We start from the raw sequence: 72,089 nt of genomic DNA on the forward strand, positions 1-72,089 counted from the left end.
ACATGTGAAAATGTGCACAAATACCTCCACCATGACAGCTGTCATAACACACAAACTAGTCTAAGATAGGCATGTCAAATAATTGTGTGCCAAGAATCAGACCAATGTCACAGCTGACCGGAGGCTATACATTTTAGGGAATAGCACTTGTTTCTCTAGCATTTGAAACATGTTTCATTGAGGTGAAAAGGTGTGACTTGGTCCAAAGTATATAGAGCATGTATATAGAGCAAGAATCATCATCAGTTGATACAGTTAGGTCCATTAAGTTGAAGATTCTCAGATTTCAAATCACCTCCTCTCATCTGTACTTCCCACCCATACACCATACCACCCATCACAGGAATTACATGTCTCGCTCTGTGGGGTCGATTCCGATTCCGGCCGTAAAACGGACCTACCGACACGGACCGGGAATGGAGACCGACCAACACGGACCGGCGCAGTACGATGCAACGGGTGTGAATTACAACCCACTCACACGGAACACGAGCCGCATTCCCGAACCGTACACAAATCAGTGGTCCGTCCGTAAAATGACCGGGAATCGTACTGACCAACACGCATCAGGAATTGATGCAACCGAAAAGTACCCGCATTGCACGAGCCGCACAGTACGATGCAATACGTGTGAATTGAGACCGACTCGCACAGAGCACAACCATGAAACCCAAGCCACACAGCAAATAGTGACTACCAAACAACAGACCCCTCTGCGTCTGACGCGTACGCCAACATCGAAAAACAGCAGAATGTCAGTGTGACAGACTCGGGTCACCCCGCGCGAGCCACTGGCAGCGTTCGACACACTCAAACGAATGTCTCCATCATGAACAAAAAAGCAAAGGAAATGACACAAAAAAAGCACAAAATAACAAATGACAAAGCCAATAAAAAAACAAAAAAAGAAAAGGAAGAGAGACACACCCACAACTCCACCTATATAAAGGCAACAAATCCCTACCATGATCCTTTGCAAACCACAGGCATAGGACAGCAGACACAACCACCACAATGCAGAGACACACCACAACTCATACAACATACAACAAGTACATCATTTGCACCACTCAAAAACTAAATCACATATTCACTGACAAACCCACACCTACCACACTCACATATACCCTCCACCATCAAACCTCACACCACCCAGCACCATACCCCAAAGAAGAATCCAATGTTCACAGATAGGGGGTTGGAAGTCATGATTGACAAAATACTTAGGGGTAGAGCCACAGTTGTTTTGCACATTGGTCCAACAGACCCCCATGTTACAGAAAACCAAGATGTGGGAGAGGAACGTCGACAAGGTCAATGCACAAGCACCTTGTTTGCGCACAAAGGACGATATACAGAACAGGTATTATGATGTGCGCAGGAGGGTCAAGAAGCTCATTGACAGGGAACACACCCTGAGCAGGCAGATCTTTTGTGGACCTCCTGCCAAACCAACACACTTCAGGTCCTGGGAGGAGAAGGTGTGGGCCATCTTACCACCGGAGAGAATACATGGATTTACAGGAATACCAGAGCCTGGTGAGTACACAACCAATTCACCCAAAATTGTCTTGCAAAACACATACAGCACAGTCAAGGGGACTGTGAAACCAATTACTGCCAGCAAAGCCATAGGAAAGGAAAGGCAAGTTTCCATTGAAGTGTATATCAGTTACACAAACAAAATACCTGCCATCCTACAGTAATATGGAACTACGTCCTAACATGTAAAAACATAAAGACTAATACTGCAAGGCATGACCATGAAAATCCAACAAACACTGTCATCAATCTTGACACCACTGTCACCCCACCTCACAAGAAAGCTGAGTCAAAATGAAGGAAGGTTGGGCTGCTGGGAATGTGCATGTAGCAGAAAGCATGATGGGAGTTGCAATCGCAGCCACCAGTCCCCCACCCACATGTCCCTGCAAGCTCACACTGAACCATGCTCACCTCACAGGGTGTGCAAAAGTACTGCCAAGATGGCTGACACTAGGCCCTGCTGTGGGGAGCACAAGACCCTGCTGGGCCTTGGGCTCAAACTGACAACAGGACACCAATGCCAAACAGCCTGCAAGGTAACTACCATTCCCTGCAATGGAAGCATGCTGCATGGTGGGATGTCTTGACTGGGGGGGGGGAGGACTGCCAGCTCTGACCACAACTACCAGCAGGCACTTGCACACACACCCCCCCTAAAACAAACTACACCCAACCCACCTGGTCTAATGCATTCCCACAGAATCCATGTAAATGTCCCACAAAGAATTACCACACTGGGTCCTACTGTGTGAAGGACATGGGCTTGTCGGACTTGAGTGCAAACAAACACCAGGACACCACTGCCTTCCAACTGGTCAGCACAGGCACACCACCACATAGGGAAAAAGATTCACAGGAAGGAAGCTCAGGTATTGTGGGAAGGTGGGTAGAGCCAAAAGCATGATGGGAGTTGCAGTCACAGCCACCAGTCCCCCACCCACATGTCCCTGCAAGCTCAGACTGAACCATGCTCACCTCAAAAGGAGTGCAAAAGTATTGCCAAGATGGCTGGCACTAGGTCCTGCTGTGGGGAGCAAAAGGCCCTGCTGGGCCTGGAGCTCAAACTGACAACAGGACACCAATGCCAGACAGCCTGCAAGGTAATTACCACTCCCTGCAATGGAAGCATGCTGCATGGTGGGATGTCTGGACTGGGAGAGGAGGACTGCCAGCTCTGACCACAACTACCAGCAGGCACTTGCACACACAACCCCCAACACAAACTACACCCAACCCACCTGGTCTAATGTATTCCCCCAGAATCCATGTAAATGTCCCACAAAGATTTACCACACTGGGTCCTGCTATGTGAAGGACATGGGCTTGTCGGGACTTGAGTCCAAAGAAACACCAGGATACCACTGCCTGTCAACTGGTCAGCACAGGAAAACCACCAAATAGGGAAAAAGAATCACAGGATGGAAGCTCAGGCATTGTGGGAAGGTGGGTGGAGCCACAAGCATGATGGGAGTTGCAGTCACAGCCTCCAGTCCCCCACCCACATGTCCCTGCAAGCTCATACTGAACCATGCTCACCTCACAAGGAGTGCAAAAGTACTGCCAAGATGGCTGCCCCTAGGCCCTGCTGTGGGGAGCACAAGGTCCTGCTGGGCCTTGAGCTCAAACTGACAACAGGACACCAATGCCAGACATCCTTCAAGGTAACTACCACTCCCTGCAATGGAAGCATGCTGTATGGTGGGATGTCTCGACTGGGGGAGGAAGGAGGGCTGCCAGCTCTGACCACAACTACCAGCAGGCACTTGCACACACCCCCCCCCAACACAAACTACACCCAACCCACCTGGTCTAATGTATTCCCCCAGAATCCATGTAAATGTCCCACAAAGATTTACCACACTGGGTCCTGCTGTGTGAAGGACATGGGCTTGTCGGGACTTGAGTCCAAACAAACACCAGGACACTACTGCCTGCCAACTGGTCAGCACAGGCACACCACCACATAGGGAAAAAGATTCACAGGAAGGAAGCTCAGGTATTGTGGGAAGGTGGGTGGAGCCAAAAGCATGATGGGAGTTGCAGTCACAGCCACCAGTCCCCCACCCACATGTCCCTGCAAGCTCACACTGAACCATGCTCACCTCACAGGGAGTGCAAAAGTACTGCCAAGATGGCTGACACTAGGCCCTGCTGTGGGGAGCACAAGGCCCTGCTGGCCCTTGGGCTCAAACTGACAACAGGACACCAATGCCAGACAGCCTGAAAATAAATTGTGATTCCCTGCAATGGAAGCATGACACATGGGGTATTAGCTGGCCTCTGTGGGTGAAAGAAGTCCTGCAATTACTCCAAATGTCTTCAGTGCCGTCGCAAAGCACACCTTCTCAGCCAGAACAAATTACACCCTTGGGACCAGACACTCAAAAAGTAAATGCCTTGGCAATATGGCTGACACATGGTCATGATGTATGAATTGGCTGCACGTCACACCTATGCACTGGCCAACTCAAACACATCTACACTCACAGCCATTGGAACTGTATGTATCCACCCAATCTCTGGAGATGCAATGTCCCTGTGGTGTCTCCTGACCTGGCTGTGAAGGTGTGCCTCATAGATGACAATTGGGGAGATGTAGACATAGTACATAGCAACAAGCACACACAATGTCACCTATACATCATTGACAGTGGACACCTGGCAGTTGCTAGAATGGACACACACATATAGCTGACACTGTAGCATGATGTAATTCACAAAATGTGCAGTTGTGAGCTGCATGTCAATCCGACATTGGTCTGCGTTGTATGCATCATTCACACAACACATCATTCACTGTAATGGACACCCCAAACACAATGACTAACCTGGACTGCATCTGAGGAGGCATGCAACTTACACCAGCTGAACTGTAACACACACCCCTCTGCCCATCACTGTCATGAGCATGGAAAAGCAAGAGAGCTTCTGTGCCCAATCCTTCTCACTATGGAGGAATTTGACAAGAAGGCATTAGCACCTACAAAACTCAGCACCAACTTTATTAGCTACGCTAACACCATGACTTGTATGAAAAGAGATGTGAACTAGGAACACAGACAACAAATTAGTATCTCACATTGGATCTCAGGCATACCGTACTGCAACCATCTTGCACAGACACACCAATGTGACGCACAGTGGAAACAAAAGAATCACACAACACATGCCCCAAGCTTGCTACATACCCCAAGTGTAAATGTACGTATGTCATTGTTAAAGCACAAATGTGAACAGGGATAATACAGCTGTTTCAGGCATGTGATTGAACCTGAGTGGCAATGGCCATCTACAGACAATTGATCAATACATGAGCTGGTCATGCACACAGCTTGACGTGCACATCGAAATACTTCAGGTTGCCATTACAAAGTGCTTCAACAATATCAACGTCTGTCTGTCACAACTTAGGACATTGCAATGTACAGACTCTAATAATGATGTTCAGTGGCTAATGTCATGTGTGTGAAACGTTGATGTCTGTAGAAACATAACATACATTGTGTGTCTCTTTTAACCACAGGGGATGCTGGGGACACAGCAAGACCTGAAGAAGAGTCCCAGTCCCAGACTCTGTCGGACCCTGAGCTCCCCGGCATGGATCACTCTCCGTCCGCTATGGACGACGACCTTGACCGACCTGGCACCTTTGGTGTGAGTTATCGTGCAAGCTCAGCAGCAGTAACATTGGCACCCCCAGCAACCACTCCTGCCACATCTGACAACAGACCCATGCCCACACGGACAGGCCCAGGCCACAGAACTACAACGGAACAGGTACACAGGGCACGCTGGAAGCAAGGGACAACCCCAGTGGTGCAAACACTCAAGGGGGCCCAGTGTCGCCTGTGCCAGCCACGGCAGGTCCTGCCGTGTGGGTCGGGGTGGAGGGAGCGTGGCCAGGCAGAGGACACAGACTGCATGATGACCCACACCTGGAACGCATCATAGATGTGTACCAGTAAAGCACCGGAGGGTTTGGACAGGTCGTGGGGACCCTCAAGGAACTCAAAGAACAGCAGGCTGCCCATCATGCCCACCTGGAATCTCACATGTCCCGGGTGGAGTCCAAATGGGGCAAATTGGATGAACTAACAGCGGTGCTGAGGGATATACTGACATGACTCCGCCGGATCAGCACCAACATGACCAAACCTCCCTGTGTGCCCAAAACATCTGTTGCCACAACATCCGCAACAGCCACAGGGAGGGAGGAGGACTCTGGCGTAGAGTCCTCAGCACTGCAGCAGCCAGCACATGAGGGTCTCCCGAGAAAGAAGAGGGGCCATCCGAAGAAGGGCAATTGAGACGCTGATGGCCATGCATATCCCAGAGGCACCAAGCACCTGGTCCTGATATTGTCCTTTGTGTGCAAACCAGTTAACCTTGTCAACTTATATCCAAATCACCCACTTGGGATGGAGTGTCAAAGTTATGACAATGCTCAAATGACTGTAGATTCTACTCTGGACGTTTCAGCTCCCAAGTCTACCAACTCACCTGTGAACTTTGGATTACCATCACATTGTACAGCACTTCAAATTCCGTTCACCATCCTCACACATGTTTGGAAATAAGATCACAATCACACAATACTTGCCTCTGTCATGATTAATACTTGGTTTGTGCCATGGAGTTGATGAGCTGCTAAGGAACACTGTGCATGCAAACTACTACAGCAATGTGAACACTGTCATGTGAGTTGTAGGAGAGTATGATCTGCTTCACATGGGTACCCCCCACTTTTTGCTGGTGTTTCACTGTTTTTCAACCTTAGTCTGGCTGTGGCCCTGCTAATCAGGACCACAGCCTAGCTGCTTCCTCTCTAAAATGGTTTGCATGTACATTAGGTACATATCTAAGTGGATTCTGGAGTGCCTTATAAGCCCCTAGTATATGGTATACTATGTACCTAGGGCATAGGTACCTCAGAGGCCTACCAGGGGCTGCAGCATATATTATGCCACCCCTGGGAAGCACTCCAAAATGGTACTACAGGTCTGCTATTGCAGCCTCGGTAAGGGTGTGCTTGCACCCCTTACAGTGGTATAGGCTACCTATATCCACACATATATACAGACACATATAAACCTATAGGCCACTCCTATGGCAGGCCTTGACATTCCTGAAGGCAGAGTGCTTGGTTTTATGTGAGAGAGTACCCAAGCATGAGCTGAGCCCCTCTGCAGCTTTCGGAAATACTTCCTTATGGCTGTTCTGTGATACAGCCATACCATATACTCTTGCGGTAAATGCTAACTTTGGAATGGCTGCATCAAAACATGTCGTGTTTGGTGTCAAACGCTTTGGAATACTACCCCCCTGCCAGTTCTGGCAGCGAGGGTAGCATTCCACCCTTCTAGAGGGAAAGACATGTTCACACTGGCTAAACCCGGTAGGACTTTCCTGAGCCCTGGCATCACAAAATGGATGCCTCTGCCACAGACACGGGTCTGGCCTCCTGCTGCTGACCGAAACTCCAGCAGGGGAGGCCTGGACAATAGGTTTCCAGTCCCAGGGAGGTCTAACCACCTCCCCAGACAGGGAGATGTGTGTTGGGGCTAGGCGGGAGCACTCTCTGGTGCTTTGAAGTCATGCACTGGGGGCATGTTTGCTGTCCCTGTGCATAGCCCATTTCAAACCGGTTGCAGGGGCTAACTGCCCCTGCTCTGGCATGAAACTGGACAAAGGAAATCGGTGTAACCACCCCTCTTTCCAGGCCCACCCATAGGTGGGGCCTTAGATTTAGTCCATCCCCTAAACTTACTATAAGTATAGGACTCCAGTCCCTAGGACTTTAGATTAACCTGGACAAAACTCTGCAACATATATCCTGGACCTTCGACTTTCTATCTCGACTAGAAGACGGAAGAAATCTCCCTTGGGGTCAAGAAGTGACTCCCCTGCTTGGCAGGCACCAAAGAGGCAACTGACCGGTCTGCATTGCTGAAGCTCCCGCCGGACACCAAAGTCGTTGCATCACCAGTGGTGGATTTCCAGAATTCCCCGAGGCTACCCTGAGTCCACAGCAAAGCTGAGGCCTGTGGCTATCGTGGATGATGTGAAACCATGACCCCTGGACACCGTGAACTTTTGCAGCAACACTATCTTCCTGGTCCTCCTCGAAGTTGTGATTTGGCCTCTGAGTAGCTGCAGCCTTGAGCACCTCCTGCACTGAAGATTGTTGGCCTCCACTCTACGAGTGAGCCGTGGGCCAGTTTCAAGTGTGACCACTTGAGGCTGCTTTGCGATCACTAGCCAATTGGCTAGCAGGTCCCCACAAAGGCAACTCCTTTTCTACTTGAGCTTTTCTGGTTGCTCCAGATGTGCCCTCACTTACACTCACTGGGTGAGTCCCTCAGACCTTGCTGGTCTGCACCGCAGTCCTTTCTCTGAATTCCAGTGACTTGCCGTTGCCAAGGCTTGTTGGGTCCAATCTGGTCGGCAATACTGAAGCACTCGACAAACTTTGTGGGACAGCTCGCATACAGCTTGTGGACTTCTTTGACACCTCCTGGACCTCATGGCTGAAGAATCAAGACACCTATCAACTCACCTGAAGCACCTGACATCTGTGGGCATTGGTCCATCCTGCCCTTGGTCACTGGCTAGTGACCCAGACTATGTCGCCTTTGCTTTCAGGTTCCTTCCATCCTAGATCCAGGCTTGGATCTTTTCCACATGGTCTATCTACCTCCAACTGTGTCTACACCATATCAATAGTTTTCGGCCTAGTAAAGAATGAAACTATTGATATGGTGTAGACACAGTTGGATCTAGATATACCATGTGCAATTTTTAAACCATAAGCGACAGGACCGGTGATGTAATCAGCATCCCGCCCTCCTACACGATTAGCGGAAGGTAACAGATGGAAAAATGTATCCATATAAGACACCCAATGAGTAAATATGTTTGTATGATGTATGAGTATGGTAGATGGATTTTAATAGATTGTCGAATGTGAGCTCTCATTCATTGTTGATGCCACCTCTTTTATATGATCAATGGGGCCTTTACTTTACTTTCTGCTTGTTTATGCTGAAGAACCAGAACCTTTTGGACCTGGCGGCGCAGGGTACGCCCTCCGTCTTCTGGGTTCACCTGCTTCGATACACAGAGACACGGGACACTCTGTCGGCGTTAGAAGATTGGATTTATTTAGCTGCAGCTAGTACAGTTATCCTAGAAGTACACAAAGTAGGTTCTCAGGAGACTGCCACTTCACTCTGTGGTGCATCAGATTAAATATCATACAATACAGAATTATTAACAAAACACACGCCCCAAGCAAAGAAGAAAAGAGCCAATAGGGTAAGTGGAAAACAAAGCGGAACCAGTAAGAAGGGTTCGAAAACAGAAAGATCAGATGGCTCGGAGAGATCTCTCCTCCAACTGTGTTTGTCATCCCACCCCCGAACTAATTCATTAACAGATTACAACTGACTTGCAGGTGGTGAGATACGTTTGTGTGTATTGGAGGACAGGCATGACACAAGAGAATGCTAGCAGGAGACAGTGAAGGCCAATTGATAAGATATGATCGGGAAAGAATGGTGTGAGCCTACAGATAGTTGAAACAGGGATTAGAAAAGCCAGACACGGATTAGTGTACTCGGCTAGTTCAAACATCAGCTTCACAAACAAGGCCGAGGACGGATTTCGACACCAAGCCACGGGAAAAAGCAGAATAGATTTTGTTCGCCGTGCTGCCTGAGTGATGGCAACACAAGATGGCGGCGGGTTACGAAATGGCGGGTCGATTCGATCGTGATCGAAAATCGAAGTTCCTCAGACCCTCCTTTTGCCAGAACTCAGGCAAGATAGACTCACGTTAATCTGAGTCCACATCAATATCCATGAGATCATCAAGCTGTTGTTGTAACATCATACTTATGTTTTCTGTTACTTGAGGTTTGTGTCTTGAAATGCACATGGTAGCACAAAGATCACAGATAGCGGGACCACAGTGCATACAAAGGCAACAAGAAGATATGATTGTCAAGATCACTCCAAGGAATGTCAATGCTTTCCAGCCCCATTTGGACAGTAGTTCCCAAAACCATTCCGTTAAGGACCAATCTCCTTCGTCCTGATGAATAGACTCGGAGATTATATGCAACTTGGAAATAGCTTGGTATACTGTCGGAGCGTCATTAGGAATGAAAATACAACAGCTTGACCCGATCAATTTACATACTCAACCACGATCGGCAAGAATAAAGTCTAAGGCAACTCGGTTTTGCAAGGTCATAAGACGATCCGCCTGTAGTTCAGCCGTGATATTACTCAAGGCTCCTACAGTGATGTCTATTGTAGTTTCTACAACATGGACCAGTTGCCGTATATTTCTGCTATTGGCCATTGGACCCCAGAAAGGAAGAAAACCTTTAAGGAAATCTCCTCCTTCTTGTCCCGAGGTGTCTTTGGAGTCAATAATTCCTCGGCTGAGACGGGTTCGGTGATAATTGGCAGAAGCAGTGTAAGTAGGGGGAAGAAGGAAAGCTATGTAGCAGGTACCAGAGAAACCCGTTGGCAACCAGGTATAAGCTCTATCATGACAAATGAAATAGGTGCCTTGAGACGGTACTAGAGGAGGTGAGTTCAGAGAGGAATAAATGTATGTGTAGGAACAGTTACTTTTTGGTGCAGTGTCAGAAGAGCGATCGTTTATTTTTAAACAGAAGTTACCTTGATGCGGTACAGTCCAGATTGGTGAGGATTTCTCTTTTCCCATTTTATTATTAAGACTCGACATGTATTGGGTGACGTTCCAATTGGTGTAGGCTTTTCTTTCATCGATAGAAATATTGCTATTCTCCATGATTTTAGCCATAACTACCATACCCTTAATCAAAGAACTATGACTAAAATCCGGATAATTAATTTGTGAAGCAACAGACCGTCTGAATTTACTTTGATATGTATTTGAGAAAATAACAAAGAATGCCCAAGCAGAACCCTCGTAGGAGAAAGGAGGAACTAGAATGGTATTCCCTTCTCAGTAGTATGCGGCATAAGAACACATACCCAACAATCAGTTGTGTTAACTACTAATTGATGCTGGTGTAATAGTTGGACAAAAGAATTGTTGTAATACTCGGTTCTTCTGACAAGTTCATGTGAAGGAAAAGTATGAAAAAGGTGTGGAGAGATAGTAGAAGAAGGCAAAGAGGAGGAAAAGGAGGTTTTTTTGGGCTGCAAAACATAAACTATCCAACCAATAATCGCTAAAGCAATACATAATGATATCAAAATACATAGAGTTATACTGTAACAACTGTACATTATTTTACAAGATGCTTTCTTAAGTTCATTTCTTCTCTCTTTAATACTTGGTGTAGTTTCCATTTTCACTAGTGGATGCTCAAGGCAATCTTCCTCAATCACTAAAGTCACGATGCTCAACCGTCCTATGACACTGAAAGATCCTGCAGACCTATTGTCACTACTCAGGTCGTGACCTAGACTCCTACCGTGACCCTGCAACCTAAATAGAACACTACACAAAGGAGAAGAAAATCTCAAATGTTCTTTTGTCTGGGTCGTAGCGCTCTTTCCCTAGAACACTCTGATCTTGAAACAATCTTTTTGGTTCAGTCGTATTTAAGCAACGATGCAATGGAATCGCTTCCTGTAAAATGTCGTCGTCCTCTTTCTCAGACAATGTCCCATTCAGGTGTGCATCGCTAAAGGGTACGAATCGTGGAACTGTTTCGCCTTCGCAGTCACCAACCCCTCTACGAACCCACTGATCGAAAGGCAAGGGCAAAGGTACTTTCTTGCAGTGCACACCGTGAATCCAATTTTTCTTTCCTTCAACTTTAAATGCTGTCCTCGTCGTGAGAAGGACCATTCGGGGCTCCCACCATCTGGGCTCCAAATTCTTCTTCTTCTGAAAATTACGGATGCAGACCCAGTCACCGGGACGGATGGAGTGACCTGGATCTGTGGAAGCCTCCGGCAAAGCACTCTGAACCTGTCGATGAAGGACATGCAATTTAGTTGTAAGGTCATGCAAATAGTCAATTAACATTGGGTAGGGCAAATCTGAGAACTTTTTAGGACGAGGTATTCCCCATACGTTGGCCGGACGGCCAAACACCACTTCGTAAGGGCTAAGTCCCAGACGAGAGTGTACTGCAGTTCTGGTGGATAGCAAAGCTAACGGCAAAGCATCAGGCCAATTAAGTCCCGTACTTGCTTGAATCTTTGCTAATTTTAACTTCAAGGTCCCATTGTAGCATTCTACTAAACCCGCTGATTGGGGATGATTTGCCGCATGGAACTTTTGCTTGATTCCAAGACCTGCACAAACTTTTTGCATGACTTGGCCAACAAATTCGCTCCCATTGTCACTCCAGACAATGCGCGGCAATCCAAACCTGGGAAAGAACTCTTTCAGAAGGATTTTGGCTGTGGATAAAGCTGTGTTGTCTTTCAAAGGGTATGCTTCTATCCATCTTGAAAAGGCACATACTACCACCAGAACATATTTGAGGTTGTTGCATCGATCCATGTGAATGTAATCGATTTGCAACACTTTAAATGGGTATGTCGGAGGAGCAAAGTGACCTGCTGGAGTGGGGGTTCCCTTTCCTGGATTATACATCAGACAAACAATACAATGCTTTACTACGTTGTCTGCACATTTCGGGATACTTTCATTTTGCCAAACTGGAGCTAGGAGTTTACAAATGCCTTTTGAACTAAGGTGAGCTGGACCATGAGCCATAGTAACCACTGGGAGTACATAAGCATTCGGTAACAACCAACGTTGATGTTCGGATAATTCTACCCAACAACCCATCTCATCTAACATTCCCATACTTTCTCTCCACTTGCTTATCTCTCTTTCTGTAGCCTCTTTCTGAATCGTTTTCATGCTTTCCACTGTATTCTCACAGATTCCTCTCTCTCTGACCCAATTTGCAGGACCTGCCATATACATTCGACTCGTTGAATCTCTCGCTGTTTTCTTTGCTGTTTCATCAGCAAATGCATTTCCTCGTCCAACATCATCCGTTATCTTCTTGTGAGCACTACACTTCACTATCGCTATTTGGACAGGTAAAGCAAGTGACTCAAGGAGATCAGTCACTAACTGACCATGCTGTATCTTAGTGCCATGTGAAGTTAAGAAACCCCTCTCTCTCCAGAGACGCCCAAAATTGAACGCGACATCAAAGGCATACTGACTGTCAGTGTACACGTTCACTCTTTTTCTTTTGATAATACACAAGCTCTCGTCAGTGCTATCAACTCTGCTGCTTGCGCTGAATTGTGTCTAATGCGTGCAGTTTCCACAATCGTATGTAAGGTAGTTACAGCATAGGCTGAAACCGTATCTCCGTTAGGCATCTTAAGACAAGAACTATCTACCCATAGAGTCCCATCTGCATTCTCTAACGGTGTGTCTCTCAAATCAATCCTTCCTTTTGTCTCTTCCTCAGTACGGAAGAAACAGTCGTGCTGATCCTCAACACTCTCCTCATTTGGAAGGGGCAATAAAGTGGCTGGATTCAGAGTATTGCATCATTTGATGTGTACGTGACTAGCCAATAGCGTCAGCTCGTAACCAGTTAACGTGCACTCGTGAGATGCTGTGTCTTCGTTCTGTTTAGTAAGGTATCCACTGCATGTAGCACCATGACAATAAGAGTGTTATCTAACACTATCCCAGCGGACTGTCGGATCGAAATCGCTGCGGCTGCTGTGGCTTTGAGACAACTAGGCAATGCTTTTGCTACGGGATCTAACGTAGCCGAAAAATAGGCACATGGCCGCTGTCTGTCTCCAAATTGCTGTGTCAAGACTGACAACGCACAACCCTCTTTCTCGTGAACATACAGCGTAAAAGGCTTAGTGTAATCTGGGGTACCCAGTACAGGAGCAGAACACAGAGCAGTGCGTAAATCAGTGAAACTATTTTGGCACTCGTCAGTCCAAGGAAGAGGCGTATCTTTTAAAGTGAGTGCCAACAAAGGTTTAGCAATCAAAGAGAAGTTAGGGATCCACTGTCTACAATAAGAAGTGATTCCCAGAAAAGCACGTACTTCCCTTTGTGTGGATGGCACAGACATTCGCGCAATCGCCTGAATTCGTTCTGGTGTCAATCGCCGTCCCTCCTTTGATAGGAGATGACCCAAGTAGGTAACCTCTCGACAAACATACTGTAGTTTGGAAGGTGAAACCTTGTGTTTCAGCTTAAACAAGTGACGCAATAGTGCAACAGTGACACCCTTACAGATATCTTCTGAATCGGCAGCGACTAACAAGTCGTCCATGTATTGGATAAGAGCAGCACCAGACAGCAAGTGAAAAGTATCAAGATGACATTTCAAAGCTTGGCTGTAAATGGAGGGACTTTCACAGTACCCTTGGGGTGAGCGCTTAAATCGGAAGCTTCGGCCTCCAAGAGAAAAACCAAAAATGTCCCTACTCTCTTCTGCAATTGGAATACTGAAGAAGGCATTCTTTAGATCAATAACAGAAAACCAAGTCGCTGTGGAAGGTATCATAGTCAACAAGGCAGTGATATCTGGAACAACAGGAAATTGTGGAATCACAATTTTGTTTACTTCTCGCAGATCAATCACAAACCGGTACACAGGGGGCTGAGAAGGATCAGTACATTTAAGAACAGGAAGAATAGGACTATTGCATGTGTTGCCTCTCGTTTCTTCGACCACACCCTTCTGAATGAGATCATGAATGATTTCTAAAAGCGCCTTTTCACCTTCAGCAGAAATTCGATATTGTGGAATACGTGGTAATTCAACATTGGGCTTGAGAGTAACAACATAAGGCGGTATCTCAAGACAACCCACATCGTTCGGACCTGTGGCCCAAAGTGCTGTCGGAAGAGAAAGCAACTCGGGAGGAAAATGATCTTTAGACAGATACATTGGGGAGATCAACTTCTGACCTAGAGTGAGATGTACGCCTGAAGGAGAACAATATATTGTAGCATGCATTCTTTTCAATAGGTCTAGACCCAGCAGATTCTCACCACAACCATTCGTTAACAAAAGTGAAGCTTCCAAGTCATAAGGACCAACGGAAATAGGCAAAGGACAAGAAACCGGATTGCGGACAGGGGCGCCAGAGAATCCTACAGAAACATTCGTTAAGCCAGACAAAGGTGCCCCAGGGAGTTTAGAATGAATAATAGAAATTCTCATTGCTCCAGTATCTAGAAGAAATGGCTCTGATACACCCATAGTAGTGACGTTGACATAAGGGACATTTTGATTTACTGGGATTGGCACAACTCCTTTACTTTGTCCATGGCTGTCCTAGTTGGCATGAAGACTCTCATTTTCGCCTTCAACATAATGGTCCTCATTATAATATTGAGTGGACCTCACATTCTGCTGATCAAAATAGTTCAAGGAATTAGGAGAAGGAAGGGCACGCTGTTCTTGAGTTAACATGCCTCGACCTCTACCTCTGTTTGCTGACTGGAGGCCAGCACGACCTCGTGGAGCAGATGATGCTCCATTGCGCTGCAATAAAACCGGCCAACTATTCCTAAAATGACCTTCCTCTTTACAATAGGCACATTGATTAGGACCTAACAAAGGTCGCGGAATGTATGGCTCAGGTTTCTGATACAATCTCTGAAACTGTGGTGGCTGTTGAGTCTGAGGCTGAACATAACGTGGAGGATAAGCTTGTTGCAAGAGAACCTTCGTTTTTAAATCTTTCGTCTTTTTCTCTTGCTTTTCTTTTTCTTCTTTTTCCCTATTCATGAAATATTGTGCAGTAGCCAATATCTGGGCAGAAGAAGAAACAGCCCAGGAACTTTCTGAATCCTTTAATTTGTGTGACAGCTCGGGAAGCAAATTGAATACAAATTTGTCCACGAATAGTCACTGTCCACCTTCGGTAGCCATGTCCTGACCACTATGATCAATAAATGTCTCCTCGAAACGAGTAAAGAAATCAGAGACACTTTCATCTTTCTTTTGTTTGCATGCTGCTAGCTTATCCCAATTCACTCTCAATGCAGGCATCATAGTTTTCATTCACGTAATGATTCTACCAGGAAGCTCCGAGATCAAGGCGTCAGGCTTTGCACCACCCACTTGGTCTCTATCTGTATCAGCTATGACATCCCAAGTAGCACCCAGTTCCTGTGCATGATCCTCTCTACGAATCTTAGCCCATATTGTCTGTGGGACTACATTACCCATTAGCATATCAATATCTGCCAGATTCATAATACAAGCATCGATTGTCTGCGATAATTCTTTATAATAACCTGCAGGGTTCTTACGAGGATCTGGTAGAGTCTGCTTAAGGGCCAAAACTTCAGATCTCTTCCATGGTACATGTACCCATATACGCTGAAAGTGAGCTGGAATAGCTGGATTAGCACCTGCTGCCCCAACCTCTTCTTCCACACTGGAGGAACCTCTCTCATAGGGTAATTTTTCGATGTCAATTTAACCGACGGATCAGAATCAAGAAAAATCTGAGAGAACAATAAGGTTCTATAGGAGTTGAGTGTCCTTACAGCTTCCTCAACTTTGGAACCTACAATAAGTCCTTTTTCAAATTCGGCTTGGACATCTAAAAAATCTTGTGAGATCGGACTCAAACTCACATCTTACCATTCTTTAATGAGAATATCGCACATTACATTAAAAACATACCTTTGTGTAGGTGCATTCCATTGCAAAAAGGTAGGCATAATATCAGACATACTATATTGTGGACCCTTCTTGATCCATCTTCGTGCTAGAGAATCTAGCTTCTCTCGTTCCTCGAAATCTGGGAACTGACTATGAGATTGTCTTCGAGCAAAAGCCGGAGACGCATTAAGAGCTCCAAAGAAAGGAGATAAAATACTAGTGACAGAATCTGTGAGACGCTTACGCATAGATGGTGAATTAGACATCAGAACTGGAGACAGAATATTAGGAGAGTTTTCAAGAGAAGACCTAGATATTACAGGAGGAGCAGAAGGCAAAGGAGAGCTAAGATCAGGAGATGAAGGCTGAGAAGCTGAAACTAATGGTAAAACCGGCAAGGGCGGTAATACTGGAGGAGGCAAATGCTAAAGAGCCGGAACCGGCGGAGGTACTACCAGCAGCTGAGCAGGCTGTAACGGCTGAGGTACATTGGCATTTTGCACATAGGGCGGAGGCAACCTCAATAAACGGGACATTAGGGGATCTTCTTCTACATCTTTCTTGTTATCAGAAGGAGAAACAGGCAACACCGGATAGCATTTATCTATCGCCATACGATGTTGTCTTTCTGAAATTTCAGTGGCATTGTCAATTTCATCATTTTTGAACTGTTGGGCAGCCTGTATAATCGTCATACCCTGTGCTTTCCTAACTCGTTTTGCTTGTTTAATTTCTTTCTGTTTGGCTTCCTTTACGCCAAAGGCGAAGAGAGTCAAACATTGCCGGCCGGGCTTTTCTTTTGAACAAAACTGTTTCTAAATTATCTAACACATCAGAGTCAAAACTACCGTTTTCTGGCCATTTAAGAACACCATCCTTCTTCATGTATCGAGTCCATGTCTCGTTAAAGGCAATGGGGTCGATACCATGTTTCGAGTAGAGCTCATATGTGGGAGTTCCAACCAAAGGAATCGGACAAGATTCCTCAAGTCGGGAGTCCCTATGACAACCAAGACAACAAATTCTTCCAAACTTAGTCAGACCAGGCACTTCACAATGTCTCTGGACTGTTCACAAACTTCAAGGGAGTAAACTCAGTTTACACAGCACAAATGCACTTACCCTCGGCTTTAGTCTTTGCAAAAACTAAATCTAAGAAACCTAAGGACATCAAACAAAGAACCAAAATTAGTGTGTGCGACCCACGAAAATACTTAACTTAACTAAGGACGTCTTCTTCCACCAACAGAGGCCCGTCTATTGTCTCGCTTTACCGTACATCACCAAAGGAATGGGCCAAAGCAGGGCAGCAGTCAAGGCAGCGGTCGCCAGTAGCCGTCAGGAAGGAGTAACCACGCTGCAAAAGACCTTCGGACCACTTTCGACATACAGGGGTCGCTTAGTGTGGCTCGTGAACCCTCCGGAATTTTCTTGCGAGGTTCCTTACGACCTTTGAGCACAACCGGTACCACTGAAGCCGCCCCACATTGGGCGCCGATTGAAGAACCAGAACCTTTTGGAACTGGCGGCGCAGGGTACGCCTTCTGGGTTCACCTGCTTCGATACACAGAGACACGGGACACTCTGTCGGCGTTAGAAGATTGGATTTATTTAGCTGCAGCTAGTACAGTTATCCTAGAAGTACACAAAGTGGGTTCTCAGGAGACTGCCACTTCACTCTGTGACGCATCAGATTAAATATCATACAATACAGAATTATTAACAAAACACACGCCCCAAGCAAAGAAGAAAAGAGCCAATAGGGTAAGTGGAAAACAAAGCGGAACCAGTAAGAAGGGTTCGAAAACAGAAAGATCAGATGACTCGAAGAGATCTCTCCTCCAACTGTGTTTGTCATCCCACCCCCGAACTAATTCATTAACAGATTACAACTGACTTGCAGGTGGTGAGATACGTTTGTGTGTATCGGAGGACAGGCATGACACAAGAGAATGCTAGCAGGAGACAGTGAAGGGCAGTCAATAAGATATGATCGGGAAAGAATGGTGTGAGCCTACAGATAGTTGAAACAGGGATTAGAAAAGCCAGACACGGATTAGTGTACTCGGCTAGTTCAAACATCAGCTTCACAAACAAGGCCGAGGACGGATTTCGACACCAAGCTACGGGAAAAAGCAGAATAGATTTCGTTCGCCGTGCTGCCTGAGTGATGGCAACACGAGATGGCGGCGGGTTACAAAATGGCAGGTCGATTCGATCGTGATCGAAAATCGAAGTTCCTCAATGCTAAACCCAATTAACAACTATATGGACACATTGATAACAGACTGTGGAACTACTGAAATTAAGATCATTTAGCCTCATAAGAGTTTTATTTTAGTGTCATGTTCTTGTTTCTATTTGCTTGTTTCAATTATATTTTATTATTTATTAATTATAGTTATGAGGTGATAAGGGTTGATATTAATGTATCGAACAATAAGATGAATGACCATGGGGAATAAATTGGAAGCTGAGTACATTATGTGTTTTTTTTTTTTAGGTGTATCAAAAAACTCTTAACATTTATTGTGAGAGAGACAAGTATTCCTTAAGTCCTGATGAAGGTGGTACTGCAATAATCGTTCACCACTGAAACGCGTCAATGCCTAATTCTGTATTGGGTTATATCCAAGAACAATGAATGAATAGACTGATGGTGTTTATGTATCTAATTCCTGTTGGCAATAACCTCCCCTTGATGAATTTAAGTGTTTCACATATAAATTTGTGTCTCTCATAATGATTTCTTAATTTTTCTTTTCAGTATACATTTGTGTATTTTATTTATTGTTAATCATCATTAACTTTGTAAAAAATGTTAATGTTATTTTTAAATAAATCTTGACTGCAGTATATATTGGAGTTTTTTATCTTTGTGTAATGTGGTTGCCTTTTTGGGTTTAAATCTGTGTCCCTACTTGGATGTCTTTGTTTAAATAACACAAGTATGCATGGTTGGGGTGTATGAATTTTTTATTATAGATATATAGGTCCAAGAGAATTCCTTCTTTCACATTTACCAGTGGTGCCTTGTCTCTTGGTCAGTGGGGTCACTCAGTGTTTTATTGCTGTTGGGAATGGACACACATTTCAGTTACATGCCCATCATCTGACATCTCAGCTCTACAGGGCCACACAACAAGGTCCCTGTTGTGCTGTGAGCAATCAATGGGCTCTGTCACAGTACAACACTACTATTGTCGCATACCAGACGCACACCACAGTGACTAGTGAGGACAGATGTCTACCCCACATCACACGTTCCCGACAGACACACACAGGGACCTTGTGTCGCAACATGGACACCCTCATGATGTGTCGTCCCATATGCACAACACAATGCACACATGACACACACATGAAGTGCCCCCTGATTTCTTGCCAGATGACACATGGATGTCTGTGACACACAGACGCAACATCAACTCACACTGACAATATACCTGAATGTTGTGACCTTTTGACATTTTTGCACAATAAATCTGAGTCATCTCTGCATGGAAATGCACACATACTGTGGATGAACATCACATATGTGGCACTGTGACAGCCTGTGAGTTACATATCATTCCACTGAAGTGTCGGGGTATATGTCACATAACATACACAATGTACACTGGGAACTGTGTACATGCCTCATGCACTGAAATGTACTGATGTCAACCACAGCGGTTATGTGTCCAGCCAACAATTGTATCTGTACCCATGACACCTTGCCCTGCCTGGGAGTGGGTGCCACTAAGTGAAACATACAAAATCCCATGTTTACCCACATACACACACAGGTAATGCAGCCTGGCATGCACTTTGAGTCCCTGTGTCAGACTGTATTGTTGTTGGTGTTCCCATGGGTCAATGGCAAGCTATGGTGTGTGGCACGCCTTAAACAGTGACTTCTATGGTGACTGATGCGGGTGGCGGAGCCGCACGCACGCCTTGCACACATGCCTCGCACAATGTCTTGAATGGGGACTGACGCAGGTGGACGGAGCCGCACGCATGCCTTGCACACATGCCTCGCACAATGTCTTGAATGGGGACTGACGCAGGTGGACGGAGCCACACGCACGCCTTGCACGCATGCCTTGCACAATGTCTTGAATGGGGACTGACGCAGATTTGAGGCCTGGTACGAATCGGTTTCTTGAAAATCCGTTGGCTGCCTTCAACAATGTATCAGACACTTCATTGCAATGCTTTTGAATATTTCAAACGATGCGGAAGGCTCATATGTGGCGTGCAATGCGATGGATTGGCCAGATTCATAGGATGAAAACGTGTTTGACCTATCGCTTTTGACACATGGGACTGACTCTGCCTCTGCAGCACAGATATAAGTCCGTCTGTTCCCCTGGGAGCTCACTTGCCTCCACTACGTGCTCAAAATTGACCTCTCTGCTACCACTGCTGCTGTCTCTGCATCCTCTGGCTCCAAGAATGGCACGTACTGTGGAGAGGGCCCCAGTCTTCACAGAGGAGGAGAACAAGGCCCTGCTGGACAGCCTCCTTCCCAATACAGCAAGCTGTATGGGACACCAGGGGAGCAGGTGAGTGTGCACTCCACATCCCTTATTCATTGTGTATGTTGTCTGACTGGCACCAATGAAATTGTGTTCAACAGTGTCTAGCATGCTTACTGAGTAGTTTTTACCCCCAAGGTGTGTAGGTCCCTGTAGTGGACAGGTACTGTGCATGAAAAGTGCATTTTCACACAGGTGTAATACTCTGGCAATGTTTCCCTGTTGAAAATTCAGGACAACTGTCACTCACCATATCTGCACTACCTGTGTCCATCATATACCCTTGCGAGAAAGACATGTATATCCCACTGTGTGATGCACAAACATGTGGCATGTGTGGTAAAGGACTTTTTCTATCCTTGTCATCCTCAAAGGTGGATGCCCACCAGAAGCAGGAGATCTGGCTGACCATTGCCGGGCTGTTCGTTCTGTGGGGGTCTACAGACGCCGCGTCCGCAACTGCCAGAAGAGGTGGCAGGACCTTCGTGGCTGGACCCCGAGGATTGTCAGAGTCCAGCTGAGGCTGTCGCCTCCTCGCAGAAGGGGTGGACGATGGACACTGGCCCCCCACATGCTCAGGATTCTGGCGGTGGTCTTCCCGGACCTGGATGGGCAGTTAAAGGCCAGACAGCAGCAAGGAGGGGGTAAGTGCATGCATTCGCTGTGTCCAATGTCTCACATGCTCTTTGCACTCCCTCATCCTGGTTACACTTCCAAAGATCTCCTGTCTGCTTGGACAGAAGTCATGTGCCCAAATTTGGTCATGTCCCATCCTCATCTGATACACAGGTGTGCCCCTTTCAGTCTGTGACTTGTGTAACTTGGATTGTGTGTCCCTGCTGATGTACAAACTTAACGTTGTGAACAGCATCTGCTACCGGTGCATTGTTTAGACTGCATGAGTGAGGCAAATGATTTCCATGTGTCTGCACATTGCCATAAAAAAGACATGTACTCTGTGTGGGCAATTGATATGTGTTCCAATTGATGTTTTGGCACACCATATGTGCCAGGGGTATTTGGAGCCGCAGAGTCAGACTGGGTCACCTACAGATGATTTTGAGGGACCCAGTGGCACAGAGGGTGAGGGGAGCCACACAGAGGAGACCTCGGCTACAAACACCTCGGCTGATGAACACAGCGTCTCCAGTGAGGACTCCCTTGTGGAGGCGGGTGTCAGCAGACCCCAGACGACACCTAGCGAGTCTATCCCCGCCACCACCACCATCTCCACCCTCCCATCTGCTGCCATCCCAGATGTCCGTGGAGGCCCCCATGTAAGGGAACATGTCTCCTTTGGTCCAGGCACCGCACCCCCTGCCCCTGTCTCCCCTGCTGCCCTGAGTGTGGAGTCTGTGGACTTACTGAAGCAGCTCCATGTAGGGCAGACAGCGATGCTGAGTGGCCTCCATTCCCATACCACTCTGTTGACTCAACTGGTGTCCTTCATGGAGGGCATCTCATCCAACATGTCTGCCCTACATCTGACCATTCAGTCCATTGCCTCCACACAGACGGCAGCAGTGTCCCTCCTCCAACAGTCCCTCACCCCTCCTACCTCGGCCACACCCACAGTCCCCACTACCCTACTTGTTCAACGCACACACACCCAGACACCAGCACTCACCTCAACAGACCCAAGTAGCACACAATCATGCAAGTCTAAATCAAAATCTCCAGGAACGCACAATCCAGGGACTGCATTGCACACACACAGGGGATAGGTCACAGATGCACAAACAGGAATCCACCAGCACTCTGCAGACCTCAGATGCCTCTCCCTCCAAAAGCACTTCCCCTGCCTCACCTGCATTCCCTCTTCCAAGCAGCTCTTCCTCTGTGACCTTGGCCTCTTTCTCACCGATCTATCTGCTTGGACACACAGGGGGGAGTTCCCCTGCCACACAGACACCCTCCCCCAGGTGCCCGGACACTGAGGCCCCCATCCACAAGTCCCCCCCTGAGCAGGAAGAGCAATCCCCCATCCTGCCGCTCAAAGTCACACTCTCCATCCTGCAGCCCCCAGGCTACCACTCCACAGGTCCCCCTGCCACACCCTGCCCCTGGTTCCCCCACACACCGATACTGCTTCCCCAAAATGCTTAGGCCATCCCCTCCTACCACATGCACTTCCACCCCCACCACACATGCTCAGCATGTTCCTACCACTGATGTGGGGACCGTGTTCCCCCTCTAACCTGCCCACCTCACCTGAGCCCCATGACAATCCCTTGGAGTTTTGCACTGCAGTGGAGACCCTGTCCCAACCATCTGACCTGCCCACTGCAGTGGTGCCGCTAACAACCCCATCTGACTTGGGCCCTGCATTGGTGTCAGCATACACCCCATTGGACTTGGGCCCTACCGTGGTGACCACGCCCACTGTGTCAGTCACCTTTTCTGCAGTTGCCAGTGACACTCCTGCATCCACCAGCCCTCCCATGCCCCATTCTGCTGTCCCCTGATCCTGTTACTGCAGTGCCTGGCCTGCCCCTGTGTATGCCCCTCCAAGAGGAGATGTCCCCTGCCCGTAGCAGTGCAGGCAAGCAATGGGTGACAACTTGTCACATCTCACCCTGTGAGGACTCCAGAAATGGACTGGCCATTGGCCTTTTGATATTGTGGTCTATATGGTTTCAAAGAGTTAAGTCCCCAATAAAGTCAATTGTTGTTATCCAGTGTTGTTGCATCAAATGTACCTGATGTTGATGATGATTGTCATGGACTTGCTGCTGTACAGGTGTTACAAAGGTATAACAGAATTATTTTTTGATGTGATGTACTCCATGTGGTCCATGAAATATGTGCACTTTTCAGATATGTATCCATGACATCCTCAGCTGCAATTTCAGGGTGTGATATTGGCTACATGTTGTGGACAGGATTTTCTCTCTGGGGTTGCTACTTTGCATCTTTTGCATACACTGTTGCACATGGGTTGTGCTTACATTTGGACACATGGAAAGATTCCCTGACTCGGACAATCTCCACTGGACAGGCATTTTTGTGCATCCATGTTACACAAGTCATCTGTGTCATCAGTCCAACTTGCTCTACATGTGTATTGCATATGTGCAGATGACTGAGGGAAGATTCCTCTACACAAGCTTCTGTGACCAAAGTTTTTCTTGACTTGTAAGTGTTGGATCACTGGGCAAGTGTTGTGTTGGCATGACAGGAGCCTGCACAGACAAAGTTTGGCACAGCTGACCTTCCCCAGGAATGCAGTCCCCTCATGGCATTATGTAATTTCGTGACATTGCCTGGGCACATGGTGTGTGTTGTGTGAGCATGTCTATGTGTGTTCACTTCACGTTTTTTGGATGCAGCCTGTGTTCCAGACAGATGTACCTGTTTTGTGGACTTGCTGACTTGGCCTGTGTTCATCTAACTTCTTTGCCCTGCCTTTTCTGGGATGTAGGTGCATGACAAACTAATAGTAATTAGGATTCCCATTGGCACTTATGTGTTACCAACATCATGTTGTTTTCCCTGTGTGGTATCTGTCAGTGAGAGACTCACTTGTATGTGTGTGTGACTACTCACTATCATCAGGGTCACTGCTGCTATGTTGGAAGGTGTCGACATTTGTTAATTGTGGCTCTCCTTTGGTTCAACATTGGTGTAGGTGTGTGGCAGGGTTCCGAATGAATTGTGCAGTTTTCCACATGATGCCGATGTGCCACATGCTGTGCAGTGTGGCAGAGAATCACAGGTGTTGTTGTCAGCCCATGTGTGAGGATTTGTGGGTACCTTGGATCCACTCACCAACCCTGGGATTGCCATGTGTGCATGAGCAATATCACCAGTCCCTGTGTGCCTAGCTGATGCACGTTGTTGCAGATCAAGGTGTGTGCTGTTGAGGGTGGCCAAATGGGAGTTGTTTCATGTCTAGGCCCCTAACTACTTTTTGCCCATCTTTTGCAGGCCATGGCCAGTGATTTGTGTTTATGGAGTTGTGATGTGAGTTAGTGGTCCCGGACACATGACCCAGGACCCAGGAAGCACATCTGACTGTGCTACGCAGTATGGGGAATACCTAGCTTTATCATAACAGTGGGATTGGCGTACAGGCTAATGTCAACACCAATTAGGGTACTAGAGGTGAGTGCTGTGTTAGGTTTGTCTCCTGCTGTGTTGTTTGCTGTTCCACCCACCTTGTGTCACATGAATCCTTTGTGATCCCGTTTACCTGACAAAGCCTGCTTGGCCCCAAAGGTGTGCCCAGTCAAAGACTTACTTTTGTATGGCACTGTGAACACATGTGTGTCATTGTAGTTCAGCCCACCATCATGCGTTGTGCACAAGCCTGGGGACACTGTGACACACACACGGTATTGTGTATGATATGCAGTGTGTGGCTGCCTGTCTGTGATTGTGCATCTACGCTTCTGCATTGGTGTGGCTTTGGTGTTCCATTGGGGGGATGTTATTTGGGGGTTTGTCCCTAGTGTCCATGCATCTTGTAGCTCATCATTCTGCACATTGATCAAGTTTGGCATGTCCCATTGCTGCCATGTTATGTGACTTTGTTACCTAACATCAACAGTCTCCACAGGATTCCGCAGTTTGTGTGTCTGTTTGTAGAGATATGTGTGTATGCATCATGATGCTCACTTTTCACATAGTCTAATTGGACACTGTTGGCATTGTCAGAGGTCATGGCCAATGCTTTTCTGCACATGGCAGAGGGAGTTCTTGTGATACACATTATTCTTTGCCTCTCATATCTATGTTTGTATGTGACACAACCACCACATTGCCACAACATTGGTTGTGTTGTTGGGTCCAGTAGTCACAATTGCTGGCTGGTGATGCTGATATTGTTATGTCCACACTCACCTTTTGGTCACTTTAGAGATCGGGGTTTTAATCCCCTTCACCACAATGATCCCATAATTCAGGTTTTTTGAACCCCAAACTCACATTTTCCTCACTGTAGTGATGTGGAGTTTAGACCCCATTACCACAATGATCCTAGAAATTGTGTTTTTGTAACCCCACAACAAGCTTTTGGACAGACATGTGATGTGAGTCACATTGTATGTTCACTGTCAGGATCTGTGTTGTGGCCATTTTGCAAACACATACATAAGATCTTGCAAAGATGATAGGGGGATGGTTTGGTTTGCTTGGTCAACCTATGAGTGGGGAGGGTAGTGGTGCAGGACATACAGACCCCTATAAGTGGGTAGGGTAGTGGTGCAGGGCATACAGCCCCCTATGAGTGGGGAGGGTAGTGATGCAGGACATGCAGCCACCTATGAGTGGGAAGGGTAGTGGTGCAGGGCATACAGCCCACTATGAGTGGATAGGGTAGTGGTGCATGACATACAGCCCCCTATGAGTGGGGAGGGTAGTGGTGCAGGGCATACATCCCCCTATGAGTGGGGAGGGTAGAGGTGCAGGGCATCCAGACCCCTATGAGTTGTGGGTAGTGGTGCAGGACATACAGCCCCCTATGGGTTGTGGGTAGTGGTGCAGGACATACAAACCCCTATGAGTGGGGAGGGTAGGGGTGCAGGGCATCCAGCCCCCTATGAGTTGTGGGTAGTGGTGCAGGTCTTACAGCCCCCTATGAGTGGTTGTGGGTAGTGGTGCAGGTTATACAGCCCCGTATGAGTTGTGGGTAGTGGTGCAGGACATACGGCCCCCTATGAGTGGTGAGGGTAGTGGTGCAGGGCATCCAACCCACTATGAGTTGTGGGTAGTGGTGCAGGGCATCCAGGCCCCTCTGAGTTGTGGCTAGTGGTACAGGGCATCCAGCCCCCTATGAGTGGGAAGAGTAGTGGTGCAGGACATACAGCCCACTATGAGTGGGGAGGGCAGTGGTGCAGGACATACAGCCTCCTATGAGTGGGGAGGGTAGTGCTGCAGGACATACAGCCCTCTATGAGTGGGGAGGGTAGTGGTACAGGGCATACAGCTCCCTATGAGTTGTGGGTAGTGGTGCAGGACATACAGCCTCCTATGAGATGTGGGTAGTGGTGTAGTACATACAGTCCACTATGAGTGGGTGTGGGTAGTGGTGCAGGACATACAGCCCCCTATGAGTTGTGGCTAGTGGTGCAGGACATACAGCCCCCCATCAGGGGGAGGGTAGTGGTTCAGGGCATCCAGCCCCCTATGAGTTGTGGCTAGTGGTGCAGGGCATCCAGCCCCCTATGAGTGGGCAGGGTAGTGGTGCAGGACATACAGCCTCCTATGAGTTGTGGGTAGTGGTGCAGGAAATACAGCCCACTATGAGTGGGGAGGGTAGTGGTGCAGGACATACAGCCCCCTATGGGTGGGTAGGGTAGTGGTGCAGGACATAGAACCCCCTATGAGTGGGATGGCTAGTGGTACAGGACATATAGCCCCCTATGAGATGGGAGGGTAGTGGTGCAGGGCATCCAGCCCCTTATGAGTTGTGGGTACAGGTGCAGGACATACAGCACCCTATGAGTGGGTAGGGTAGTAGTGCAGGACATACAGCCACCTATGAGTGGGAAGGGTAGTGGTGCAGGGAATCCAGCCCCCTATGAGTGGGGAGGGTAGTGGTAAAGGACATCCAGCCCCATATGAGTGGGGAGGGTAGTGGTGCAGGACATACAGCCCACTATGAGTGGGGAGGGTAGTGGTGCAGGACATACAGCCACCTATGAATGGGGAGGGTAGTGGTGCAGGGCAACCAGCCCCCTATGAGTTGTGGGTAGTGGTGCAAGACACACAGCTCCCTATGAGTGGGTAGGGTAGTGGTGCAGAGCATCCAGCCCCCTATGAGTTTTGTGAAGTGGTGCAGAACATACAGCCCCTATGAGTGGTAGGGTAGTGGTGCAGGACATAAAGCCCCCTATGAGTGGGGAGGGTAGTGGTGCAGGGCATCCAACCCCTTATGAGTGGGGAGGGTAGTGGTGCAGGACATACAGCCCCCTATGATTTATTGGTAGTGTTGCAGGGCATCCAGCCCCTTATGAGTTGTGGCTAGTGGTGCACAACATGCAGCCCCCTATGAGTGGGGAGGGTAGTGGTGCAGGACATACAACCCCCTATGAGTGGGGAGGGTAGTGGTGTAGGACATACAGGCCCCCTATGAGTGGGTAGGGTAGTGGTGCAGGGCATCCAGCCCCCTATGAGTTGAGGGTAGTGGTGTAGGACATACAGACCCCTATGAGTGGTTGTGGGTAGTGGTGCAGGACATACAGCCCCCTATGAGTTGTGGGTAGTGGTGCAGAATATACAGCCCCCTATAAATGGAGAGAGTAGTGGTGCAGGGCATCCAACCCCCTATGAGTTGTGGGTAGTGGTGCAGGGCATCCAGCCCCCTATGAGTTGTGGCTAGTGGTGCAGGGCATCCAGCCCCCTATGAGTGGGAAGGGTAGTGGTGCAGGACATACAGCCCCCTATTAGTGCGGAGGGTAGTGGTGTAGGACATACAGCCCCCTATGAGTGGGTAGGGTAGCAGTGCAGGACATACAGCCCCCTATGAGTGGGGAGGGTTGTGGTTTAGGACATACAGCCCCCTATGAGTGGGTAGGGTAGTGGTACAGTGCATCCAGCCCCCTATGAGTTGTGGGTAGTGGTGCAGGACATACAGACCCCTATGAGGGGTTGTGGGTAGTGGTGCTGGACATACAGCCCCCTATGAGTTGTGGGTAGTGGTGCAGAACATACAGCCCCCTATAAATGGAGAGAGTAGTGGGGCAGGGCATCCGACCCCCTATGAGTTGTGGGTAGTGGTCCAGGGCATCCAGCCCCCTATGAGTTGTGGCTAGTGGTGCAGGACATCCAGCCCCCTATGAGTGGGAAGGGTAGTGGTGCAGGAAATACAGCCCCCTTTGAGTGGGGAGGGTAGTGGTGCAGGATATACAGTCCCCTATGAGTGGGGAAGGTAGTGGTGCAGGACATATAGCCCCCTATGAGTGGAGAAGGTAGTGGTGCAGGGCAAACAGCCCCCTATGAGTAGGGAGGGTAGTGGTACAGGGCATCTAGACCCCCATGATTTGTGGGAAGTGGTGCAGGACATACAGCCTCCTATGAGTTGTGGGCAGTGTGCAGGACATATAGTCCACTATGAGTGGTTGTGGGTAGTGGTGCAGTTCATACAGCCCCCTATGAGTTGTGTCTAGTGGTGCAGGACATACAACCCCCATGAGGGGGAGGGTTATGGTTCAGGGCATCCAGCCCCCTATGAGTTTTGGGTAGTGATGTAGGGCATCCAGCACCCTATGAGTTTTGGCTAGTGGTGCAGCGCATCCAGCCCCCTATGAGTGGGCAGAGTAGTGGTGCAGGACATACAGTCCCCTATGAGTTGTGGGTAGTGGTGCAGGACATACTGCCCCCTATGAGTGGGGAGGGTAGTGGTGCAGGACATGCAGCCCCCTATGAGTGGGTGCGGTAGTGGTGCAGGAGATACAGCCCCCTATGAGTGGGGAGGGTAGTGGTGTAGGACATACAACCCCCTATGAGTGGGGAGTGTAGTGGTGCAGGCCATCCAGCCCCTTATGAGTTGTGGTTAGTGGTGCAGGACATACACCTCCCTATTAGTGGGTAGGGTAGTAGAGTAGGACATACAACCCCCTATGAGTGGGGAGTGTAGTGGTGCAGGCCATCCAGCCCCTTATGAGTTGTGGGTAGTGGTGCAGGACATACACCTCCCTATTAGTGGGTAGGGTAGTATAGCAGGACATACAGCCCCCTATGAGTGGGGGGGTAGTGGTGCTGTGCATCCAGCCCCCTATGAGTGGGGAGGGTAGTGGTGCAGGGCAACAAGCCCCCTATGAGATGTGGGTAGTGGTGCAAGACATACAGCCCCCTATGAGTTGTGGCTAGTGGTGCACAGCATGCAGCCCCCTTTGAGTGGGGAGGGTAGTGGTGCAGGGCTTGCAGCCCCCTATGAGTGGGGAGGGTAGTGGTGCAGTGTATCCAGCTCCCTATGAGTGGGGAGGGTAGTGGTGCAGGACATACAGCCCCCTATGAGTTGTGGGTAGTGGTGCAGGACATCCAGCCCCCTATGAGTTGTGGCTAGTGGTGCAGGGCATGTAGGCCCCTATGAGTGGGGAGGGTAGTGGTGCAGGGCATGCAGTCCCATATGAGTGGGGAGGGTAGTGGTGCAGGGCATGCTGCCCCCTATGAGTGGGGAGGGTAGTGGTGCAGGGCATACAGCCCCCTATGGTTTGTGGTTGGTAGTGGTGATGGGCACCCCCTCCCAGGTGTGGTAATTGCTGGTAGTGAGTACCATGCTAACCCTGTGGTTTTGCTGTTGATGGTGTAAGGGATGTCCCCCCATGTGTGTGTAGCATTTCTCATGTTTGTGACGGTGTCTGACTTACTGTCTGGGTTGTGCGCGTCTGTTCCTGATCCGGTCATAGATGTACAGTACTGGAATGACCTTTGCAATGGGATTCATCGTTGGTTCGTCTTGTACTTGCTGCTCGTTGCTCCGTCTCGGACACGTTGAGAATTTGTCCGTCTCGTAGTCGTGGATCGTGTTGTGGTGCAATGTGGACCTGATATACAGCTCTCCCGTATGCTGTGACGTGTTGCTAGTGGCGACCCGTCCGGCGCAAAGGATTTGAGCATCGCACTTGTCCGGACGGAAACTGTTGTGGGAACTGCTTCCGGGCGACGTGAATCAGCGTTTGGAGGTACGGCTCGTACGAAAAATGAATCGCAGTCTACGTGTTGGACGGAATTGTGTCAGTTTTGCGCATCGTACTTTATCGCCTGGTTAGTCCGGCTCCCAGTACAAGGCGGTCGCAAGGTAAGGCTATGGACAGCTCTCGGATGGCTGTCCAACCCAGATCGGAATCGACCCCTGTGTGTCTTCCAAAAGTCTCAGGATACTAATTTTTGCAACATCCACTTTATAATTCATAACAGCCACATATATGAAGTTGCTGTTTCAATCCTAGTATCATAATTGTGGAGTCCTTATCTAGACAGGAGTTGATTTAGTGTTATTAAATTGCATCTAAAGGCCCATAAAGCAGTTTGACTCAAGCCTGCCCTAAAGATTGTTAGGAGGAATGCACATAGTTTTCTACAGGTGTCCTGCTCTGAATAGAAGTTGTAACATTCTAAACATTCACAACCTTTCAAGTCAGAAAGAAGGGAAAACATATTCAGTGCAATTATTGTTAAAACCAAGAATATGTTTATGATTAAGCAAGTAGAGTTAAGGGTATTTGAAAAGGATGACAGACTGTCAACCATGAGAAATCCTTAAGCTGTAGCCATGAAGTTTGTAAAACAGAATCAAACAAGAAGACTTTACTCATGCTAAAAGGTTTGGAATTTATCAATGGCTTCCATGTATGGCCACATACCATCAAATTAGATGGCCGAACCGTGTCCAAGATGAGGTGAGCATCTCTGAATAAGATTCAGGGCCTGATTTAGATTTTAGCAGATCTGGTCCCGCCATCAAATTTCCGTTGTTTTCTCCGCCTGCCTACCAGGTGGACTGCCCTGTCAGGTTTCAATGTTCATTGCATTTTTATTATTACTAATGTATAGACTGTACAAATCTGTCATTTTAATAAAACATTTGTATTTTCTGTCATAAATGTAAGTAAGTCTATGTATGTCACATTTTCATCATTAACATTTCAATAATCAATGACTTGTAAATGAATAATGTTAGGACAAACATTGTAACATTAACATATTTTTACTTATAAATGAGACAACGCTCATGAAGATTTTATCAAAATGAAAATTCAAAAGGAGAACAAACAGTAACCACCACAACAGCATGTCGCTTTGTTGCCCATAAACATACGGCTAAAAGGTAACATCCTTAGGAAGGGGCATCTATTGGACACAGAGCAGGCAGCCTAACAATCTTTCTTAGAAGGGGTGGGTTTCGGTTTGACAGGGATTAAGGACAGGTAGGTGGGGTGATAGAGGGTTGGAATTTAGAGGTAGACGTTACTGGAGTGGGTGATGTGCGTATGTCTGTATGTTTGGCAACTGCATGTGGGTCTGGTGTTTGTTGTGTATGTTTAGATGTGTGTTTTTTGGGTGGTGTGTGGTATTCTGGTGAGTGTGTGTGTTTGGTTTTGGTTGGTGTTGTTTTGTGTGTAGGTGTGCTTTTGTAGAAGTGTGTTGGTTTTAAAGAGTGTATTCTGGTGGTTGAAGTGGTTGTGGTGCTTGTGGGTGTGGTGGCGGTTGTGGGTATGGTGGTATTTTTGATGTTTCTTTGTGTGATGGTGGTTCAATCAATCAATCAATCAATTGTGGTTGTGGTTGTGGATGTGGTGGTGGTTGTTTTGCATGTGGGTGTGTTGGTGGGTATGTGTGTGTGGTGGCTGTGGGTGCGGTGTTGTGTATAGTGCTGGAGGTGGTCTTTGTTGTGCTTTTGGGTGTGGTGGTGCTTGTGGGTGTGGTGGTGGTTATGGTGTGTGTAGTGGTGGTTGTGGTGGTTATAGGTGTGGTGGTTGTGATGGTTTTGGGTGTGGTGGTTGCTGGGTATTATGCTTGTGGTACCCTTAGGTGTAATGTAAATAGATTATGTGTGTTGTTTGTGTGTTTGTATGTGTGTTTGTGTTTATGTGCATGTGTGACTGTGCTACTTATGTCTTTTGGAGTGGTGCCTGTAAAGACGTCAGTGTGCTTGGGATTGAGGTGGGAGTTTGGATTTGGATTGAAGAAGGGACCTGAGTTGAGGCAGAAGTTTTGGCTGATTGGGTGGCATTTGGCAGGTACGTCCCTGGATGACATTCACTATTGCAGTCTGGCCTACAGAGATGCTGCATAAGAGGTCAATAGCCTCCTACCTCAACAAATCTGGGGTAACAGGGGAAGTGGGTGAGGTATTTGTAGCGAAGAAGTTCTCAACCCTTTTTGGGGGTCGGGTTGGGCCAACTGAGGGGAGCAAAAGGGAGGGTGGAGATGGCTCTCTGGGTGGTGGACAAGGAAGAGGTTGGTACTGTTCCTGTAGGGTCCACTACCTCTAGGAGCTGGTCCCTTGTGAAGGCCTCTGAAGAAGATGATGATATGGGGGCCTCCATTTCAGTCCCCTCAACTTCCATGTCACTGTATCCATTGGTGTCAGATGTTTCACCAACGGATACACAGTGGCCAGCTGCTTTCCTGCCTTCTTGAACAAAGTCCCCTTCACCTGCTCCTGAAGATGCTGTAACACTATATACAATAATTTTATTGTATCTTTGTTAATATAAATGATCATGATGCTTTTTCTAAAAACATTTTCCAAATATTCATATTTCAACTGCTTCAAGGCTTTAAACTTTGATTTATTGTTATCATTATCCCCTGCATGTAGGGAATATCTTCAGAAACCTTTTGGTTACAGTTTTGTAATTTCCCAATGTTGCTATATTATTTTTGATCATTTCTCTTAACCATTTTCAATTCCCTCCAGGAACTGTTTAACACCTCTGAATGGTTCTGATTTGTTGTTTTGAATAATGAACTTATGTCACAAAAATTAATGTAAAGGTAAAATCCCTTTCTACATTGTGAGGCCTATTATGATGTCGAGCAGACTTGTTTTCGCCCGACATTGTCTCAGTGTGAGAACCAATTGACCATAGGTCGCAGGCTCTGCACCCCTTATTACGATGCGACCGCAAATGGTGGGGTTTCAAACTCCCATTTGTCAATGGAAGCCTGTGATGCCTGCTACAAGGTGGAGGGATTTACAGAGGGGCACCATTGGTGGCCCCAGGTCCCCAACCGGAGGTTGTGAAGGGATGGGAAATCTACTAGGGCCCCCCTAAGTCACTTTCTGACAGGCTTTCCATGTCAAAAAGCCCAATATGGATAGCCTGTCTGAAACCGACATCATAATCACTACGGCGTAAACGCAGTCCTAAAGAGATTATGTGCACCCTCGAGCTGGCTGACAGGCTCCTTGGGCCCATGGTAAGCCCGCTGGATTGACCGGCTGGTTTGAATACCGACCGCCGTAATTGTAATATGGGGGTCAGATTTCATACCAACAATGTTGGTTGGTAAGCCTCCGAGGAGCGGTGAGAGGCTAACCAACTGACATCCTAATAAGGGCCTGTGTGTACAATGCAAAACAAAATGGGGTTTACAGAGGGGCACCATTGGTGGCCCCAGGTCCCCAACCGGAGGTCGTGAAGGGATGGGGAACCTACTAGGGCCCCCCTAAGTCACGTTCTGACAGGCTTTCCATGTCAAAAAGCCAAACATGGAAAGCCTGTCTGAAACCGACATCATAATCCCTATGGCGTAAACGCAGTCCTAAAGGGATTATGTGCACCCTCGAACTGGCTGACAGGCTCCTTCAGCTATTAGGAAGCCAGCCGGATTGACCAGCTGGTTTGAATTCCGACCGCCGTAATCGTAATATGGCAGTCAGAATTCATACCAAGAATGTTGGTTGGTAAGCCTCTGACGAGCGATGAGAGGCTTACCCACCAACATGCTAATAAGGGCCTGTGTGTACAATGCAAAACAAGTTGATTTACTTTTATTTAAAAAAATCTAAATATGAATCCATGTGTCTTAATATTTATTACAATGTTGTACCAATATTTGTACATATGGAAAGCCTGTTTCATTTGTTAAGGTGTTTCACAATGTAAAACATACTTCAAGTAACTTAAGTATTTTTCAAATGTTAAAATACATTTTATGGATTCAGAACATAAGTTGCTTATTAATCGATGTATTGCACCCTATGTATTTACTTAGGCTGTTAACGAAATTCAAACCCATTTTGTAAGGTAGGTTCAAATTACTTCTACAGCGTAAGTAAATGCACAGGGCTTGCTACATTTCTAATCCACTTTAGAACAGAGCTAACAAAAATTACATTTGACTACAAAAAGTCTTTTTTAGTTTTTTAAAATTTATTTTTGTACAGCAGAGAAAAGAGACATGACAACATTATAGTAAAATTGATCGTCAGGAATAAAAAATCAACAATTCACACTGATACACATTCTAGTTCATTTGTCAACTGAAACCCATAAAGAATTAATAGGCATACCAATTAATCAAAATACTTTAAAAGACACAGCGGGAGGCCAGCAAAGCCATATAATCAATTAAAACTACCCCATAATCTAGCTATCAAACACAGTAAAGAATTTTCCCCTGAAGTGCTAAAGTGCTTTGAATACAAACTGCCTCTTGGTGAACATAGTTACATACACTGTTTACATTAAAGTGCAATAAGTTGGGAGATTCTAAATTCATATTGTTGTTTTCCAAATACAAGAAGAGCTTCAGACAGTTATAACTTATTGTAGGATATAGGACCCTAAGTGAAATGTGGATAATTACCATCCGTGTTAACATTGGTACATCCTCAAGATTGCCAGAAATATAAACCTTAGTCACTTCTTCCCATGATCATCACGTGCTATTGAACAAACAATAAAAAAAATCCATTAACAAATGTTAAAAACCTTCTACCTATGCTAAACATGCCGATATTAAAGTGCAGTTGTACTTTCCTTAAATATAAGGATATAAAGTGCAATGTGCTAAAGTGCTAAATTTTTGGTCATTGTTTCCCAATTGTCAAAGAGCCTCCAAACAGCTGTAAACCTTTTTGTTGCCCCGACCCGCTTTGCATATGCTTCTTCAAACCTCCTTATCCTTTGTATTTTGTTCAACCATTTAGGATAGGAAGGTACTTCTTCAGATCTCCAATTTTGGAGAATTAAAGAACAAGCTGCAATGGAGCAGATTGCAATGTACACCTCTTCTACTTTGGTCAAACCTGACCTTAGTTTAGAAAAACCGAAAAGTGCTACTTCTGCCTCAGGGTGGAGCTTCTTTTTAATTGCCTGGCTTATTACAGAGAAGATCTTACACCAAAAAACTTCAAGCTTTGGACACGTAAAAATATATATGTATCCAGTCGCCCTCATCTTGAGACTGGCATCGAATACGTTTATTGGCCACTTCCGCATGACATTTATTTAACGTTTTCGGGGTGTAATAGGCCATTCACCATGACAAAAAGGCCATTCTTTTAAAATGGGCTGCTCTCAGGGCCTGTCTTCCTACCTGGGCTATTGACTGTCATTCCTGGTGAGAGAAGGAGCAATTGGTTTCCCGAGTTACTTTTCCCAGAAGTTCCTCAACCAGGGGGAGTGCCTTGCATTTTATCAAAAGAGAGTACCAATTTCCTACCCTCATTAATTTTTCTTTATATAAAGCATTAACCTGATTAGTTGGCTCACCACTTGACAGTAGATTGTATTTTTTATATGAAATTTGCGATCTGCAAGTACTCCAAAAATCACGGCTTTTTTTGATTGCCAAATCTACTTTGAACCTCGTGCCAGGAGATCACTGTCTTGGAAATTAAGAAATAGCCCAGGTCCTCGAAACCACTGTCCTTCCATCTTTTAAACCGGCTGGAATGAATTTGTAGACCGAAAGCCTTACATTCCTCTAGCTTCAGAAAAATAAACGCTGAGGAGTCAGCTTGTTTAAAAAAAGACTGCAATCTATTGGAAAAGTCACAAATTGTCTTATAGTGGGTCTTTTTAGGTAGTTTGGATGTTTTTAAAAGATTGGGATTTGTGTGCCGGACTCACGAATCATTCTTTTAAGTAAAAATATGTCTTGCCGATCATAAGGTTCCAGTAGACGTGCTGTACGGTCTAATATAGCTTCCTCATAATAAGTTTGAATATTTGGTAAGGCTAAACCCCCTTGTTTTATTTCCAGCTGTAACATGTGCAACTTAACCCTGGAGGCTTTTTAATTTCACACGAATTCCCTGAACATTGAGTCCATTTCTTCAAAATATTTGGAATTAATTTTCACGAGTACATTTATAAAAAGAAATTTTAACAGGGGAAGAATAGACATTTTTAAAAGTGCTACACGGCCAATCAGAGTTAATGGCAAAGGGTCCACTTATCCAATAGGGTTTTAATTTTATTCCGCATGGCTAGGTAATTCAGACTAAATAATTGTTCTACTTGGTTGGAAACATAAATACCCAGATATCTGATTGGTTCTTCTTTCAGTGCCTGGATGTTTAGATTGGGGGTAAAAAGTTACAATCAGCGTTTAGTATTTAAATATCTGTTTTATTTTGGTTTATTTTGTATCCCCCTATTTGTTCAAATTTACTGAATTCTTCCAAAACTTGTTCCAAATTCTGTTTGTCTGGGCATAAATACATAATTATGTCATCAGCAAAAAGTTTCAATTTGGCCATCCCTTCAATTGGAGCTATAATCTGGAGATTTGCGCAAAGTCTTATAGCCAAGGGTTCGATAAAAAAGTGAACAATATAGGCAACATAGGACAGCCTTGTCTGGTTCCATGATTTATATCCACTTCCCCTGTTGAGTCCCCGTTTACTATAACCCGGGCGTGGGCACCTTGATAGATATTTCTCAACATGCTTGAAATTAGGACCAGGATGCCAAAGTTTCCTAAACCATAATAAAGTGCATCCCAGTTGACCAAGTCGAACGCCTTTTCGGCGTCGACCATCGTAATAAGGGTTGGAATTTTATTATTAGTCACGTAGTCAAGGGCCTGAATTAAAAACCTAGTATTTGTGGACATAGACCTCCCTGCAACGAACTCGGTCTGATCACATAGCCTGTGATATAGGGGTAAAACGTTGTGCCCAGACTTTCATTAACATTTTAGTCTGCATTAAGAAGACTAATTGGCCTGTATGAATTGAAATCCTTACCATTTTCCCCTTTTTAACAAAGCTGACCAATATGGACTCCTTGAAACTTGGAGGAACACTGCCTCCCTGTTTGATATTATTAAAGTTTCGCCAAGAAGGTGGTTAAATCCTTGGAAAAGGTTTTATAAAATTCAATTGGGAGCCCGTCGGCTCCACAGGCTTCTGCCCCTGCAATAGACTTTACCACGTTTAAAATTTCTTGTTCTAAAATGACAAGCTGGAACTGTTCCGCTAATGGCCCTGAAAGAGTAGGAAGATTAGCCTCCTGGAAGTAATTGATAATTTGATCCACTCCTGATTCATATCTGGCAGTGTATAGCTGCGAGTAGTGCTCTAAGAAAACTTGGGCAATGCCTTCTTTGTCAATTAAAGAGGCTCTGGTCTTGGGGTCAAAATTTTCAGAGATCATGGCTGCTTCCTGTTTAGTTTTGGTTGTTCTTACTAGCATTTTGCCCACCATTTGACTCTCCTCATACTCTCGCTGTTGATATGTTCTAGAGCTGGCTATCTGGAGAGGTGTGGCTCACTAGTTAGAGGCGGCAGACCCGTAAGCAGAGAATCGGCCAGGGACCAGGGTTCAATTCCTGACGCGGCAGGGTCGTGGACCAGGGTCAAAACGGACTCGATAATTCTCGCCTCGGTACCTACTCTAACCAGGAACACACTCGGCAACTCTGGGCATTAAGCTTGCCTCATCTCTACAACGGCCCCCCACAGACGCCAGGGATGCCTGGTTTCACCTTGGAGATACCCAGAAAGGGACCATCTCACAGGGATAGCCAGGACGGGTTCCCCAGCGGTCTACAGCGCCGGGACGCCCCGTTGCTGGGGCAGCTGTGCGCTTTACAAGTCTACAACATTTACATTTACATCTCTTCAATTGTGAAAAACTCCTTCAAATCATACTTCGCCCTGTCTAGCTGAACTCTGGCGTCCCCCATCCCAACGGGCTGTGTATTTCTTATTTTCATTGCGTTTTCTACTGCCAGCCGGAGTTTACAGATTTTTTCTCTCCTATGTTTAGCTTGAGCAGCTGAGAGTGCAATCACCTGCCCACAAAGGGCTGCCTTAAACCCACCCCAAACTGAAAAGATTTCTGCCGTATTATCATTTATCTTGAAGAATTCTGCTATCCACTCCTTTGTATCGGCCACCCATTGAGGGACCTGCAGGAGGAGACGATCACTCTGCAACCTGGATCTAAACCTCCTGCATTCCTCAATCTCTACTTCGAGTTTAATAAGGGAGTGGTCAGAAAATGGATTTATCTCTATTTCAATGCTTGTATAGCCCAAGGATTGAGATATTAAAAAGAAATCTATTCGGGATGCTGTATGAAATTGATTAGAGTAGCAGGAAAATCCCAGCTTGGTTGGATTGGCATCGCGCCAGGGGTCTATCAAAATATGTTCCTGTTTAATTACTTCTACAACTTTTTTAGTTTTGTGTTTCAACTCATTTTTATTTTGATTCGAAGTATCTTTCTTTATATATTGAATAAAATTAAAATCACCACCCAAGATTATCTTTCCCGGTGCCCCCCTAAGTATCTCACTAATTTTGAGTAGGGCTGTAGTGTCATCTACAATTGGCCTGTAATAGTTAATAAAGTTTAATGCCGTACCATTTAATTTGGCCTCGACCCAGATCCACCTTCCCTGGGGATCTCTCCGAATTTGGCCAAATTCCCAAGAAAGACCCCTGCAGAAATACATAGCTACTCCTCTTTTAGCCAGGTCCGCTGAGTCAAAAAAAGCATGCAAGTACAATCTGGGAAGGAATAGCCTAGGATAGTTGGTTTTTAGATGAGTTTCCTGCAAGAATAAAACCTGGGGTGAAAAGGAAGCTAACTACCTAATTAATGCTCCGTACTTTTGCTTGTTTAATATCCCATTGATGTTAACTGAAATAATACAGCACCTATTTATCATTTTTTACAGTGTATCTGCAGAATATACCAAAAACATAAAAAATCTCACAGTCCTAACGATCTTTCCAAAAATGTCCCTGCTACTGCTCATTTTCCTGCTGCTTTTACTGTTCCCCCCACCCCTGCCTCCTCTCCTCCCACCCCGAGAACCCTCCCCAGAAATGTGGTCCCCTCAGGCCCCGCAACCCACATTTTACCCTCCCTACTTTAATGGGGTGCCCTTATCCTGCCCCCCAGCTGACCAGCCCCCCACACAGAAGAAATACTCCCCAGTGGACAGAGATTCAAACATTTTTCAATTCAGTGCCTTAGATTTAAAGCAATTTCATCTTAGAGCAGTGATCTCCCTCAGAAGCTCCTGGTCTTCCTCTACCCGCGAGAGTAAATTAAACTTCTCTTTGACGAGCACTCTTAGCTTCAACTGCTGTGCGATGGATGCCTGAGCCCCCTGTGCTTTAAATAAAAATAATAGCTTCACAAATTCTTTGCATCTTCGCGCCGCCCCTGCTGACATATCTGAGAAAATCCGGCATTTAGTACCCTTGTCGATGGCAAACTGTCTCTGCTGAATTGCTTTCGTCAAAACATTCTCTTTAATTCTATAATCAGAAAAGTTGACTAGAATTGTACAAGGGTACTTAGAATTTGAAATGGAATGGGCCGGAACCCGGTGGACCCAGAATTGTCCGGGAGCACTTTTTTGTTTGATAAATGTTTCAACCCAACAAAGGGTATTGGTACCCTCACTCCCCTCGGGCACTCCCACTATTCGAAGATTTGAGCGGTGTCAGTGGTTTTCCAGGTCTTCCAGTTTTATCTTAAGGGCAATCTTTTCTGCCGTCACTTCATTGATTTTCTGGATTGTATAGCTCATCTGGTCCTCTAAGTGTGCAATCCTAGACTCAGCTTCTTCAAGCCTTACTGGTATACCTGCAATAGATCCTTTGATTTTTTCCAGTCTTAAATGAAGAGCGGCTATCTCTTGTGCCTGGGATTTTTTCATCTCCCCGATTTCCTCCAATATGAGATTAAGCAGCGTTTTCACTTCCATCTTTTGCGAGCTGGCCCCGAAGGAAGGGATCTCTGACTTCTCTTGCGGAAACGTTGGTTGCGGGGATGGAGACCCCCCTTGCGGTAGCGGTAGTGATTGCGCAAACTGGCTCAGATTGAGGCTCCGACTGCTCTTCTATAGAGCTCTCTGAACTGGAACTTAGCTCAGACCGGCTCATAGCGCAGAGGCTTTTGCTACAGATGACGTCCCCTTCGCTTGTGCTAGGCACTTTTTGGCTTTCATTCCGGTCCCCACCTCTACCCTGGCTACCACAATAGCTTACTTCAGAAGTCTTCTCATTTTGCTGTGTAGTTTTTATATTATTTCCCCCTTCAAACGTCCCAAAGTTTCCAAGCTGTGTGCAGATTCACCACTTTTCCAGCTCCGCTAAATTCCCTGCTGGCAAACACCAAATCACCAAGTCTTATTCACCACCCTTCCATCTCCGCTCCCTTGGCACAGCCAGCTCCTTCAAAGAATCTCTCTTATCAGAGCAACAATCTTCTTTAAGCTTGTGTTACAGCTGCTGTTACCCAGCCGTGGGGCTACACTGCTCAGGATTATGCCTTAACTAGCAAACCTCGCAAGGCACAAGGTGGGACCGAATGCTTGCCTCATTACAGGCTCTTACCGGTCGTGGCTGTGTACTATGATTTTTTATCGTCCTCAGCTTTCCGCCTGTTTGTATGTGTGTTTGTGTTTATGTGCATGTGTGACTGTGCTGCTTATGTCTTTTGGAGTGGATGCCTGTAAAGACGTGAGTGTGCTTGGAATTGAGGTGGGAGTTTGGATTGAAGAAGGGACTTGAGTTGAGGCAGAAGTTTTGGCTGATTAGGAGGCATTTGGCAGGTATGGCCCTGGATGACATTCACTATTGCAGTGTGGCCTACAGAGATGCTGCATAATCGGTCAATAGCCTCCTACCTCAACAAATCTGGGGTGACAGGGGAAGTGGGTGAGGTGTTTGTAGCGAAGAAGTTCTCAACCCTTTTTGGGGGTCGGGTTGGGCCAACTGTGGGGAGCAAAAGGGAGGGTGGAGATGGCTCTCTGGGTGGTAGACAAGGAAGAGGTTGGTACTGTTCCTGTAGGGTCCACTACCTCTAGGGGCTGGTCAGTTGTGAAGGCCTCTGAAGAAGATGATGATTTGGGGGCCTCCATTTCAGTCCCCTCACCTTCCATGTCACTGTGTCCATTGGTGTCAGATGTTTCACCACCCGAAACACAGTGGCCAGCTGCTTTCCTGCCTTCTTGAACAAAGTCCCCTTCACCTGCTCCTCGAGATGCTGTAACACTATATACAATAGTTTTATTGTATCTTTGTAAATTTAACTGATCATGATGCTTTTTCTAAAAACATTTTCAAAATTTTCATATTTCACCTGCTTCAAGACTTTAAACTTTGATTTATAGTTATCATTATCTCCTGCATGTAGGGAACATCTTCAGAAACCTTTTGGTTACAGTTTTGCAATTTCCCAATTTTGCTGCTATATTATTTTTGATCATTTCTCTTAACCATTTTCAATTCCCTCCAGGAACTGTCTAAAACTTCTGAATGGTTCTGATTTGTTGTTATAAATAATGAACTTATGTCACAAAAATTATTGTAAAGGAAAAATCCCTTTCTACATTGTGGGGCCTATTATGATGTTGGGCAGACTTGCTTCTGCCCGACACTGTCTCATTGTGAGAAACAACTGACCATAAGTCGGAGCCTCTGCTCCACTTACTACGATGCGACCGCACATGGTGCGGTTTCAAACTCCCATTTCTCAATGGAAGCGTGTGATGCTTGCTACAAGGTGCAGGGATACCCATCGGCATCCTAATAAAGGCCTGTGTGTACAATGCAAAACAAGCTGATTTACTTTCATTTTAAAAATTAAAATATGAATCTATATGTCTTAATATTTATTACAATGTTGTACCAATATTTGTACATATGGAAAGCCTGTTTCATTTGTTAGGGTGTTTCACAATGTAAAACGTACTTCAAGTAACTTAAGTATTTTTCAAATGTTAAAATAAATTTGATGGATTCAGAACATAAGTTGCTTGTTAATTAATATATTGCACCCTATGTATTTATTTAGGCTGTTAAAGAAATTCAAACCCATTTTGTTTGTTAGTTTCAAATTACTTCTACAGCGTAAGTAAATGCACAGGGCTTGCTACATTTCTAATCCACTTTAGAACAGAGCTGACAAAAATTACATTTGACTACAAAAAGTCATTTTTAGTTTGTTTTACTATTGTAAAAAAAAAAATCACAAAATTAATCCGGCTTTAAGTTTAGTAAAAAATTGGTAGAATATCCCAGTAAAATTTAAATATGTTGATTCAAATATATTTTTAAAAATGAAATAAAAATACGAAAAAGATTAAACCATGATACATTTCTTACATTTCCCAATGAGTCACTTTTTGTGCCTGATTTTGAGTTCATTCATCCACGAAGGCACAGGGTCTTTTGCTTTACGGGATCGAAACTCCTCATGGCAGGCACTATGCCTGAGCAGCTATGAAGCTAATTTCATGCCATTAAATTAATGAACTGCGATAAAGATAGTACTGGAGTCATGCATATTGCATGAATGAGGTCCGTACCTGGGTGGTACCGCCAAGCAAAAGACGGGCCAGGAAGTGCAGATATATATATATATATATATATATATATATATATATATATATATATATATATATATATATATATATATATATATATATAGGTGCCGATTCCGATCCGTTAAAAATATTCCCGTACAAATCGTATCCGGATTTTTTTACGTACGAATCGTACAAGTCCCGTACAAACTGGCAAGTACGATTCGTATGTTAAAAAATCCATACGAATCGCATTGGGAAAATTCCCCGACACGTCCTCAGGTCGGAAAAAGTGTCTGACACGTCCCCGGACAGTTTTACGTACGAATCGGGAAACTGAAGTCCCAGCGCGCAAGTACGATCCGTCACGTCTGTCCGAATGCACAACTGTATGGAAAAAACACCGTACGGAGCGAACTCCCATAGCAACCATGGAGACGTCCAAACATGTGCCCGCATACGCGCCGAACACCACCCCAGCCCACCCCCCCAAGCACACACCGTACCCCCAGCCCCCCCATGTATGCGCCGTACTCCCACCCCACCCCCGTAGGCATGGAGCATACCCCCACCCCATGTAGGTATGGAGTGTACCCCCACCCCCGTAGGTATGGAGCATACCCCCACCCCCGTAGGTACGGAGCATACACCCACCCCCGTAGGTACGGAGCGTACCCCCACCCCCCGTATGTACGGTGCGTTCCCCCACCCCCCCGTATGTACGGAGCGTATCCCCATCCCCCGTATGTACGGTGTGTACCCCCACCCCCGTATGTATGGAGAGCACCCCCACCCCCATAGGTATGGAGCGTACCCCCACCCCCGTAGGTACGGAGCGCACCCCCACCCCCATAGGTATGGAGCGTACCCCCACTCCCCGTATGTACGGTGCGTGCCCCCATGCGCTGGGGGTACGCACCGTACATACGGGGGGTGGGGGTACACACCGTACATACGGGGGATGGGGGTACGGTGCGGACGTGTAGGGATGGGGGTATGGTGCGTACCGGGCCCCCTTTTCGCCGTGCATCGTGGCATACTTAGCTTTTCCGGCACTTTTTTGGTCCCTTAAAAATATTGCCGTGCGAAGTGCTGTGGGTACGAATCGTACTTGCTGGTCCGTAAAACGCTGCCTGACTCCGTGCGAATGTCGCTTACGCGGTGTCCTGGATCGGAATTGTGGGTATATTTTAGCCGGTCGGTGTTTTTTACGAGTCGTACGGAAATGGTGTTTCTGTACGAATCGTACTTGCGGGTTTGTAAGGTGGTTTTCCCGGGTACGAGTCGGACGGAGAAAACGCTCCGTCCGACGATTCGTACCCGGTTTTTCCAGAATCGGAATCGGCCCCATAGTATAGTATACTATAATATTGGGTTATGCAATATGCATTAGAGAAGCGGAGAGCTGGACATCATATAGTACAAGATGTCACTTATTTCTAAGCTATCAGTATTGTCCCCAGTTGATGGCTACCTGGAACATGTTTTGATAATTTGCACAATGAGGGTATATCAGTTGCAATGGACATTTGCCGATCCACGGCTAGATTTTAATGAACAGGGTGTCACATTAATAATTGGCAGACACTTGACAATAGTGTATGCCGAGGGCATGAGGCACCTTTAAACATTGTGAATACGGCGATGGGCTGACATGTATCATTTATATACAATGAATTGTGGTATTTACCAATGCAATTTGATTATGAATTTATTGTGACATCGGTTTATCTGCATGCATTAGTGTTTGTAAGATTGTAATGAAATGTATATATCATACATTACAAGATGGCGTTCATTCTTACGCTTTCTGTTTTGTCAATTGTCGATGTTTACCCTTGTGCATGCATGATTAAAAGACGGCTGCCTGCGGTATGCCGGTAACACTGAAGAAGGCAGACCGAAGAAACGCATTTGTTCTGAAAATAAAAGATCTGTGACAACGCCACCCGTGAGTGCTTACTTTTCCTGCAATACAAGGGAATTTTGAGCTTTAAAATTTGTGGAACGCACCGCCGCAACAGAGCACCCGTCCAGGAGTGATTCTTGTTTGGTGCATTTTGAACGAAGACATATATATATATATATATATATATATATTCACAGAAAAAACCATAGGTTTCAGGCACGTTATAGTTAGGAATTAGCATTTAAAAAACCTCAGAAATTCACTGAAAAAACCATAGGTTTCAGGGGTTTTATAGTTAGCTGGACTTTTCACTTGTACAAAACCATTGAAATTCCCCCGTTATAGTTAGTTCAGCTAACTATAACTCGCGCGCCCGCAATGCACTGCTGATGACGTCACATATTACATCACTCATGACATGGTCAGTGACATCACTCATGACATCACTGATGACATCTCAAATGACATCACTGATGACATCATCCAGTGAATGTGTGTTTTTCTGAAAATTAAATATGTTTTATATATGTATATCTCAAGGTCGATGGAAGAATAAATGGGTATATAAGTGTCTAAATGGATGATTTGTTTTTGAAAAATTGATTGTGTAACTGACTGATTAAGTGTATCATAGTGAATACATGGCTTAGTGAGTAATGTTTAAATATGTTAATATCTGTATCAGTCTCTCACTTTGTGTATAAGTGGCTGCATGGGTCGGTGAGTAGCTACATGGGTGTCTATATAGGTTATTAGTTGGTTTTTTGAGTATCAGTCTGAGTGTCTGCATGGTTCGGTGGGGGGTATTATGTAGTGCATAGGTGCATGAATGAGTGACTCACTCTTTGTATGTGTTGAAGACAGCATGTGTGCAGGACTGTATGGGTGGATGAGTGTGTGTATGGGTGTGTTAGTGAGTGAATGACTGTCTCAATAGTGTCTTTATGAGTAACTACATATGTTTTAAACTAGTATATGTGACTATTGGTGTATATAAGTGAGTATATGTGAGAGTGAGAGATTGAAAGAGTTCCTGTATGAATAAGTATGTGTTTCTATAAGTGATTGTTTAAAAGACTAAGTATGTGTAAGTTTCCGTAGAAGTAAGTGTGGTGGTGTGTTTATAACTGTATATGCAAGTAAATGTATGTTTGATTCTTTATTAGCATGAGTGACTACGTGTGTGAGTAACTCTATGGATGAGTGGCATTGTGTAACAGGATGTATAGGTGTATGAGTACATATGATGAGTGAGTACATGTATGAGTGACTGTATAGGACTGTTGGTGAATGAGTGGATGTGTATGTGGATCTTAGAATTACTGAAGAGGTTGTTGTAACTGGTATTGGTATGTCCATTGTTTTGAAAAGTTTAGTCTCTATTTTTGAATGTGTGTATCAAAGGTTATATTAGGGTGAGAGGAGGTCTGCCACTCTATCACAAGGATGATGTCATCAGTGATGTCATCAGTGATGTCATTTGAGATGTCATCAGTGATGTCATGAGTGATGTCACTGACCATGTCATGAGTGATGTAATATGTGACGTCATCAGCAGTGCATTGCGGGCGCGCGAGTTATAGTTAGCTGAACTAACTATAACGGGGGAATTTCAATGGTTTTGTACAAGTGAAAAGTCCAGCTAACTATAAAACCCCTGAAACCTATGGTTTTTTCAGTGAATTTCTGAGGTTTTTTAAATGCTAATTCCTAACTATAACGTGCCTGAAACCTATGGTTTTTTCTGTGAATTTCAAAGGTTTTTTAAATGCTAATTTCTAACTATGCCTACAGAGATAGGACATGTGAAGAAAGAAGAAAAAATGCACAGAAAGAAAAAAAAGAAGTGCAGAAAGAAGCAACAGAAGTCCTCAAAGACGAAGAAAAGTTCAGGAAGAAGGATAACGTGCAGAAAGAACAAAAAGAAGAGCAGAAAGAAGCCTTGTTGCAAAATCATCCTGTACCCTCAACTTTTTCAGACGGATACTGGTGGTAACTGAGTCTGACTAACCAGTCCTAGAGCCAGTGCTAAAAGACACTTAGAATACAGTGAAAACACCTACATACACTAGGGAACATTATGCGTTGGGGTCCCCTGTGATTAGCATGACCTCCTCTGTAAGCCCCAAGTATATAATAGGGCAGGGGGATTAAAACTACCTCTTAAAACAGGCCACAGGGCGTTTTTGCACACATTAACTCAGGCCCTGTCTCCTCCCTTCACCACTGAGTAAACATGCCCTGTGTCCGTTTTTAGTTGGGAGATTAAGTTCATTTGAATCCTGAGGGTCCCTAGGGTCCAACTAGCCCACTAGGTACCTCCAGTAAGTGCCACAGAGCTGCGTTGCAGAGAGGTGTAAAAAGTGGCACGGCCTGGACCACCTCTCTGCAATGCAGCTCAGTGGCGCTTACTGGAAGCACTTGGTGGGCTAGTTAGCCCCCAGGGGCCCTCAGTATTGAAGGAAAATTATATCCCCAATTTAAAACGTGCCATAGTGCGTTTTTGCACACGTCACCTCAGGCCCCGTCCTCTCCCTTCACCACTGTGTAAACGCGCCCTGTGGCTGTTCTAAGTTGAGAGATTAAGTCCCCTTGAATCCTAAGGGTCCCTAGGGTCAAACTAGACTACTAGGTACCTCCAGTAAGCGCCACAGAGCTGCGTTGCAGAGAGGTGTAAAAAGGGGCTTGGCCTCAGAACACCTGTCTGCAGCGCAGCTCCCTGGCGCATACTGGAGATGCCTGTTGGGCTAGTTGGCCCTCAGGGACCCTCAGTATTGAAGAGGAATTAATTCCCCAACTTACAACTCGCCAGGGGGCGCGTTTGCAGAGTGCTGCAAGGAGGGGGCGCGGCCTCCGGCACGATGCCAGTCTTTTATTTATTTTAATTTTTTAAGAAGGGGGGCTGTGTGGTTCCCCTTCTTATTCTAATTTATTGGCCCTGATGACCCCATCCCCCAGGGCCTGTCTCCTAATTATATTTTTATGACCCCAATCCCCAGGGCCGGCCACTGTTTTTTATTATTTTTAAAAAATATATATTTATAGACACACCTAGGACATGCTGGACAAACCGTACGTACCTATCACCATGACGATTTGCGTGATATTCATTAAAAGGCGACTATGCATACAATGAATCCACGTGGAATGTATTTACACCACTAGTGAAGCTCTGACATGTCTGATGCCCTACCGTGCCTAATCCCGGTAGACACCCTTGTCGTTTATTTATACAAACATGGGTAGCTATTGACGGGCACATTTAATACACATGCACACCAAGCCATTCAAAGGGGATTCGACCAAAATTCGACCAAAACTATGCAAGAAATCCCCCTCACGGTTAATAAAACACACATCCACTGCCGGATGTGTAATACTTTTTATTTTACTCTCTGGAAAGGGGACGACATCACTTGAGAGTCACAGCGCGCTCCTGGCAAAGCCCAATGCTGTGTTACACCCACCATTGCCTGCTGAGTGCCACACACCTCTGTGTTGTATTCCACTAGCTAGTGCATATGCTATGACACTCTCTAGCCCATGTGCACTGTAACACCACCCCGTGAATATGTCATGCCACACTTGCCTTCGCATGGGTTATATTGCCCCATCTAACGTGCCCTCCTCGATGCCTATGTTATAACGCACAGCGCTATGCCATACATATTACAATCTGGGATCCATATCTTTGTCACAGTGCATATGCAACGTTACACTCCCCAGCACATATTTTATATTACAACTTTAGAGACTAGTTAGGTTACACAACACTGCCCTGTGCATATTACACACCAAGGCGCATATCGCATAGCACGCGCTAGTGCCTTTGCTATCTCGCGCTCTCCAATGAATCTGTCATTGCGCACAATGTATTGCATATTCTATTTCACGCCCGGTTCATCTTATATCACACTTTTTGGTGCATAGTTTATAACATATACTATATCTAGTTTTGATTTTCAATCGTGCTCTCAGGATTATGTTCTATATAACACTGCGTCCACCTACCCTTTTCACGGGCATTACATTTTGTGATGGGGTGGAGGGTCAGGGGGTGTTTCTGCCAAGTGAGCCCGGAGTCACAGTCACAAATGTCTTCTTCTTCCTGAATAAAAGTGAGATTATGCTGCATACTTGTTCATATTTTAAGTAGTTCGTACAGACACGCATTTTAAAAACAATAAAGTTCCTAATACCCACCTTCTCTGAACAGTTAGCTTGCTGCCCCATCCACCTCCTCCCTATCCTCTGTTGTCTGAATCCATGGACTAGCCTCCTTCCTCCTGCCATGCATGGTCTGATGTGCTGCTACTGCCCTCCATTTAGCATGATGCACCAGTCCACTCCTCCTGCCCTCCATTGCCCAATTCTATGGCCCATCATTGACCTCCTGCTTAGCCTCTGTCCTTAGCTTGCTGCCCCTATTCTCCTTCCCTCTGCCCTCCGATGTCTTTGTGCATGCTCCTGCTCCATCCTTTGTGCCCACCATGTACCATGGACCTGCCACTCCTATCTACTCTGAGTGTTCTCTTGAGCTGCCACTCCCCTCCCACCTGCCTAGCATTGTCAGATAACTGTAACCTGTCCCTGCCACCTCCACCCTGCCTGTCCGCATGCCATGCCCCTATACCCTTCCTCCTGTCCTCCATGGTCCATTTTACTGCCACACCCTTCTGCCCTCCCTGGTCTGTTGTGCTGCAACTGCTCCTCCTGCCTGCCCCGCGCGGTCTGTTGTGAGGCCCCTTCCCCTGAACTCTCTTGTCTGTGCCTAGGTCCTGACTCTCCTTTCTATCCTCCATGGTCCTTTGTGCATGCCCCTGCACCCTCCTTCTTGCCCATCATAGCCATTGTGCTGCCACTAACCCTCCCGCTTGCCATGCATGGTCTTCTGTGCTGCCATGGCCCTTCCCACCTTCCCTGTGTGGTCAGCTAGCTGCCCCTGACCCCCTCCCACCTTCCCTCCATAATCTGTGTGTATGCCATCCTAGTCTCACTGTTGCTCTCCATGGTGTGTCTGGTTTCTAGTGCCCATCCTGCCTGACCTCCATGGTCATCTTGCTGCTCCTGCCCTGCTCCCTTACCCCCAGCCCCCTGTTTCCATGTGCAGACCCCTATTCCCTCCCTCCTGGCTTGTCTGTTCCATTGTAATGCCCCTGATCCATCACTCCTGCCCTTTATGGTCTGTTATGCTGCAGCTTTCTCTCCTGTCTGTCCATTATGGTCAGCTAGCTACCATTGCCTCTTTCCCCTCTGTTCTCTGTTGTCCGTGTGCATGGTCCTGTCCCCTCCCTATTGCTTTCTATGGATTGTTGTGCTGCACTCTCGTCCCACATGCCCTGTGTGGTGTATTGTGCTGCTGCAAACCTTGATGCCTGCCCTGTAGAGTCAGTTTGGTGCACCACTCCATGTCCCTCCTGTCCTCTGTTATCCGAGTCCATGTCCCTACCCCAATTCCTCCAGCCTACCATGATCCAATGTACCATACTTGCGAACATTATGAACTTGCTAAGAGGGAGATATTGAAAAAAACTGGGGCATTGATTTTCCCCTTTGAGTTACATTGAAAAAGAGGAGATTGTAGACAGGAGACAGATCAAATTAAGCCCATTTGAGCTTAAAAACATTGGACGTTTCCTGGCTGAAACGGGTCTGTTGGCATGTATGGTTGTACTACCACTACCTCTTCCTTCTGCCCACAATGTTCTATTATATTGCCACAGCCTCTCTTGCCGGTCCTGTATTGTTGGTTTGTTGCCCCTGCCCCCCTTTCCACTGCCCTCCATAGTCTGTTGTGCTGCCACTGCCCTTCCTGCCTGCCCAGTGTGGTCAAATTGTTGCCTCTGCACTCTCCTACCTGCCTTCAATTTTCAGAGTCCGTGCCCCTGGCCTCTGCCTCTCAACAGTATCCCAATGAACAACTAGATTGCTAACATTCTATATTTATTACAAACGTGTGGAACGCCTGACGTTATCTTGATGTAATCAAAACTGTAATTCCTAGAGCATTTCCTTTAGAAATTACATATATGAGAGGGTCTTATTTGCATCAAAATTATGGTTAGTGCTCTAAAAAACTAAAATGAGGACATATTTTCTGAGTTTTCAAATAGCGACAAAGAACTTTTAAATTATTTGTAATCTATATGTTTTTTTATCCAGTTGACCACTTGATTAAATGTTGCACCTAGGGGAGAGGATGTGGTGTTACTTCCAGAGCTGCAGACTTTGCAACTGGGGAACCAGGTTGGAGTTTCTGCTTCAGCTCAACATTCTGTGATTCTGGTCAAATCACTTAATCTCTCCATGTCTACAACTAAAATGAATTTGACCTTGTGTGATGTAACCAATGCTCATGTAAAGCACTCCAATACCTGACAAGTCTGCACTATATAAAACTGCAAATACACAAAAAATAAGTTATTTGTTATGAAGTTTCCTAATTTCCTCATTTACTGCAGTCTCCTCAGTAGGAAATGCTTTCAGTTTTTTACTTTGATTCCATCAAGAAGGTATTCAGATATGTCACACATTTGCCATAAATTCTGAATGTTAGCACTGTAGTTGCTCATTAGATCACTGTAGTAAAGCTACTGCTCACCACGGAAGTCTGCTGCTGGTATTAAAAGTGCATGTTTCAGTCTGCATATCAGAATTTTTTAATGAAATAGAAGAGGATTTGAGAAGTCACTCAAAATGTGCCCTAATTTTTCTTTTTTCAGCACTATTCATAATTTCTATGGCAAAATGAACCCCCTCATTTTGTTCCGTTGTAAATTAAATGTTTTAAGTGTTACCACTTTATTACAATCAAGATGGCTTCAGGTGTGTCATACTTTTGTCATAAGTAAGACTGTTAGCGCTCTAGTTGTTAGTTAGAACACTCTGGCACATTCTGTCATTGGGCTATACTTGGGCTACATCTGGGTGATATTTGTGCAACATTTGGGCTCTTTTGTCTCTTGTGGCCATTTTGGAAGACTTATTTGTTATGAAGTTTCCTAAATTCCTCATTTACTACAGTCTCCTCAGTAGGAAATACTTTCAGTTTTTTACTTTAATTCCATCAAGAAGGCATTCAGATGTGTCACACATTTGCCATAAATTCAGAATGTTAGCATTCTAGTTGCTTATTAGATCACTGTAGTAAAGCTACTGCTCACCAGGGAAGTCTGCTGCTGGTGTTGAAAGTGCATGTTTCAGTCTGAATGTCAGAATTTTTTAATGAAATAGAAGAGGATTTGAGAAGTCACTCAAAATGTGCCCTAATTTTTCTTTCTGCAGCATTAATCATAATTTCTGTGGCAAAATGAACCCCCTCATTTTGTTACTTTTTAAATTAAATGTTTTAAGAGTTACCACTTTATTCCAATCAAGATGGCTTCGGGTGTGCAATACTTTTGTCATAAATAGGACTGTTAGTGCTCTAGTTGTTCTTTAGAACACTCTGGGAAGCTGCAGTAGAACACAAAGGAATCAACTGACAGTCTCTGCCCTTGTTGGATGTACATGTTTTACTGAGAATGTCAGACTTCATTCTCACATGACTGAGAAAGATAACGTGAATTTACAGAAAATATGCTCTCAGTTTAGCTTATAGATCACCTTCCAAACCTCTGTGGGAAAAGCATGAGAAAATAGTTTTCTCTAAAACATGATTCATGATATCACAGCAGAAGGCTTTTTCACATGGTAAAATCACCTTAGAACACACCACAATTCCTAAAATGAGTATGGTACCATCAAAAAATGATTTATAATGTAACTAAAGTCTTAAAACCTTCTATTAACTGCAATGCTTTTTAATGAAGTGCTATCATGTATATTGGTCCCAAGATGGCTGCCAACACTTCTTGGATGAAGTGCTGACAGCCAATCAGATCTCAGGATGAGATGTGTGGTTAGGCTCCGCCCACATATATATATGATTTTACTTTTGATTTTCTCAGGAACTACTGAACAGATTGACACCAGACCTGCAAAAGGCACTTCCCTGAGCTGAGGACTACCTCACTGAGGACTACCTCGCGAAATTTTCAAAATAGGTGGGGCGCTCCGCTCCGCTCCTTCCCTGAAAGTCTCGGGGGGATTCGTCAAGCGGGGGCTGAGAAACAGGGGGGGTCCCAAAACGCATTTTCCCCATGCATTTTTCCAACACTTCTTGGATGAAATACTGACAGTCAATCAGATCTCACAATGAGATGTGTGGTTAGGCTTCGCCCAGATATATCTATCTTTTTAACTCTAATTTTCTCAGGAACTACTGAATGGATTTACACCATTTAAGCAAAAGGCATGAGTCTGAACTGAGGACTACCTCTTTGCCAAATTTGGTGTAATTCCGTTCAGCAGTTCGGGCTGTAGCTGCGTCAACAGGTCCTAAGGGAAAATGCATGGGGAAAACACGTTTTGGGACCCCCCTTTTTTTCTCGGCCCCCGCTTGACGAATCACACACACATATATATATATATAGGACCAGCTGAGGTTCGCTGTAAATTTCAGTCCGTGACTGCACGGAAGGAGCAAGCTCACTGAAGTCCAATCCTCGATCCTGCGATATCCTGGAATCTTGCGATGATACGTCGATGGGGGCCGGGGAGAGAACCTTTGAACTGCAGGGACACTGAGACAAATTTTAAAAAACTGCACCACACACGCCTTTCTACCGATCACCAGCACTCACCACGAGTTTGCATGAGGCAACGGAAAAGCTTACCTGAGGGCCGGGATGGTGCCTTCTGGGAGTTGCGGTCTGCCGATGAAGACCACAAGAGGGCGTTCCAACTACTAATTGCCTTGCTGGGTTTCCACCAATGGAAACTAAATGGATCACTTGAAAAAGCGGCGGTGACAGCTTACAGTGTATAGGCATTTGAAAAAGACATTCTGTCGAAACGCGTCATGCCTGCTGTGCGGAATTAAAGGTGTTCTTTCTGGTCCCCTGTTGTGTTCCTTCGGTTTCTTTGGAGTGGTGAGAGGCCTTTTCTTGGATATTTGCACGCCAGCCCTGGGCGTGCTGAAGGAACCCGTCTCGCATGTGGCCTGAGCAACAAGGGCATAGGCTGCACTTCGTGCAGTCATTTTTGCTTTCAACCAAGGGATTGGTATGCTGTGGCCCCCGCATCCAGGACCAGCTGAGGTTCGCTGTAAATTTCAGTCCGTGACTGCACGGAAGGAGCAAGCTCACTGAAGTCCAATCCTCGATCCTGCGATATCCTGGAATCTTGCGATGAGACGTCGATGGGGGCCGGGGAGAGAACCTTTGAACTGCAGGGACACTGAGACAAATTTTAAAAAACTGCACCACACACGCCTTTCTACCGATCACCAGCACTCACCACGAGTTTGCATGAGGCAACGGAAAAGCTTACCTGAGGGCCGGGATGGTGCCTTCTGGGAGTTGCGGTCTGCCGATGAAGACCACAAGAGGGCATTCCAACTACTAATTGCCTTGCTGGGTTTCCACCAATGGAAACTAAATGGATCACTTGAAAAAGCGGCGGTGACAGCTTACAGTGTATAGGCATTTGAAAAAGACATTCTGTCGAAACGCGTCATGCCTGCTGTGCGGAATTAAAGGTGTTCTTTCTGGTCCCCTGTTGTGTTCCTTCGGTTTCTTTGGAGAGGTGAGAGGCCTTTTCTTGGATATTTGCACGCCAGCCCTGGGCGTGCTGAAGGAACCCGTCTCGCATGTGGCCTGAGCAACAAGGGCATAGGCTGCACTTCGTGCAGTCATTTTGGCTTTCAACCAAGGGATTGGTATGCTGTGGCCCCCGCATCCAGGACCAGCTGAGGTTCGCTGTAAATTTCAGTCCGTGACTGCACGGAAGGAGCAAGCTCACTGAAGTCCAATCCTCGATCCTGCGATATCCTGGAATCTTGCGATGAGACGTCGATGGGGGCCGGGGAGAGAACCTTTGAGCTGCAGGGACACTGAGACAAATTTTAAAAAACTGCACCACACACGCCTTTCTACCGATCACCAGCACTCACCACGAGTTTGCATGAGGCAACGGAAAAGCTTACCTGAGGGCCGGGATGGTGCCTTCTGGGAGTTGCGGTCTGCCGATGAAGACCACAAGAGGGCGTTCCAACTACTAATTGCCTTGCTGGGTTTCCACCAATGGAAACTAAATGGATCACTTGAAAAAGCGGCGGTGACAGCTTACAGTGTATAGGCATTTGAAAAAGACATTCTGTCGAAACGCGTCATGCCTGCTGTGCGGAATTAAAGGTGTTCTTTCTGGTCCCCTGTTGTGTTCCTTCGGTTTCTTTGCAGTGGTGAGAGGCCTTTTCTTGGATATATATATATATATATATATATATATATATATATATATATATATATATATATATATATTCACTGAAAAAACCATAGGTTTCACACATGTTATAGTTAGCGGAAATTTTACTGATAAAAAACCAATGAAATTCCCCCGTTATAGTTAGTGCAGGCAACTATAACTCACGCGACCGCAATCCTCTGCTGATGCTAATACTGTATTTAGACACTTATTTGCCCATGTCTTCTTCCATACATTTTTAGCTATACATATATTACAAATATTTTTTTTTCATAAAGACACATATGTCATCAGCAGAAGATTGCGGTCGCGTGAGTTATAGTTGCCTGCACTAACTATAACGGAGGAATTTCATTGGTTTTTTATCAGTAAAATTTCCGCTAACTATAACATGTGTGAAACCTATGGTTTTTTCAGTGAATTTGCAAGGTTTTTTAAATGCTAATTCCTAACTATAACGTGTGTGAAACCTATGGTTTTTTCAGTGAATTTGTACGGTTTTTTAAATGCTAAGTTACTTTACGCCATTCGTGGCGTGCGCGCCCACTTAACGCAGTTCGTTCCGTGCGCGCACGGTGCGCTTCGCGCACCGTGCGCGCACAGTGAACACGCGGTGCGCTTCGCGCACCGCGTGCCCACTTTACGCAGTTAGTGCCGTGCACGCACGGTGGGCACGAGGTGCGATGACAAAGCAAGAAAGCACGTCAACAAATCTGTACTTACTTGTAGGTACCACTAAAAAATCATTTCATAAACACAACGGCTCTTTTTAGAGCCCCCTAATATCTAAACACTTAAATCTGATTTTCATTTTTTTTTTTTTTTTCTACCGTACGCTTACCGTAAGCTTACCGTACGCGTACCCCGTGATTTTTTTTAAAATCAATAAATGTTTTCTTTGTACTTTACAGTCCTTCTTTGACCCCCTCACAAATGTAAGGGGGTCTGTAACTCTCCTCATTGCCCCCTTTCCTTGTTTTCACTCTTTTTTTTCAGAGTGAAATACACAAAATGGCGGCCGCCGCTTCCTGGTTTCGGCCGATTCGAATGTTTACTAAGATCTAAGAGCCAATCAGAATCGCGCTCGCGCACGCCACCGTACGCTTACCGTAAGCGTACGGTAAGCGTACCGTAAGCGGGCTCAGATATATATATTGATTTAAAGGCTATTTTCTCAGAATCTACTGAACAGATTTACACCAAACCTACAAAAGGCACTTCCTTGACCTAGGGACTACCTCTCTGCCAAATTTTGAGTAATTCTGTTCAGCCGTTCGGGCTGTAGCTCGTTCTAAAGGTCCTATGGAAAAATGCATGGGAAAAACGCGTTTTGGGACCCCCCTTTTATCTCAGCCCCCGCTTGACGGATCCCCCCGAGACTTTCAGGGTAGGAGCGGAGCATAGCGCCCCACCTATTTTGAGAAATTCGCGAGGATTCGTCGACCGGCGCCAAAGTTATTCAAAATAGAATGTTGAGGTTTTCCTATGGAAACGTGGTCCTAACTATAACTACCTACTGGCGACCGCCAGTAGGTAATATATATATATATATATATATATATATATATATATATATATATATATATATATATATATTTTCACTGAAAAACCATAGGTTTCAGGCACGTTATAGTTAGGAATTAGCATTTAAAAAACCTCAGAAATTCACTGAAAAAACCATAGGTTTCAGGGGTGTTATAGTTAGCTGGACTTTTCACTTGTACAAAACCATTGAAATTCCCCCGTTATAGTTAGTTCAGCTAACTATAACTCGCGCGCCCGCAATGCACTGCTGATGACGTCACATATTACATCACTCATGACATGGTCAGTGACATCACTCATGACATCACTGATGACATCTCAAATGACATCACTGATGACATCACTGATGACATCATCCAGTGAATGTCTGTTTTTCTGAAAATTAAATATGTTTTATATATGTATATCTCAAGGTCGATGGAAGAATAAATGGGTATATAAGTGTCTAAATGGATGATTTGTTTTTGAAAAATTGATTGTGTAACTGACTGATTAAGTGTATCATAGTGAATACATGGCTTAGTGAGTAATGTTTAAATATGTAAATATCTGTATCAGTCTCTCACTTTGTATATAAGTGGCTGCATGGGTTGGTGAGTAGCTACATGGGTGTCTATATAGGTTATTAGTTGGTTTTTTGAGTATCAGTCTGAGTGTCTGCATGGTTCGGTGGGGGTATTACGTAGTGCATAGGTGCATAAATGAGTGACTCACTGTTTGTATGTGTTGAAGACAGCATGAGTGCAGGACTGTATGGGTGGATGAGTGTGTGTATGGGTGTGTTAGTGAGTGAATGACTGTCTCAATAGTGTCTTTATGAGTAACTACATATGTTTTAAACTTGTATATGTGACTATTGGTGTATATAAGTGAGTATATGTGAGAGTGAGAGATTGAAAGAGTTCCTGTATGAATAAGTATGTGTTTCTATAAGTGATTGTTTAAAAGAATAAGTATGTGTAATTTTCCTTAGAAGTAAGTGTGGTGGTGTGTGTATAACTGTATATGCAAGTAAATGTATGTTTGATTCTTTATTAGCATGAGTGACTATGTGTGTGAGTAACTCTATGGATGAGTGGCATTGTGTAACAAGATGTATAGGTGTATGAGTACATATGATGAGTGAGTACATGTATGAGTGACTGTATAGGACTGTTGGTGAATGAGTGGATGTGTATGTGGATCTTAGAATTACTGAAGAGGTTGTTGTAACTGGTATTGGTATGTCCATTGTTTTGAACATTTTAGTCTCTATTTTTGAATGTGTGTATCAAAGGTTATATTAGGGTGAGAGGAGGTCTGCCACTCTATCACAAGGATGATGTCATCAGTGATGTCATCAGTGATGTCATTTGAGATGTCATGAGTGATGTCATGAGTGATGTCACTGACCATGTCATGAGTGATGTAATATGTGTCGTCATCAGCAGTGCATTGCGGGCGCGCGAGTTATAGTTAGCTGAACTAACTATAACGGGGGAATTTCAATGGTTTTGTACAAGTGAAAAGTCCAGCTAACTATAACACCCTTGAAACCTATGGTTTTTTCAGTGAATTTCTGAGGTTTTTTAAATGCTAATTCCTAACTATAACGTGCCTGAAACCTATGGTTTTTTCAGTGAATTTCAAAGGTTTTTTTAAATGCTAATTTCTAACTATGCCTACAGAGATAGGACATGTGAAGAAAGAAGAAAAAATGCACAGAAGGAAAAAAAAGAAGTGCAGAAAGAAGCAACAGAAGTCCTCAAAGACGAAGAAAAGTGCAGGAAGAAGGATAACGTGCAGAAAGAACAAAACGAAGAGCAGAAAGAATCCTTGTTGCAAAATCATCCTGTACCCTCAACTTTTTCAGACAGATACTGGTGGTAACTGAGTCTGACTAACCAGTCCTAGAGCCAGTGCTATGTTAAAAGACACTTAGAATACAGTGAAAACACCTACATACACTAGGGAACATTATGCGTTGGGGTCCCCCTGTGATTAGCATGACCTCCTCTGTAAGCCCCTAGTATATAATAGGGCAGGGGGATTAAAACTACCTCTTAAAACAGGCCACAGGGCGTTTTTGCACACGTTAACTCAGGCCCCGTCCCCTCCCTTCACCACTGTGTAAACACGCCCTGTGTCCGTTTTTAGTTGGGAGATTAAGTTCATTTGAATCCTGAGGGTCCCTAGGGTCCAACTAGCCCACTAGGTACCTCCAGTAAGTGCCACAGAGCTGCGTTGCAGAGAGGTGTACAAATTGGCACAGCCTGGACCACCTCTCTGCAATGCAGCTCAGTGGCGCTTACTGGAAGCACTTGGAGGGCTAGTTAGCCCCCAGGGGCCCTCAGTATTGAAGGGAAATTATATCCCCAATTTAAAACGTGCCATAGTGCGTGTTTGCACACGTCACCTCAGGCCCCGTCCCCTCCCTTCACCACTGTGTAAACGCGCCCTGTGGCTGTTCTAAGTTGAGAGATTAAGTCCCCTTGAATCCTAAGGGTCCCTAGGGTCAAACTAGACCACTAGGTACCTCCAGTAAGCGCCACAGAGCTGCATTGCAGAGAGGTGTAAAAAGGGGCTTGGCCTCAGAACACCTGTCTGCAGCGCAGCTCCCTGGCGCATACTGGAGATGCCTGTTGGGCTAGTTGGCCCTCAGGGACCCTCAGTATTGAAGAGGAATTAATTCCCCAACTTACAACTCGCCAGGGGGCGCGTTTGCAGAGTGCTGCAAGGAGGGGGCGTGGCCTCCGGCACGATGCCAGTCTTTTATTTATTTACATTTTTTAGGAAGGGGGGCAGTGTGGTTCACCTTCTTATTCTAATTTATTGGCCCTGATGACCCCATCCCCCAGGGCCTGTCTCCTAATTATATTTTTTTGACCCCAATCCCCAGGGCCGGCCACTGTTTTTTATTATTTTTAAAAAATATATATTTATAGACACACCTAGGACATGCTGGACAAACCGTACGTACCTGTCACCATGACGATTTGAGTGATATTCATTAAAAGGCGACTATGCATACAATGAATCCACGTGGAATGTATTTACACCACTAGTGAAGCTCTGACATGTCTGATGCCCTACCGTGCCTAATCCCGGTAGACACCCTTGTCGTTTATTTATACAAACATGGGTAGCTATTGATAGGCATATTTAATACACATGCACACCAAGCCATTCAAAGGGGATTCGACAAAAATTCGACCAAAACTATGTAAGAAACCCCCCTCAAGGTTAATAAAACACACATCCACTGCCGGATGTGTAATACTTTTTATTTTACTCTCTGGAAAGGGGATGAACATCACTTGAGAGTCACAGCGCGCTCCTGGCAGAGCCCAATGCTGTGTTACACCCACCATTGCCTGCCGAGTGCCACACACCTCTGTGTTGTATTCCACCAGCTAGTGCATATGCTATGACACTCTCTAGCCCATGTGCACTGTAACACCACCCCGTGAATATGTCATGCCACACTTGTCTTCGCACGGGTTATATTGCCCCATCTAACGTGCCTTCCTTGATGCCTATGTTATAACGCACAGTGCTATGCCATACATATTACAATCTGGGATCCATATCTTTGTCACAGTGCATATGCAACGTTACACTCCCCAGCACATATTTTATATTACAACTTTAGAGACTAGTTAGGTTACACAACACTGCCCTGTGCATATTACACTCCAAGGCGCACATCGCATAGCACGCGCTAGTGCCTGTGCTATCTCGCGCTCTCCAATTAATCTGTCATTGCACACAATGTATTGCATAGTATATTTCACGCCCGGTTCATCTTATATCAAACTTTTTGGTGCATAGTTTATACCATACACTATATCTAGTTTTCATTTTCAATCGTGCTCTCAGGACTATGTTCTCTATAACACTGTGTTCACCTACCCTTTTCACGGGCATTACATTTTGCGATAGGGGGTGGAGGGTCACGGGGTGTTTCTGCCAAGTGAGCCCGGAGTCACAGTCACAAACGTCCTCTTCTTCCTGAATAAAAGTGAGATTATGCTGCATACTTGTTCATATTTTAAGTAGTTCGCACAGACACACGTTTTAAAAACAATAAAGTTCCTAATACCCGCCTTCTCTGAACAGTTAGCTTGCTGCCCCATACACCTCCTCCCTGTCCTCTGCTGTCTGAATCCATGGACTAGCCTCCTCCCTCCTGCCATGCATAGTCTGATGTGCTGCCACTGCCCTCAATTTAGTATGATGTACCAGTCCCCTCCTCCTGCCCTCCATTGCCCAATTCTATGCCCCATCATTGACCTCCTGCTTAAACTCTGTGCTTAGCTTGCTGCCCCTATTCTCCTTCCCACTGCCCTCCGATGTCTTTGTGCATGCCCCTGCTCCATCCTTTTTGCCCACCATGTTCCATGGACCTGCCACTCCTATCTACTCTGAGTGTTCTGTTGAGCTGCCACTCCCCTCCCACCTGCTTAGCATTGTCAGATGACTGTAACCTGTCCCTGCCACCTCCACCCTGCCTGTCCACATGCCATGCCCCTATCCTCTTCCTCCTGTCCTACATGGCCCATTGTACTGCCACACCCTTCTGCCCTCCCTGGTCTGTTGTGCTGCAACTGCTCCTCCTGCCTGCCCCGTGCGGTCTGTTGTGAGGCCCCTTCCCCTGAACTTTCTTGTCTGTGCACAGGTCCTGACCCTCCCTTCTATCCTCCATCGGCCTTTGTGCATGCCCCTGCACCCTCCTTCTTGCCCATCATAGCCATTGTGCTGCCACTAACCCTCCCACTTGCCATGCATGGTCTTTTGTGCTGCCATGGCCCCTCCCACCTTCCCTGTGTGGTCAGTTAGCTGCCCCTGACCCCCTCCCACCTTCCCTCCATGGTCTGTGTGTATGCCATCACAGTCTCACTGTTGCTCTCCATGGCTATCTTGCTGCTCCTGCCCTGCCCCCTTGCCCCCAGCCCTCTGTTTACATGTGCAGATCCCTACTCCCTCCCTCCTGGCTTGTCTGTTCCATTGTAATGCCCTGATCCGTCCCTCCTGCCCTTTATGGTCTGTTATGCTGCAGCTTTCTCTCCTGTCTGTCCATTATGGTCAGCTAGCTACCATTGCCTCTTGCCCCTCTGTTCTCTGTTGTCCATGTGCATGGTCCTGTCCCCTCCCTCTTGCTTTCCATGGATTGTTGTGCTGCAATCCCGTCCCGCATGCCCTGTGTGGTGTATTGTGCTGCTGCAAACCCTGATGCCTGCCCTGCAGGGTCAGTTTGGTGCACCTCTCCATGTCCCTCCTGTCCTCTGTTATCCAAGTCCATGTCCCTACCCCATTTCCTTCCATGATCCAATGTACCATACTTGCGAACATTTTGAACTTGGTAAGAGGGAGATTTTGAAAAAAAACTGGGGTATTGATTTTCCCCTTTGAGTTACATTGAAAAAGAGGAGATTGTAGACAGGAGACAGATCAAATAAAGCCCATTTGAGCTTAACAACATGGGACGTTTCCTGGCTAAATCGGGTCTGTTGGCATGTACGGTTGTACTACCATTGCCTCTTCCTTCTGCCCACAATGGTCTATTACATTGCCACAGCCTCTCTTGCAAGTCCTGTATTGTTGGTTTGTTGCCCCTGCCCCCCTTTCCACTGCCCTCCATAGTCTGTTGTGCTGCCACGGCCCTTCCTGCCTGCTCAGTGTGGTTAAATTGTTGCCTTTGCACCCTCCTACCTGCCTTCAATTTTCAGAGTCCGTGCCCCTGGCCTCTGCCTCTCAACAGTATCCTAATGAACAACTAGATTGCTAACATTCTATATTTATTACAAATGTGTGGAACGCCTGACGTCATCTTGATGTAATCAAAACTGTAATACCTAGAGCATTTCCTTTAGAAATTACATATATGAGAAGGTCTTATTGGCATCAAAATTATGGTTAGTGCTCTAAAAGACTAAAATAAGGACATATTTTCTGAGTTTTCAAATAGCGACAAAGCACTTTTAAATTATTTGTTATCTTTATGTTTTTTTATCCAGTTGACCACTTGATTAAATGTTGCACTTAGGGGAGAGGATGTGGTGTTACTTCCAGAACTGCAGACTTTGCAACTGGGGAACCAGGTTGGAGTTTCTGCTTCAGCTCGACATTCTGTGATTCTGGTCAAATCACTTAGTCTCCCCATGTCTACAACCAAAATGAATTTGTTCTTGTGTGATGTAACCAATGCTCATGTAAAGCACTCCAATACCTGACAAGTCTGCACTATATAACACTGCAAAAACACAAAATAATAAGTGTTTTGCACACTTCTGTCATTGGGCTATATTTGGGCTACATCTGGGTGATTTTGGGCTACATTTGGGCTCTTTTGTCTCCGGTGGCCATCTTGGGAGATTTATTTGTTATGAAGTTTCCTAATTTCCTCATGTACTGCAGTCTCCTCAGTAGGAAATGCTTTCAGTTGTTTACTTTGATTCCATCATGAAGGTATTCAGATATGTCACACATTTGCCATAAATTCTGAAAGTTAGCACTCTAGTTGCTCATTAGATCACTGTAGTAAAACTACTGTTCACCATGGAAGTCTGCTCCTGGTATTAAAAGTGCATGTTTCAGTCTGCATGTCAGAATTTTTTAATGAAATAGAAGAGGATTTGAGAAGTCACTCAAAATGTGCCCTCATTTTCTTTCTTCAGCATTAATCATAATTTCTATGGCAAAATGAACCCCCTCATTGTGTTCCTTTTTAAATTAAATGTTTCAAGTGTTACCAGTTTATTCCAATCAAGATGGCTTCAGGTGTGCCATACTTTTGTCATAATGAAGACAGTAAGCACTCTAGTTGTTTTAAGAACACTCTGGGACATTCTGTCATTGGGCTATACTTGGGCTACATCTGGGTGATATTTGGGCTACATTTGGGCTCTTTTGTCTCTGGTGGCCATCTTGGGAGACTTATTTGTTATGAAGTTTCCTAATTTCCTCATTTACTGCAGTCTCCTCAGTAGGAAATACTTTCAGTTTTTTACTTTGATTCCATCAAGAAGACATTCAGATGTGTCACACATTTGCCATAAATTCAGAATGTTAGCACTCTTTTTGCTCATTAGATCACTGTAGTAAAGCTACTGCTCACCAGGGAAAACTGCTGCTGGTATTGAAAGTGCATGTTTCAGTCTGCATGTCAGAATTTTTTAATGAAATAGAAGAGGATTTGAGAAGTCACTCAAAATGTGCCCTAATTTTTCTTTCTGCAGCACTAATCATACTTTTTATGGAAAAATTAACCCCCTCATTTTGTTCCTTTTAAATTAAATGTTTTAAGAGTTACCACTTTAATCCAAGCAAGATGGCTTCAGGTGTGCCATACGTTTATCATAAGTAGGACTGTTAGCGCTCTAGTTGTTCTTTGGAACACTCTGGGAAGCTGCAGTAGAACACAAAGGAATCAACTGACAGTCTCTGCCCTTGTTGGATGTACATGTTTTACTGAGAATGTCAGACTTCATTCTCACATGACTGAGAACGATAATGTGAATTTACAGAAAATAAGCTCTCAGTTTAGCTTATAGATCACCTTCCAAACCTCTGTGGGAAAAGCATGAGAAAATATTTTTCTCTCAATCATGATATCCCAGCAGAACGCTTTTTCACATGGTGAAATCACCTTAGAACATACCACAATTCCTAAAATGAGTATGGTACCATCAACAAATGATTTATAATGTAACTAAAGTCTTAAAACCTTCTATTAACTGCAATGCTTTTTAATGAGGTGCTATCATGTATATTGGTCCCAAGATGGCTGCCAACACTTCTTGGATGAAGTGCTGACAGCCAATCAGATCTCAGGATGAGATGTGTGGTTAGGCTCCGCCCACATATATATATGATTTTACTTTTGAGTTTCACAGGAACTACTGAACAGATTGACACCAGACCTGCAAAAGGCACATCCCTGACCTGAGGACTACCTCTCTGCCAAATTTCAAGTAATTCTGTTCAGCCGTTCGGGCTGTACCTTGGACTAAAGGTCCCTATGGAAAATTGCATGGGGAAAACACGTTTTGGGACCCCCCTTTTTTCTCAGCCCCCCCTTGACGAATCCCCCCGAGACTTTCAGGGTAGGAGCGGAGCGGAGCGCCCCACCTATTTTGAAAATTTCGCGAGGATTTGTCAACCGGCGCCAAAGTTATTCCAAATAGAATGTTGCGGATTTCCTATGGAAACACGGTCCTAACTATAACTATCTACTGGCGACCGCCAGTAAATAATATATATATATATATATATATATATATATATATATATATATATATATATATATATATATATATATATATATATTCACTGAAAAAACCATAGGTTTCAGAGACGTTATAGTTAGAAATTAGCATAAAAAAAGCTTTGAAATTCACAGAAAAAACCATTGGTTTCAGAGACGTCATAGTTAGAAATTAGCATTTAAAAAACCTTAGAAATTCACAAAAAAAATCGCAGGTTTCAGGGGTGTTTTAGTTAGCTGGCCATTTCACTCTTCCAAAACCATAGAAATTCCTCCATTATAGTTAGTTCTGCTAACTATAACTTGCGCGCCCGCAATGCACTGCTGATGATGTCACTCACATATTGCATCATTCATGACATGGTCAGTGACATCACTAATGACATCACTGATTACATCTCAAATGACAACACTGATGACATCATCCAGTGAATGTGGTTTAGTTTGAAATTTAAATATGTATTATATATATATATCAATCTGTATTGAAGATTGAGTGGATATATATATATTGGGAAACCTACTGTTGCCTTAACTCCTAACATAAGCATTAGGAAAGAAGTGCCAAGGACTTGGGAGGCTGAGTATGCTACGGGGAGAGTAGACTTATTTGGTCTACATGATATTACGTTATATCATGATACCCTAGATATAGAATTGGCAGAGAGTATCTGTAAGGGAAATATCACAACTATTAATGATGCGAGTCTTATTCCCCCATTAACTATGGCTGTGCCAATATTATCCACTTCATTGGAGGACAACAATTTGATGTCAAGTGAAGAGGAAAGTTCGGATTTTAATATAGGTGGCAGAGGAAATGGGAGATGTAATTTTATGTTTTGTAATGTTGCTGGTTTAAAATCAAAGGTGACAAATGGACTGTGGAATGAGTTTATAAAGCAATTTGATCTCATCAGTCTGCAGGAAATGTGGGTGGTTGAGCCGACCCATATTAATGGCTATAAAACTTTACATACACCCGCCATAGCCTCCATGCATGGTAGAGCTAAAGGGGGGCTCTGCACCTATGTTTTGAATCAAGCTAAATGTAAAAAAATTGACATGTTGTTCAAGGATAGCTTTTAGCAAATCATTAGTCTAGTGGTAGATACAAGCTGCACAGTAATAATAGTGAATTATAACAATGTTCCCCACAATTTATTAGAAGGGATTGTAAGGGCTATTTGATGTCATTTGCAATATTTGCAGGAGGTAGGGAGTAAAGATCTGATAATAGTTTGGGGGGGGGGGGGATTGTAACACTCGTCTCTGCCAAAATTCGGATACCGGGATTTGAGGAGTCACATATGATATGGAGACTATTTTCCCCCATTTCCCCCCATTTTCTGCATACAAGGTATGGTGATAGTTTAAATGAAATTGTATTTCAATTTGATTTGGAATTTGCCAACACTTTAAGTAGTCCTCCCTTTCCCTTTGGTCCTACTTTTAACAGTCGTGGAAATTTTTCTACAATAGATTTCCTCTTGGTTTCAAATCGGTATTGTTCAGTTATCGTTGACTTTTGTAATCACCAGATTGCACTAAGTGACCATTTTGCACAGAGTGTGGGTATCTTGCTATTTAATCATGAGATGAGAAAGGCTAATAGCCCCAATCCTATATTGGAGAATATATCCCTATCTAAGCAAAATGGCTATACTTTGAGCTGGGATAAAGTGGAACCTAAAGATTTTATGGTTGATGTTGTAACAAATTGTTATGATAAGATCATGGCCTGCCTGTATGATAATACCACACCTAAACAAATTGTTGATGGTTTTAATGATATTACAGATCACATTAAGAGGGCACTTACTGTTAATGTAAATAGTAGGAAAACAAAACAAAGGAAAAAAGGATGGTTTCATCCAAATTGTACTAGGGCCTATAGAAAGCTTAAGCATGCCCTACACATGGAAGAGGAAGAAAAAGACAGGGAAAAGATCAGAGAGGCTCGGAGGGAGTACAAGTGTGTCCTAAAAGGTAGAAGAGAAATGTTAAGAGCAGAGGCATGGATAGCTCAACGAGAAGCCTCTAGTGCTAGAGATTCCAGCGCCTTTTGGAAGGCAGTTAACGCACCATTCCTTAGAGATAAGGGCATAGCAACAATTGAGGTGGCAATTCCAGAGCATCGGTGGATAGAGCATTTCTCGTCTCTGTATGATGAGATATATCTAGAGTCACATGATAGTATAGTTGCTGAAGTGGAGCATGGTATATTTTTTAGGGATCAAGGAAAAGTGCTACTTTTTTAGCTAAGTGAGGTAAACCTGGCCATTGCTACTAGTTCGGGTGGGAAGGCAGCAGGGCCAGATGGTGTCCCTGTTGACATTTTTAAAGCTAATATTGCTTTATGGGGTCAATTGTTGACACAAGTGTTCAATGCCTGCAGTTCTGCTGGCTTTGTTTCGACATGGTATGAGTCCATCCTTGTATCTATATTTAAAAAGGGGGATAGGACCGACCCGGCGTGCTACTGACCAATATCATTGTTGGACTCAACAGTGAAAATTGTGGGTCGGGTTATATTGAACAGACTCCATGATTGGGCGGAGGAAGAGTCTGTGATAAGTGATCTGCAGTTTGGCTTCCGTAAGAAGTTAGGCACAATTGAGCAGGGCCTTAATTTAAACATTGTGATGAATAACTACATTAAAGCAAAAAAGGGAACCATGTACTTGACCTTTGTCGACTTATCATCGGCGTTTGATTGCTTAAGGCATAACAATCTCTGGTTGATTTTAGAGGAGCTGAGTGTTGAACCAGTTTTAATTTCCTTTCTAAGAGAGCTATACTTAGGGGCAAAGGCACGGGTACGGTTTAGGGTGGGAGGGGAATGTACTGGACATTTTAAAGTGAAGCGTGGCGTGAGGCATGGTTGCATCCTCGCCCCGTTTCTTTTCACCTTGTACATAAATAACCTCAAAAAGGTTTTAGTTCAGGAATGTAAGGACCTACCAGAGGCTGGTAAACCCCCAATTCCCGCATTGTTATATGCTGACGATGCAGTCCTAATGGCCCGTACACCGTTGGGGCTACAAATGGTCGTAACCAGCTTTGCAAATTTTATGTCAGAACGGGGCCTTACTATTTCTAAAATTTTTATTATGAATTGTGGGTCAGGATGTATAAAGACTAGATCAATCTTTATTGATGGAAAAAGGATCGAAAGTGCAAAGACATTTTCCTACCTTGGAATTTTATTTGATCGTACGGGGTCATGGGTGCAAGCTGTTAAAGCAAGGAGATTATTGTATATAAAGACCTTATCTGCACTATCAAATTTTAGCAGGAAATTAGGCAGACGTCCCACGGTGGAACTGTTAAACATCTATAAAGCGAAATGTGTTACTTTCGCATCATATGGAGCTGGCATATGAGGGCATGCGGACGTTAGCTCTTTGCAGGCAGCTGAAATATGTTTTAAAGATTTTTGTTAATGGTTCCTAACAGTACCTCCTCTTTTATATGCCACACAGAACTAGGTTTGTCATATTTAGAAGACATCATCAAAATCCAACCGGTTCTGTTGTGGCATAGGATATGGACTAGGGGTGGGTGGAATTTGCGAAATTCACTTTCGCAAATTATCGCGAACATTTTAAAAATCTCCGCAAACACGCGGAAATATCGCGAAGATGCAGAAGTTTTTTTCCCGCCCGTTCGCGGTATTTTCTGCGTGGTCGCGGCTCGCCAACTTACCCATGCGGTTGCTCGCGGGCACGGCCATCTTGTTTTCACTTGTCTCGCGGTGCATGATCGCAAGAAGAAAGACGTGGTCACGCGACGAATGACGTTACTGCGGGCACGAACTGTCGCGAGACAGCGCAAATGGCTACCAACAATCCAACATCTCGTGGAGAACGCAACCGGATTGGGAAAACTTGTCGGCGAACGCGGGGATTCAGGTAAGGCGAGCGCGCGCACGCGAGAATGTTTTGTTTTACAGTGCGAGCAAGCAAAAAATTTACAGTAAAAGGCGGATTGCGGAAATTTTGACATTGTCGCGCTCTCCGCGGAACGCGAAAATGTCAAATTATCGCAATTTCTGCGAGCGGAACGGATTTTTTGCCCAGGCCTAATATGGACCACAGAGGAAACAAATTTTAATCATGGGGTTTTAGAAGACTCTAGGGGCCTGGATGGGGTGATACACATTAGATGGCTGTTTTATGTTAAATCTTTTCTATATAATTTAGGCCATCAAGAATTTTATGATGACCCACTTACTATGGTCAGGCTATCCAGGAAAGATCTTAAGATTCAATGCCTGAGCTTTTTGAGCGAACAGAGATTGTGTGTCGAAATGAGTACAACCACGGTGCAAGCACATAATCTTACATTAACAACTCTTAGCCTGCAGCCATATCTATGCCTGATAACAAATGATTGTGATAGATTCTTATTGATGCGCTTCCACCTGGGTACTCTGTATACATCATTAAGTTTTCCAGCTGTAATTGATTGTTCAAAACAGTTATGTAAATGTCCGTGTGATGACATCTCTGACCAGTCTACGATACATGTGATATTTTTCTGCAAATTTTATTCTGTACAGAGGAAATTATGGATTATTCCTGTTTTAAAACATTGGGTATGAGGTCCTGTCGCCCAGCACTTGTGGCTCTTCAACAATTAGAGACATAATTTAATTATGTCTATGTACGTGCTGCCATGTCCATTATTGTATATACAAATATCTGTTTTATATATTTTAACAAGTTTTCTTACTATGTGCTTTTATGTTTATATATTTGTAACCGAATAAAGTATTATTGAATTGAATTGAACTGAGTGCATATATAACTGTCTGGATGGAGGTTTTAATAGCTGTCTGACTGTCTGTTTAAGTGAGTAATTAAAAGTGTCTCACTTTATACATGGATTAGTAACTAAACTATGTAAATGTGTGCATCAATGTCTCTGTTGTTGTATAACATGCTGCATCAGTTGGTCACTAACTACATGAGTGTGTATATAAGTTATTGATTAGTTGGGGGAGTATTTGTATGGGACACTGAGTTTGTGTGTGGTTGTATGGGGTGTGTGTAACTCTATGCATAGATGTGGGAATGGTTGATTGACTAGGTGTATAGGTTTAAGAGTGCATGTGGAAACAGTTGTTTGGGTGACTGAGTGTATTTATGCGTGTGTTGGTGAGCGAATATATGTTTTAGTTGTACATCTTCAACAAAGTAAAAAAAATAAAAGGCATTGTATGTGAGAGTTGGTGTATATAAATAAGTATGTGTAAGAGTCAGTGATTGTGAGAGTAGCTATATGAATGAGTGTATAATTGTAATGGTGATTTCTTAACATATTAACTATGAGTTACTATGTGTTTGAATACATGAGGTGTTGTTGGATAATTGTGTAAGTGAGTAATGTAAGTGTGATTAATTTTTTTCATGAGTGAGTAGGATGACTGCATAACCGACTAAGATGACTGCTGATGTGTCAATGTCTATATATGTGTATAAGTGTATTTGATAGTGTTCTATTAATTAGTGACTGCATGTATGAATGATTCTGTTGTTGAATGGGTAGTTGTATGTATAGACTTAGGAATCAGTGAGTGGGTATGTAGTAACTGGTATTGGTGTGTCAATGGTTTCAAATATGGTACTCTGTATTTTACAGTGAGTGATGAAAGGTTATACTAGTGTATGATGAGGTGTATCAGATTGTCACATGGATGATGTCATCAGTGATGTCATTTGAGATGTCATCAGTGATGTCACTGACCATGTCATGAATTATGCAATATGTGACATTATCAGCAGTGCATTGCGGGCACGCGAGTTATAGTTAGCAGAACTAACTATAACGGAGGAATTTCTATGGTTTTGTAAGAGTGAAATGCCAGCTAACTAAAACACCCCTGAAACCTAAGTTTTTTTCTGTGAATATCTCAGGTTTTTTAAATGCTAATTTCTAACTATAACGTCTCTGAAACCCATGTTTTTTTCAGTGAATTTCAACGCTTTTTTAAATGCTAATTTCTAACTATAACGTCTCTGAAACCTATGTTTTTTTCAGTGAATTTCAAAGGTTTTTTAACCCCTTCGCTGCGGAGGGAATTCCGCCGCAGCGCTGGGGGGGGGTTGGGGGCAGCGCGGTGGTGCTGTGCTCATGACGGAGCCACTCCGTCATGAGCCACGGTTGAGCTGTGCTCATGACGGAGTGGTTCCGTCATGACTCCGCCCACTGTGCTAATCGCCCGCACAGGCGGCGAATTAGCGCCGCGTGGGCGGAGCGGCCGCCAACGGCCACGGCATGACGGAACCACTCCGTCATGAGCACACGGCGACCGTGGCTCATGACGGAGTGGTTCCGTCATGAGCAGGGGAGGGGTTAAATGCTAACTTATAAGTGTGATAGTAGTTATACCTATTTTTTGTACTGATTTTCTACAGTTTTTTTTAACTGTTTATTTATAAATATTTTATTCATTAAATAACATTATATATTTTTCTGAAAATTGCAAAAAGAAAAATTTCCCCAAAAAATTTAACTCAAATATTGATTAATGTTTATGTTTTCATGTTTTATTTTAATATATTTACATTATTTTCTTTTTCCCCAAAAACATTCCTATTTTTTTTTGGAGTCGTGCACTCAAAGCGTACACATCACAGTGGGTGTACGGATTCAAGCCGCCATTTTAGAAAAGTCGTGAAGGATCCGCGTATGGTGTGCAACGGCTGCGTGATTTTCAGTTACATTATATACATTTAATATTACGTGATGGTACGCGACCAGTCCGCGACTCCTGCTCCCGCGCATTCGCGACACATGTACATTACGCTACGAGATGCTTGCGTAGTGGTGGATCCCGTGTGACGTCATATATGTGCTGGGGCGCGCTGAGTGCACGACACCCGCAAAAAAACTTTATGTTTCAAAATGATATGCATGTGTCTTTAATATACATATTAGGTAGGGGTGGGCGAAATTTGCGTAATCGCATTACGCAAATCTTTGCAAAACGGTAAAAAATCTCCGCGAACATGCAGAAATTGCTTGTTCTCAATGCTTTTTTCCTGTTCAAAATCGCTGTTTGCGTGCTCGGGGAGAAATATCTCGCGAACACGCATTTTGAGAATGCGAACAAGCAAACATTTTGCGAAGTCGCG

This window comes from Triturus cristatus, chromosome 11 (assembly GCF_964204655.1).
Source record: "Triturus cristatus chromosome 11, aTriCri1.1, whole genome shotgun sequence".
In the NCBI taxonomy this organism is placed as follows: Eukaryota; Metazoa; Chordata; class Amphibia; order Caudata; family Salamandridae; genus Triturus; species Triturus cristatus.